Consider the following 72,089-nt stretch of genomic DNA (forward strand, 5'->3'; position numbering starts at 1 on the left):
TTAAATTATGTTTGTAAAATGCTGTATTTTTGTTAATAACAGTGAAATAAAGCATGTGCTATTTTGTTATCCTGAGTATACCGTAATTAAGAAACTTGACTTCATGGGAATACCCCTTTAACTACAGAGCATCCTACATTGCATAGCACCGTAGCTTGGTACTGCAGCTCTGTCTGATTCACTTACTTGGAAATAAGCTTGTATTACATCATTTTTTCATAAACCAAATGATAAGATATACTTGAAACACACATTGCAAGCATGACAACTTGCTGTGTACTTACTTAACAAAAAGCCTAGAATTGAGTAGAATATAAAAGACATTTATTGCTAGGACATTTACAGTTTACAATTTGAATTCCAAAATAGCTTCATAAACCTACAAAGCACATATTGCTTGATGTTCACATCCAGTAAGCCTATGCTTGTCTCATAACAAGTACATTCCAGGGAACAAAACACATTCTGGCGGTGACATTAGATCTGACGGGTTCTTGTTGACATATAGTATGTGTTCCGTACTGCAGCATTACATCATCTAATAACAGATAGCGACATAATTACATCATCACTTGCTGTTTCTCAATGACTTCCCACTACAATAACTCTATAAACTGAAAAAACAATGGCAACACAGTAACATAAATAAATATTAGTTTGGAAGCTGCTCATCTTATCAATTTTTGGCAACACCAGCAGGAAGACCTTGTTAAATTTCTATATTTATAATCTCAGACACTTAGACAGATAATAGCCAATGTTCAATCATAGCATTTATAAATTATTATTCTTCTAAAAAAAAAAGATGTTTATAAGAAACACATAAAATATATGTTCTTTATAGCATGCAGGTAAATACATATATTTTTTAAAATGTGCATATATAAACATACGTGTCAAATATTATACATATTTATTATCACAAAAATATATTTAACAAATGAAGACCAGCTGGAATAGGTTTATTTTCAACAAAGGCCTAAACAACATTACCTTATCTAAAGGGCACAGTGTATCATAAAACTAGGCATTTTTTAAATCTTTCGAATATTTACAGATTATATAATAATTCAAAGTTACATCAATAATTTGGCAGCCTTCAGTAGGCAAAAATAGGCAGTATAGCTAAAATCTATGCAAAATGTAACCCGGATGTATCGGAATTACTATTATTCCAACATTATAATAAATAATGTGCCAGTCTTAATTAGCCATTCTGGAATAGTGTTGTCTTTCTACCACGCACTATATAGTCATGAGAAAAATAAGTTAACCCTTTATAAGTTTTAAGGTTTTATGTATGACATAAGAATAACATCCAGTCCTTAGAAAGTCCTAAAAATTTGGTACATACAACACCAAATATACAAGTTCCACCCTAACATTAGTTATTTAACAAACTGTAAGCCAAAATGCAGAAGCAATGGGGAGATGTATTAATGTGTCGGTCCAGTGCAGTGTAGAACTAGACTGTTCTCTGCTGGGGAGTTGTACTTTGCACCTATTAGTTGGTCTAGTTTGCTGTGCCACAATATTGAATTTTCTAGCGCATGGGAGTGGCCGTGCTTCCTTTTACTAAGATAATGGCCCTTTTCAGACTTCAGAAAACTGCCAAAAAATAGTCTAAATCCCTCAATGAATGTGGCACATACAATTGTAGGTGTAAATTACTCCAGTATTCTGGCATAGACAGATTGATACATGTCCCGCAGTGTGTGAAAAAGTGCTCCTTTACAGTTTCCATAGCGGTGGTCCTATCACTGATTAACAACCCCCACCACCAACATACAGATATATCTGTCAATCACTGCTTCCATTACTTCTCAGCATAGAAAGATAAGATATTTCAATGTATACAATACAATTTGTACTGGGTCTTTTCTGACAAAACTATACTGTTATCAATGTGCTGAGCGCCTCCTGCTCTATAACATGCTGCCTGCAAATTACACTGAACTTTCATGTTGTCAGCTTTGCTTTAAAGGTGTTTTTGAAAAAAGGCTTCTGGACACATCACAACCAACCAACTTTGTACTGTAATTGAAGCAATAAGTAATGCAATATATTCAAAAATCAATTATTTAACCCTTTGTGTTGAAAAAAAAACCCAGATAAATTGTGGTATATTTGCAAAGGTGAATTTGAGCTTTTAAATAAACTTACTCCATCTGTAAAACTACAGTTTACAAACCAAACAGAAGATCATATATTATTACAAAGGTGTCAAAGAGTAACCTGCAAATCATATTTCTATTGTTTATGCTTAGCACCAGATGAATTACAAGAAATTAATATAAATAATGTTTTCTTTATATCTATGGCCTATTCTTAGGATAGATTATGTCAGTCAGAATGGTGGGAATCCAACTCAGTTAAAGTGTATGGGAAACTACTGCAGGAACATTTTGGACCACTACCTAGAATTTAGGTAGGCTATTTCTGACACTGAGTCGGTCATGGGAGTGATAATATTTAGGCGTATGTTAAAGATACAGTGGATGATATTTATAATCATATTTATAAAAGTAATAGATATTCTTTGGGGGACATGCATCTTACTTTGTTTTACTTTTGGTAGGTCTTTTTGGCAACTTATTTATGTTCATGTCTTATTTCTTTTGATACATGTTTAGCTTTTCCTTTCCTGGCAGGTGCAACTTTTGGCTTTTTTTTGGACTTTTTGTTGCAAACTTCAATAAATTCAGTTTCATCTCAATGTGAATGGAAATATTTATACATTAGAAAAAGAAGCCCAAACTTTCAATGTTCAACAGGTTCATGTGCAAAATTTGAAACATTTAAAGCGTGTGAACTAATTACAATTTACATGTTAAAACAGGGTCCAAGGAAGAAAAAACATGCCATATTCTTCCATGCCCAGTTTAATGCCCTTGTGTGGCAAGTAACTGCAGCGGCTGTACATTAGTGCACACAATCTTTCCTCTGAACCTGCCCTGGACCAGCTCCTGAAAAGTTGCAAAAATATAGAAAAAAATAAAAAGATACATATGGCAAATATTGCACGGAACATCTGGAAACCAAAGACACATAAGGCACGCTAGACAAGGTGCAGATAAAGGGATACTTAAAAAAGGGACAGAAAAAGGCTCAGTAAAAAGTTGCGAAACAACGAAAAGTCTTAAATATGAAAGAAAAAAATCTGCAGAAATAAAGATATATGTCCCCCATTGTCTATTATTATTATTATTTTATTTTATTATACATTAAACAGTCCTGTTCATATGAAAAGACACCACAAAAGTAGGTAATAAATGACTGCTGGATGCCCCAGTGCTGGAACACTCTTCCATAACTAACATGGTTCCCTGTCCCTGTGCCAGCTGTTAGGAGGATATTACATGAAGTGAAGGTGGAGCATGTGTCATCCCCTTTAATCAAAGTCAATGGTACCGGTGGTTAGTCATGTACTAACTTGTGACCCACTAGTGATCATGGAAACCCCAGTTGTAGGGCCCAGACATCATAGATTTAATCATCTATTCTGGCTAAAGTGTTAAACAGAATATAGAGATAATTATACACTCATTTACTACATTTCTTACAGAAAAATTCACTTATTTATTTCAATGCAACAATACTTTGGTTATCTGTTCTGCATTTTGCATTATGAAAATATAAATATATTATTGTGTACGTCTTTTAGATAGTATCAGAATCTAATGTTATGGAACATAGAGTTTTGTAGGATTAGAATGTACACAGAAAATTATGTAGTAGAATAATATTAACAATAAAAATAACACAAAGCATTTAAAATTACAAAATCATAATGTGATTTCTAACCTATAGGAAAATGGTACAAAAACTGTATATCAAATTTTATGTACACTAAGTTGCATAGGGAATAAAACTAGAAAAGAACCATAGTAGGTGTCAAGATAAAGGGTAGGACAGAATTTGTGAGCTTACACTTACATTTTTGTGTGTATTCAGTAAAATAAGTGCACTATATAAAATATACCTGAACTAAAGACTAAATTACCAGCAGACTCTACTTACTCTAAGAGGTTTTAGGTTTATCAGACCTGTAAAGGGGTTGAGGTCTTTGCCATATAGTGTAAGTTCACCCCACCTGCATATTGTACGTCCAAAGAAATAATATTACTTTCTGTCTACAATTACGTTCATATTTTTTAAAAGCAAATCAAAAACCTGATTGATATGATGACCATGAAGATGGTTTGTCTATTATCTATATGTCTATCTGGATTCAGATATTAAGTAATTAAAAACTGTATAAATGTAAAGGCATATTTAACTATATTACATATCAGGAAAAAAGAGGGGGAGGGGCTATGTTTATTCAAAATTCTAAACACATTTTTTTAAGAAAATAAATAGTTCAAAATAAAGAACAAATTTTCCTTTAAATTAAATAAAATGAATATTAAAAAAAATCCTGAAATACAGAAATACACCACTAATAAGCAAAGCCTAGCTGATATACAACCAACATCAATATATACTTCTTATTTGAACAGTAATATCTAGCGTGGAAGTTTCTGTATCAGATGTCTAGAGGCCATCTCTGTGTGCAGTTACAAAGCAATGCGGTGAGTTACAAGCACGTTGTTAGGAAGATGTTACTTAAAAATATTATAAAGGAAGACAATATCGTTGCTACGTAATATGCAAAACAATGGATGAAATAAGTCTATTTCATTTTGCTGAAATGTGGATCCTCCACGGGCTTCTTTTGGCACCAAGTCTTGGTCAACAGGTCTTGATCTGAAACCTCTAGAAAGTAACATATTCCTGGAATTTCAGTAGGAAAGTTTGGTGGAAGATCTTCCCTTGATCGAGGTATAAACCTAAATCCTTTGAAATCTTTAAGCAAGCTGGAAAAATATTAACAAAAATAAAAGTTGAAATGCAAATTATACAGTTAGTCTTCATATAGAATATAATTGAATCTGCAGATATCTAGTGACTGTGATAACTACCATATATACTCGAGTATAAGCCGACCCCAGTATAAGCCAAGACTCCTAATTTTACCAACAAAAACTGGGAAAACCTATTGACTTGAGTATAAGCCGAGGGTGTAGTATACAGCCAGCCAGCCCCCATGTAGTATACAGTCAGCCTGCCCCCATGTAGTATACAGCCAGCCCCCATATAGTATACAGCCAGCCCCATGTAGTATAAAGCCTGCCAGTCCCTTGTAGTAAACAGCCAGCACCATGTAGTATACAGCCAGCCCCTGAAGTATACAGCCAGCCAGCCCCCTGAAGTATACAGCCAGCCAGTGCCCTGAAGTATACAGCCAGCCAGCGCCCTGTAGAATACAGCCAGCTAGCCCCCTGTAGGTTACAGCCAGCCCGCTCCCTGTAGTATACAGCCAACCAGTCCCCATGTAGTATACAGCCAGCCAGTCCCTTGTAGTAAACAGCCAGCACCATGTAGTATACAGCCAGGCAACCCCTCCTGAAGTATACAGCCAGCCCCCTGAAGTATACAGCCAGCCAGCCCCCTGAAGTATACAGCCAGCCCGCTCCCTGTAGTATACAGCCAACCAGTCCCCATGTAGTATACAGCCAACCAGTCCCCATGTAGTATACAGCCAGCCCCATGTAGTATACAGCCAGCCACACCCTGTAGTATACAGACAGCCCCATGTAGTATACAGACAGCCCCATGTAGTATACAGCCAGCCTGCTCCCTGTAGTATACAGACAGCCCCATGTAGTATACAGCCATCCTGCTACCTGTAGTATAAAGCCAGCCCCATGTAGTATACAGCCAGCCAGCCCCCTGTATGGCAAGCACATAATAAAACCCCAAAACTTAATACTCACCCTCTGGCGATAGCCACTCACCCCCGATGCTCGGCGCGGCTCCTCTTCTTTCTTCTCCTTTCTGTAATAGGGCGCACGCTATGATGCGGCGATGTCATCTGCGGCGACACCGCCTCATCATAGTGTGCGCCGGCCGGCAGATCGCATGGACCCGACTCTACCGGCTATTACAGCAAAGAGAAGAGAGAAAAAGAGCCGGGTGCCGGAGGGTGAGTATTAAGTTTATTTTTTTTATTGACTCGTGTATAACCTGAGGTGAGGTTTTTCAGCACATTTTTTGTTGTCCCGAAAAACTCGGATTATACACGAGTATATGCGGTATGTTAACATTCTAACCAATCACAGGTTTAAGCATAGAGAAGTGTTCAGCCAATGAACGGTGCAGCAGCAGAGTGACAGGGTGTGAATTCAAGTAACAATCTTTTTGGGACCCTTTGTAGAATACTTGGTAGTTTTTAAAAACTAAAAATATTTAGTACATGTATCATATTTTGGCCCTTTACTCAACCCATACGTGCATTATTTAAGCATCTAAAAATCCAGAATGTATCAAATAACCTGGCTTCCTATCAAGAGCCCCTCTCTGCCCTCTGCTTCTGTGGGATTACAGCAGGCAGAGGGAGCGTAGACCGGGAGGGAAATTTAATATGTTCTGCTGACCCAATCCTGACATAAACACCAACAATCCGGACCTTCAGCCTCATTGATTAACGCTGTCCACCAAAAATAATAACTGACATATTTTGCTACACATATAGTATGGCTCTGTACCAAATAAATTATGTCTATGAGCCACATTTATTACAGTGTAAAAGCAGCTAGTCAGAAACACCACAATCATATCCTATGACACATCCCCCTCAGTGTAATACATCCCCCTCAGTGTAACAGCCTGTGAAGCTGCAGCACCAAGGGGCTTTGGTAGCACCCCCAGGAGCCCTTCTGGCTCATTAGCATAATCTTCAAAGTTGATTTTCGAAGAAAAGATAACAAATATAAGAAGATTACCACAGTCATGGTACCTGGGACGATGAGTAAATGTCCCTGGTTTATCATGCTTGATTTGGATTTCCTTTATGTATTAGAAACAGTAAACACTTACCTATATGTTGTAGGGCTGATATTTATCTTCCTTGGTATACTGCATGATTCAAACTTATTGGCAAGGGTAACATTATTTCCAAAAAGGCAGTAACGTGGCATTCTTACACCCACAACACCAGCGAAAACTGAACCAGAGTGTAGACCTATACGCATCTATAAAAGGAAAAAGAAAAACTGAGAAAATCTACAATATACATTAAAGCTTTGCAACATTTTAGGGTTAGCTGACAAATACTATACTTCTCTGAGACAGGGAGGTCATTCAGTAAATATATAATACAATATTAGACAATTTATATCCCAAGACTGTCAGTGTTTAAAACACTTCTATAACTTGTACCAGAAGAAGTCATGAATCGTGATGAGCAGAACTGAACCAGCCCTCGAAACCGATGTTGCCAGGGGCATTTAAATGCAGAAAGCGTGTGTGCACCACCTAGATGACAATCCCCGGGAAAATGGCAGCGCGCAGGTGCCGCCGCTGACCATTTAATTGCTCCCAGCAGCTCCGCTGGTATCATTTAACCCCTCAAGGACACAGCCTTTTTTAGTTAATTTTTCACTCTCCACCTTTGAAAATCTATAACTTTTTCATTTTTCCATGTACTGAGCTGTGTGAGGTCTTATTTCTGCGTAACAAATTTCTCTTCATAGTGATGGTACATATTATTCCATGGCTTGTACTGGGAAGAGGACAAAAATTTCCAACTGAGGGAAAATTGGTGAAAGAACTAATTTGCAACATTTTCTTGTGGCGCTCCAAATAACACCTCTGCTTTAGTCTTTGGTTCAGTACGATCATGGGGATACTAAATCTATACAGGTTTTATTGTGTTTTCATAAATTTAAAAAAAAAAAATCAAAACCTTGTATATGAAACAAAGTTTTTTCATTTTGCCATCTTCCAACTCTAATATCCTTTTCATACTTCTGTGTATGGAGCTGTGCAAAGTGTAATTTTTTGTAAGATTGAGCTGAAGTTTTCATTGCTACCATTTTGACGACTACACGTCCTTTTGAATACTTTTTGTACAATTTTTTATATGTGGCTAAATGGCAAAAAAGTAGCGTTTTTGACAGTGGGGCAATATTTTCTGTTACAGTGCTCAACATGGGAATAACTGTTATTATATTTTGATAGACCAGATATTTAGGGACGCGGTGACACCTCACATTGCAATAGAGGCTATCATGGCAACAGATCGCCGCTCCCAGAAGACACAAGGGGAGTGACGATCGAAACCAAGTTGGTGGCGCCCACACAGAGTGTTAGCGGTAGGTGTTTGCATCAATATGCGGCACACCCTATATTTCTATAGTTAACACATGCGATCAGTGCTCTTAGTTCGTCCAAGATCAGGCATGTAATGAGATGGGATTTCTTCATATATTCATGGTAACTTACCTTTATGGGTTCTCCATGAGGAGACATGACTTTATCTGAGAGCTCCATCATTTTTAAAGCCATTAGAGCAACTTGGAAGGCATGTGTCTCACTATCCTTGTGCAGCCCCCCTGCTACACAGTAAGCATCACCAATAGTTTCCACCTATAGAATAAAATAACTGCATGTTAGTATTGGCTTATACTGTATATGCGGATCAAATGTTTTGTGTGGGTCCAGTATAACAAGGTGAATAAAAGATCAACTGAGAATAAATAGAAAAACTATGATTATTCATTATACATCTCTTTAGTATATTTATGACTGTTCTCAAAGTACAGCGATTCCAGACAACGCATTTGGTAGAGATTTAATGATTCTTCCTTGATTCTTTAGCCAGTGAATGAAATAAAAAAAAAAATCACTGTATGTTCATTTCCAGAACATCTGGAAACAAGGCACACAGCAAGAGTCTCAGAGAAAAGTCGCAAAACAATGAAAAGTCTCAAAACGAAAGAAAAAAACTGCAGAAATTAAGATTTGTGTCCCCCAATGAGTCAGCCACAGCCCTCTGCTGAATTTCAGGTTGCTATAAGTACTTAGGATCAGTACTATAGGATGTTACTTGAACTCAGGAGAGGTAGCAACTCCCTAATTCTACCTAATTCTAGGACCTTCCTCTAAGCAATCTTGGCCTGCTTTTAGGGTTTCTCTTTTGATATGTCATCGGATTAGTGACAGTTTCATAAGTGGCGGATTAGCCATTTTTTTCACCCGGAAAATTCCTGGAGGAACGAATGACTTTGGGGCTGCTTGATGTCTAAGCTAGTACTAAGTATTGGAGTGCAAGGGGGCCCCTTGATGGTGTGAGTGTAGACAGTAGCAGTCAGCAGCAGGAGTGATTATAGCTCACCCTCTGTAGCCGACAGCTAATCCCCCTCTCTCAACCAGGAAGTAGACCAGTCAGTCAGTACAGGGAGGGCTGGAGAGGAGATCCCTACCAGACTGCTGAAGCTGTCACCCTGCATGTGAATCCTCCCTGTATAATCCATAGCACTTAGTTAATCCTTATAAACAGTAGTGTATATGAAGTTAGCTTCATTTTGGCAAACATTATCTGAACATGTATGTGTGAGTTTGTATTAGATGTGCCTGTGAGGCTGTGAAATGTATCTATGGTATATACCTGTGTGTATATAATGATATTCAGGGGCATTTCCACAGGTTTACAAGTGTGTAGTCTGGCAGCACACCACTGTGCTCTGTCCATGGAAAACAGACCACATGCTAGTCAGATCCAAAAACTACAGCTCCCAACATTTCTCAGTAATATGTTACCTTATAGACGTCTAGTTCTCCGCACTGGAAATCAAAAAGTGTATAAAGTTCATTCAGCATAGTGATAACTTGCATGGGTGAACAATGAGAACATATTGCCGTAAAGCCCACAATATCGGAGAAAAGCATGGTCACATTGTTAAACTTCTTGGCTTTCACAGTCTGTCCTTGCCACAGCTGCTGCGCAACCTCACCAGGGAAGATTGAGAACAGAAGGTCAACAGTTTTCTTTTTCTCCTCTTCTAAAGCTTGATGGGCACATTCCAGGGTAGCCTTCAGCTTTCCTAATCTTTTTTTCAGTCCATCCTGTGCTCTGGCCTGTTCTCCGATTAGAACCACATCTCTCAGAGCATTGTGGATTGGAATATCGGATAGATAGAGACCTCGTCCCGTGAAATCTTCTAATCTATCTACACAAGGGGAGCCCAGGAACAGAATTGCGCTTGATTCAAAAACATAGATCATCTGACCTTTCAGATTCATTGCTTGTGACTGCAGAAGACAAAAACAAAACGTAAACTGTAAAATACTACTTGACTTTCACATTATATTTATAAAAAGAATGGGATTAGTAAATATAGTTTCATTACACTATTGTATTTTTTTCTTTTGAAGAAAAATCAATCTCAACATCCTCTGTCCTTTTTTAGGTAAACTTTATTGGTGTTCCAGCATACAAAATACTGTACATTGGGTAAAAAGACTGACGTGTTTCAGCAAAAGTCTAGGTCCTAATCCTTCTTCATAGCATACAATACTCCCTTTTAAAACTCTATGAAGATAGATCAGGGTCTTTAATCAGGGTCTGTTTTTACCCATTGTATTACATGCTGGAATACCAAAAAAGTTAGTCTTAAAAAGATCAGATGGCTTTCAGCTGGATTCTCTTTTTCTTCATGTTTTTGCTTCAACCTTCCAATCACAGTCCACTGGACGAGCAATGAGGGGGTCAGAGAGCTGTTACGATTGAATTTTTAAAAAATCTTTTACAGTGCCTTTACTCACTTTAATACCATTTTTATAAAGAAAAACAGCCTTAAATGGGATGTCTAGAATAGAAAATATATATATTAAAATTCCTGATTGTCTGCAATGGTCACATGATATCACTACACAAAGGCCATTAAGACAGGGGGGAACCGGTGTGGGAAAACAAAAACGGATCGCAGGGAAAAAATAAAGGGGTGGGGTTGTACCCCCCAACTGTCTCTCCTGATACATCAAGAGGCTCAAGCCTCTTAGAATATACATTGCACAAAAGATTACAATTACGCAATTACACGACAGCCCAAGACTGCTGTAGATTTGCGCTATAACCTCCGTCCAGAACTGACAAGGCCCAGTTACTGCCCCTCCCTACCTACTTGGCATGGAGGTGGGAAAGTCCCAGTTCCTGGCCTAGAGCCGATTTGCTACTTTTTCAAGGTGTATATGATTTGTTTTTTGTTGTACATTATTTGAAGGGATTTCTTACCTAAACCACCGCAATAAATATGCAAATTTCAAAGCTCATATCTCTGATAAAACATCTTCTAGTTTAGTAACTGTAAAGACTAAGTTCAACTGATGTTGTAGTCTTAACATGACCGAAATAAACTTCTCCAAATTATATTGTATCAGATTATAATATATATAGTCCATAAAATAAACTTAGAGCAAGTCACCAGTTTCAAGTAATTACTCTAGGAACCAGGAGGAACAGATTGCAGACTTAAAGCCTACCATTACATATTAACTTAAGGTAGATCCGGTGGCATGTTCCTGTATTCTTTACAAGTGCTATGCTTATTTTCATTAAGCTTTTTGTGCCCCAGAACTTTATAAAAATCATAACTAATGTATATGCAAATTTTCTTTAGTGGCTACGGGAGCAGTAGCATTGGCTTCGGATACGAGGCTGCATCGTTGTAGCTACGTGCACCATCGGAGAAGCCGGAAATCTGTACATGTGCAGCAGCTCCGACCTTGCAGACGAGTGTGTGTAGCTAAAGCAACGCAACCTTGTTTCTGAGGCCGGAGCTACTGTGCATGCGGAGCAAGCTGCGCGCTGAAGACAGGAGGGATGTGAATCCCCTTTACAACATGCTGTATAGTACCATGCAATTTATAGTGCTCTATAAATACATAATAAGAAGACAAGTAATATCTATACAGTCTTTTAAATCAGCCAATTAATTATGAATAATTCTGCAACTTTTCCATACAAGTTAAATACTTTATAATATTAAATATTACGTATAACCCAAAAATATGTCTCCTCGAATCAGTGCTGCTGCACATATTCAGTGATGATATGTAATTGTCTGGAAAAGGGCTATAAATATAACAATTTATCTAGAACTATAGAAAATGTATTGCATTCCCATTAGTTATGGAACAGAAATGTTAGGCCCTGTTTGCACATATGTTTTTATTCCACCTGTTCTCTTGCCCACACAATGTAAAATTGTCACCTACTTAAGGGGACAACTCAAAGTACTTAATACTTCAGGAAGAGAAGGGAGCAGTGTCTCAGATTGCCAACACATGAGCAGATGGCTATTTTCTACAAATGTGTGAGGGTGCGGTCACACATCGTGTTTAACGCATGCGTTTAAAAAACCATTGCAATAGCTGAAGAGAGATTTGCCTAATTAAACAGCTGTTAACACTTGCATTTACAAAACGCAACTGTTAACACATTAAGACACACGTTAACGTGTGTTCAGACAATGTTAACACATGTGTTAACATTTGCATTTTGTAAATGCAACAGCTGTTTAATTAGGCAAATCTCTCTTCAGCATGCATTATGCGTATGGAGCAGAGGTCGCATCAACGCCTGTACAAGCATCATGGATGCTTGCACGGGCGGTTTTACACCTTAAAAAACTCTGATGTATATAATTACAGATGCTGGTCTTCGAGCTGTAACCTCTTCATTTCACTGGTCAAGCCGTGGCCCAAGACGGTAATTCAGCTTTGTGGAATTAGGGGTGCTACAAATATGGAACCTAGCACAAAAATACCACTACGGAAGCTGCCATAGGACCTGATCATTAATGAAGATCTCCCTGATGGTTCCTGCACTTTAACTCAGATGCTTAGGTAGAATACAGAGGCCCACATTTATCAAAAACAGTGCAAACTATGCTAGGTGCAGTTTGCAAGTGAAGTGTGCAGGGTGGCCAGATTAAGGAATCTTTCATACACATTTTTCATGAATCTGGCGCACCTTTAACATATAGCGTGCTACACAATTCTGTCAGACATGGCATGATAAATGTGGCGCACGGTCAAACTGGTGCAGGGGCTTTAATGAATATGGGCCAGAGTCTTTAGTCTTTAGGGGAATCAGTGGAAATTACTTTTCCACAAACTATTTTCATATAATATACAAGAACTCTTGTGATAACTTCATTGCTTTTGTTTAGTCTGTCTGGATAGTGTATTAAACTCTATGCACTGTGACTGCAGCAATACAGGCCGCGTTCACACGTTCCAATAGCAATGCAACGATAGCGCCCAATCGCATATGCGTTTCCAGAGAAAAGCATGCGATCGGGTTATCGCAGAGACTGGATTGTTCCCTACATACATACACTTAAGTATATTATTATATACTATATTTACTATATATACTATATAACTGGTCAGACAGGACATTTTAGTTTTGACCTAAAATGTTTCAGCAATATAAGATTATTTAAAAGAGGATGCTCCATGTGTGGTGACACTACACAATGACAGAAGTTGAATATGAGACCTGTGTTCCTTTTCACATTTTTATTTTGATTTACCAATTACTGGTTAAATTCATACAACTTGGAATCAGGATCTTGCTTTGAAGTAATTTGTCTCATAGCAGCCTCCACAGTTGTAGTTCTTTGGCAATTTCCATTTTTGTAGTCACACTGGTCCTATCAGAGCCAGTCTCAGTCATGAATCATGTGGTCACATTTATCTAAAAAAAAGTGTCTGTGAAGTGTGTGGAGTGCGGCAGATTCATGAATTGTCATGCACGTTATTCATTAATCTGGTGCCCCCTGCACTGGAAGTACGCACCATTTATTTTGGTGCATTTTGTTCATTCTGCAGAATTGTGGTGCAGAGACAATTGTGGCACACGTTGGACAGAATTGTGACACACGGTACAACTAATCACTAACATGCCCCTATAGGTGCACATTTTTTCTGTATTGTTGGACAAAGTGCAACCGCAACACAAAAATGGTGCAGATACTTTATCATTACATGTGCAAGAAGTTTGCACTAAAACAATATGCAAAGTGTCTGGAAGCCACAGCCTGCTCTGGGGGTAGGGTCAGCGGTGTCAGCCATAGTCTAGTCTGGTGGGGTTGGCGGTGTCAGCCATAATTTGGTCTGGGGAGTTGGCACTGTCAGTCGTTGTCTGGTCTGGTGTGTCTTAGTCTGGTTTGGTAGGGGGAGTGGCGGTGTCAACCATAGTCTGGTCTGTAGGCTGTGGTTTCTGAGGAGACAAAGAAAGGTCAAGCATCCCTTGTTGAATGCAATATTACTATAATTTCCTTAATAGCCAATTGCATGTTTTAATTTATATGTATTACTGAAAATTTAATAATCATCCTCATCCTTCATTTTCTGGAAAATATTAGTGTGACAAACCTCTCTGCCCACTGTGACCTCTGGTGATGCTCTCTAAATGCTGTACTTTACTCCCAGGCTGCAATGATCAGCTGTAAAGTGTCTCTAATGAAGCTTTATTGATGATCCTTCTTCCAATGACAGCATTCCATCCTGAAAAATCCCTCCATATGCCGGCAGTTGCATCACTGGGGTAAACCCATGGTCTCCGTTTAACAGATCCCTTTATTTCCAGCAGCCAACAAAATGTCTAATACTCTATTCCATCCTGTGTTTCCTGGAGCATGCCGTCACTGACCAAACTAAATGTAAATCTACACTTACCAAATTCATATACACACTTCTTGATTTTTTTTATTTTTTTGGGGGGGGAGAGCTCTCCTTTAACCATAAAAAGTAAAATCTAGCATTTTAGCACATTTTAGCATGATGTGATATACAGTTTCATCAGGTGCTCTGCTACATCCTATCTTAACATGTCAAATGAAATGCCATCAGCTTTTCTGAAGGGATTTCTGCTGAGAGACAAATAATCACTTCTCTGGGGAATAAACTGTTCTGTGAAAAACTGGAATGCAGCTGTAAAAAGTTTTTTTTAAGGGAGAAAATATCTGTATTTTCAGACTGACAGTCATATAGAATGTTATTTTTTACGATTTAATAAAATCTGCAGATATTTTATAAATCCAAGTAGAAATAAAATTTCTGCCTTACCGAAAAAAACGTTGTCACATTTCATTACAGTCTTTGTGTAATGAGGTACTGAATTATTGTTTAAATGATAAGAACTGCAAAGAACCGTAAAACTCTGCAGAGCCGTATTACTGTTGAATGGAATTAGGGAGTGCATTTGCCACTTAATTTTCACATACTGTACGAAGTCTACTGCCAGGTATATGGGAAGATGCTACTCCAGTATTTTTAACTGAAAAGGACATGACTAAATTTCTTCTTAGTTAAAGGGAACCTATCATCAGTAATAGACCTAATATAACACTACCAGTATGTTGTCAAATGGGTTATTGCCTTCCACTTCATGTTTCTTTCATGAACCAGTATAATGGAATCATCTGGTAAGTCAACTATGAAATGTAACGTGGTTGTACACTCACCGGCCACTTTATTAGGTACACCATGCTAGTAACGGGTTGGATCCCCTTTTGCCTTCAGAACTGCCTGAATTCTTCGTGTCATAGATTCAACAAGGTGCTGGAAGCATTCCTCAGAGATTTTGGTCCATATTGACATGATGGCATCACACAGTTGCCGCAGATTCCAATCATGCGAATCTCCCGTTCTACCACATCCCAAAGATGCTCTATTGGATTGAGATCTGGTGACTGTGGAGGCCATTTGAGTACAGTGAACTCATTGTCATGTTCAAGAAACCAGTCTGAGATGAATCCAGCTTTATGACATGGCGCATTATCCTGCTGAAAGTAGCCATCAGATGTTGGGTACATTGTGGTCATAAAGGGATGGACATGGTCAGCAACAATACTCAGGTAGGCTGTGGCGTTGCAACAATGCTCAATTGGTACCAAGGGGCCCAAAGAGTGCCAAGAAAATATTCCCCACACCATGACACCACCACCACCAGCCTGAACCTTTGATACAAGGCAGGATGGATCCATGCTTTCATGTTGTTGATGGCAAATTCTGACCCTACCATCCGAATGTCGCAGCAGAAATCAAGACTCATCAGACTAGGCAACGTTTTTCCAATCTTCTACTGTCCAATTTCGATGAGCTTGTGCAAATTGTAGCCTCAGTTTCCTGTTCTTAGCTGAAAGGAGTGGCACCCGGTGTGGTCTTCTGCTGCTGTAGCCCATCTGCCTCAAAGTTCGACGTACTGTGCGTTCAGAGATGCTCTTCTGCCTACCTTGGTTGTAACGGGTGGCGATTTGAGTCACTGTTGCCTTTCTATCAGCTTGAACCAGTCTGCCCATTCTCCTCTGACCTCTGGCATCAACAAGGCATTTCCGCCCACAGAACTGCCGCTCACTGGATGTTTTTTCTTTTTCGGACCATTCTCTGTAAACCCTAGAGATGGTTGTGCGTGAAAATCCCAGTAGATCAGCAGTTTCTGAAATACCCAGACCAGCCCTTCTGGCACCAACAACCATGCCACGTTCAAAGGCACTCAAATCACCTTTCTTCCCCATACTGATGCTCGGTTTGAACTGCAGGAGATTGTCTTGACCATGTCTATATGCCTAAATGCACTGAGTTGCCGCCATGTGATTGGCTGATTAGAAATTAAGTGTTAACGAGCAGTTGGACAGGTGTATCTAATAAAGTGGCCGGTGAGTGTATATTGTCATGGCGGCACAGAGTTTAGCACTGAAGTCAAGTTCTCCTTGCCCACCCCTGTAATAAAAAGTGCTGCATCCAGGGACATTACTAGCCATCTATCCCGAAGTCTGGGGCATTCTGCGAAGAGGAGAGCTTCACTTCAGTTCTAGACTCTCTTCCGTACTGCAACCATTTTACATCTCACTTCAAAGTAGATTTTTCAGACGATGAAACCATGCTGAGCAATGAAAGGAACATGCTCTGGAAGGCATCATCCTGCATCACTACATACCAGTAGTGGTTTTTTGGGTCAATTTCTGCTGACAGGTTCCTTGATTTGTTGGACTCATTTATGCTTATTTTCTGACAAAGAATCAGATGGTGCATGGAGGGAGCAGTTTTCTCTACTTATCTCAGTGGCATGTTGATTATGCCTTGATCTCTTTTTTTTGCATTTTGTGCAGATCTTTAGACCCCATATAACAGCGTAGAAACAAGCTGGCAGTCACCGCATCATATATAACATTTATAATATTTTGTGACAAATGTTTTCTCCATACAGATGTAAATCTGCAAACCTAATTATAACCATATGTATGTACATTAACATATTAACATAATGGTGAAAATTTGCTAACATTTTCTAAAATTTACACTGCATACAAAACCTAAAATAATCTCAATTCCCTCAAGGGTATAAGGGGGCCTGTGTCTGTGCACTAGCTATAGGCTGCTCCAGTTCAGGGCTGAACTGATGCAGGTTTTCTCCAATTTGTTGAATTGTACACCAGTGCAGCCAGCCCCCAAAAGGTATCAGGAGCCTGAAGCCTCCTGTATATCGGGTGCACCAGAGGGGCATGGAGTTAATGAAACACAAGCGCACAATGTGCTGACATATAAGTTCCCACCTTATTTTCTGCCCGAAAATGCATTGCCATCATTTTTGGTGCATGTTGAGCCATGTTCCTTTTCCATGAGGCCAAGCCCCTTCAGAGAAGTCATGCTCATGTCATAAAAGTATCTAAAACATGTATCAAACACTTGGCACAGTGTGGCCCATGGCATTTTCCGTAGCTTTTTTGGCGCATATTGTGACCGATTTTTTGTTGTAAACTGTTCTATAAATATGTCCTAGTGCAGTCTATCTTGTATGCATAGTAAAAGTGTTCTATTACACCGTGAATGATGTCAGTGTTACACAAGTTATGTAGGTACACGTTAAGGATGACGTTAATAAACACCAAATGTAGATATCTAAACAGCACACACATAAATGCGTATATATGTACAATCCATACTTTTTAAAGATGCAAAATCATGGTGACCTCATGATGACAGCTGAGGGAGCAGATTATCTATTCTGTTGTGTTACTGGACTAAACCATCGTGCCAAAACATTATGCTGGGGTGTACAGCTGCACCACATGATTATGAACTTTTGGCTTGGGGAATGGAGACTTTCCATTTATGTAGTTAGTTTTCCTTAATCTCTTTAGAACAGAAGGTGATAATTGAAACATTATTGTACAATATATGGATTATATAAAGTGATGTCATATTTCTACAATATGCTGTATTTTTTTGTCTGGTCAAGATCTGACATCTACGAGATCAAGGTCCAGGGGCGTAACTTGAGGGGGTGCAGAGGGTGCGGTTGCACCGGACCCAAGGAAGCTTAGTGGCCCATAAGGTCTCACTTTCCCATATGAGAAGACTAGTATTATTCACCATACATTATAGTGGCTTCAAGTTATGCCACTGACAAGGTCCATCCACACTGGACTAAAATTCTAACTGAATTTCCCACCAAATTTCCATATTGAAAATCGTCAGCATTTTGCAGCATTTATAGGAATGAAAATCCAATGATGATGAATGTATTATGATCTTCTGCTAAAGTTAATATGTATTATGAGGATCTGCAGCATCTGAGGTGTTTATTATGAGGTTTTGAATCATATGAGGTGTTTATTATAAGGATCTTCAGCATCTGAGGTTTGTATTATGATGTTCCGCAGCAGCTGAGTAATGTATTATAGGGTTCTGCAGCAGCAGATGCGCATTTTATGAGGTTCTGTGGTAGTTGTGATCAGGGCCGGATTAAGGTCGTTGGGGCTACCATAGAATGCAGTCCACACACGCTATCGCTGTATACAGACCCCAGGAATACCTATATACAGACCCCCAGGAATACCTATATACAGACTCCCAGGAATACCTATATACAACCCTTAGTAATCAATATATATATAGCCTCCAAACAATAACTATATATAGGCCCCCCCCTGCAATCACTACATACGGCCCCCCAGCATAAACTATATGTAGCCCCCCAGCATAAACTATATACAGCCCCCCCAGCATAAACTATATACAGCCCCCCAGCATAAACTATATACAGCACCCCCAGCATAAACTATATACAGCCCCCAGCATAAACTATATACAGGCCTTCAGCATAAACTATATACAGCCCCCAGCATAAACTATATACCGTTCCCTCCAGAATTAACTACATACAGTTCCCACCAGAATTAACTATTTACAGCCCCCAGAATTAACTATTTACAGCCACCCCCAGCATTAACCATATACAGTTCTGAGTAAAATAATAAAACTATACTTACCTTATCTCGCTGCATCGATCAAGTTCCTCCTCATCATACATCCGGTGTAAGCGTCGCAGTGTGTGACGTCACTGCGGTGCCTGCGCCAAGATTCTCAAGGACTTCCTGCGCGCTGAGCTCCTATGTCAATGGCAGAGCCGGGAATCGCCCACAACCTAGACAATTGTTGCAGGCCCCCAGAGGCTCCAATTCAGCCCTAGTTGTCATTATAACTTAGTGATGCAGTGTGGAAAATATTTTGAGGTTCGACTTGTTGGCTAAATGGACTAGAAACTGTGCCGGCTATGACGTCTCAGTCAATGCTGCATGGGAATTATGGACTGGTTCTAGGAGTTTTAGACTTCAAACTAAGTATAAAAATCAAGTTGCCTCATTTAACTGCAGCCATGTGATCTTTCATGTACCTTCTAATTTTCTCATGACCATATACATCCAACCCTACCCAATCAACTTTCTTCTTTTACTCTACCTGTGGCACAATGTGGTGAACATTAAATATAAAAAAATCACTGCTATGGAATTCGAAGATAGAAAAATGGCATTGCCCAATATAATGCCTACTACAGAGGTCACTGCCACTTACCAGTCTAATATTTTTAAATTGTTAAATAGTAAATATGGCACCAGACCCTTATACTAAGTAAATAAGAACCTATACTTACCTCTCCATGTTTCTGTGCCCTCATGGAGCCTCCTATCACTGCTGGCATCTGTTTGTATATTGAAATCCATGCAGTACCAGCCACACGGCTGTAGACGTGTATCACTGTCTGCCTTGGTATACCCCACAGTGGTGTGAAAAGAGATGAATTTAAGTTCTTATTAATTTTTAAATACCCCATGTTAGGATCAGTGGATCCTCTGGACCACCGCGGGAGATGTAACTAGCCAACACCCGGAACCGGAGCCTAGCGGCACCTGGTTTTCACCAGAGCCCGCCGCAAAGCGGGTTGGACTTGCTGCGGCAGGATACCACTAGGTCGTTCCCAGGTGTGACTAGCCCACGGTGGCAGCCGAGGTCGAGGTACCTTAGCGGATGACAACTCGTAGTCGGGTCCAGGCACAGGGTCAGGGCAGGCGGCAGAGATGCAACGTCAGGTCCAAGTCCGGGGTCAGCAACGGGAGGTCCAGGCAGGTGGGAACGGGAACACAGGCACACGGAACACAGCAACACGGAGGAACTCAGGTAACACAGGACTCAGGACTCAGGAGCGGGAACACACAGGAATACACAGGAACGCAGGGATACACAGGAACGCAGGAATACACAGGAACGCAGGAATACTCGCTTGGAAGCTTTCTCTAAGGCTATGAGGCACAAAGATCCGGCAAGGAACACAGGAAGAGGCAGATTCTTAAAGGTGAGGTGTTCAGCCAGTGCACCAATTAGCGGTGCGCTGGCCCTTTAAATTTTCGGCCGGAGCCGCGCGCGCGCCCTAGGAGGCGGGGACGCGCGCGCACGGCAGTCCGAGGGAGAGCAGGAGCCGGGAGAGGTAAGAGACACCGGGCAGCAGCGGGGGCACGTGAAGGAGCACGGATGCGCCCGCGATCCGTGACAGGGATCGCGGGAGCACCCATGACAGTACCCCCCCCTTCGGCCTCCCTCTCTGCTTGGGCCTGAGAAAACGTTGGAGCAGGCTCTTGTCCAGGATGTTATCCTCTGGCTCCCAGGATCTCTCCTCAGGACCAAATCCTTTCCAGTCTACCAGAAACAACCGTCTACCTCTCACAGTCTTAGTATCCAGGATCTCTTTCACCTCGAAGACATCGGTGGAATCAGCTTGTGGTACCGGAGGAGGAGTAATTTGTCGGTTGAAGCGGTTGAAGATGACTGGCTTAAGGAGAGAAACATGGAAAGAATTAGGAATGCGCATGCTGGGAGGCAGACGCAACTTGTAAGCCACCGGGTTGATGCGGCCGAGAATTTCGAATGGGCCCAAGAACCGAGGTCCCAATTTATAGCTCGGGATCTTCAGCCGAACATACTTGGCGGACAGCCAAACCTTGTCACCAGGAGCTAAAACAGGGAATGGTCGGCGTCTTTTGTCTGCTTGACGCTTGGTCTGGGCTGTAGCTCGGAGCAATGAGGTGTGGACTTGCTCCCAGATGGCTTTCAGATCACGTACCAGGTCCGCCACAGCAGGAACATCTGCAGACGTAGGTAACGGAAGAGGAGGCCGAGGATGCAGTCCATAGTTAATAAAAAAGGGAGCAGAACCGGCAGAAGTGGAGTCCAGGGAAATGTAAGAGAACTCCGCCCATGGTAGAAGAGATGCCCAGTCGTCCTGACGGGCAGAGACGAAATGGCGGAGATAGCAACCTAAAGTCTGATTCACCCTCTCCACTTGGCCGTTAGTCTGTGGGTGATAGGCAGAAGAGAAGTCCAAGTTCACCTGCAACTGGTTGCACAAAGATCTCCAGAATTTGGACACAAACTGAACTCCTCGATCCGAGACGATGTGCTGAGGGAGACCATGAAGCCGGAAAATATGCTGGAAGAAGAGGCTGGCGAGACGTGGAGCAGAAGGCAAACCTGGTAGAGGGACAAAGTGAGACATCTTCGAAAAGCGGTCAGTCACCACCCAGATAACGGTGTTGCCAGAAGATGGCGGTAAATCCGTAACAAAGTCCATAGCCACAAGAGACCATGGGCTGGTAGGCACGGGTAACGGCAACAGAAGACCAGCAGGCTTAAGTCGTGAAGGCTTGTTGCGGGCACAAGAGGCACAGGAACCCACAAAATCCCGGACGTCCTTGACCAAATCAGGCCACCAGTAGAATCGGGAAATTAAGGCCACAGAGCGCTGCACCCCAGGGTGCCCAGCCACACGAGAAGAATGTCCCCAGGTCAGAATCCTCTTTCGGAGACCAGGTCGTACATAAGTCTTGCCGGGAGGCAGCTGCCGGAGGTCCACCGGCGCGGCAAGCACAAGTCTCTCTGGAGGAACAACATGCCTCGGAGCAGAGTCCTCCCCCATAACATCAGAAGCACGGGACAAGGCGTCAGCCTTGATGTTTTTCTCTGCAGGGCGAAAATGGATTCGGAAGTCAAAGCGAGAAAAGAAGAGGGACCACCGGGCTTGACGTGGATTCAAACGCTGAGCCGTCTGAAGGTACTGAAGGTTTTTGTGGTCCGTAAAAATGCTGACTGGAAATCGGGCTCCCTCCAGAAGATGACGCCACTCTCCCAAAGCCAGCTTGATGGCTAGAAGCTCCCGATCTCCAATGGAATAATTTCTCTCCGCGGAGGAGAAGGTTTTGGAGAAGAAACCACAAGTGAGTGTTCGTCCCCTGGGACCCTTCTGGGTAAGGACTGCCCCAGCACCCACGGAGGAGGCATCAACCTCCACCAGGAACGGCTTTTCAGTATCCGGTCGGGTAAGGACTGAAGCGGAGGAAAAAGCAGTTTTTAATTTCGTGAAGGCTTCTTCTGCTGCTGGTGGCCAGACACGGGGATTAGCACCCTTTTTCGTAAGCGCCACCATCGGCGCGACCAAAGATGAGAAGTGTGGGATAAATTGCCTATAATAATTAGCAAAGCCCAGAAATCTTTGTATAGCTCGCAGTCCCACTGGGCGTGGCCACTGAAGGACCGCAGATAACTTGGCAGGTTCCATCTGCAAACCCCTATCAGAAATTATGTAGCCGAGGAATGGAAGGCTCCTCTGATGAAAGTGGCACTTCTCCAGCTTGGCATAGAGGTGGTTTGTCCTGAGGCGGCTGAGAACCTCCCGTACATGAGACTGGTGGGACTCCAGATTGGCAGAATACACAAGGATGTCGTCCAGGTACACCACGACACAACTGTACAATAAGTCCCGAAAAATATCATTTACAAACTCCTGGAAAACGGCTGGCGCATTACAAAGTCCGAAGGGCATAACTAGATATTCAAAATGCCCATCACGGGTGTTAAAGGCGGTCTTCCACTCGTCACCCTTCCTGATGCGGATGAGGTTGTAGGCCCCTCGAAGATCCAATTTGGAAAAAATTCTTGCACCCCGCAGACGATCAAATAGCTCCGTGATAAGCGGCAGAGGATAGCGGTTCTTAACGGTGACCTTGTTAAGACCGCGATAGTCTATACAGGGGCGGAGAGAGCCATCCTTTTTAGTGACAAAAAAGAAACCAGCGCCAGCTGGCGAGGAGGATTTGAGGATGAAACTTCTTTGCAGATTTTCCTTAACATATTCCGACATAGCGGCAGTCTCAGGAACCGAGAGCGGATACACCCGACCCCGTGGTGGAGAAGATCCAGGCAGCAGATCAATGGGGCAATCATAGGGACGATGCGGAGGAAGGATCTCGGCTTGTTTTTTAGAAAACACGTCTGCAAAGTCCCGGTACGGAGCTGGAAGTCCCTCCAGAGGCTTGGGAGACAAGGTAGCAGTCCTGACAGGAAGCGGATGTGGAACCGTCATGCAGCGTGAGGGGCAATCCGGACCCCAACGGAGAATCTCCCCAGAAGACCAGTCCAGAACAGGGGCATGATGCTGCAACCAGGGGAGACCCAGCAGGAGAGTGGAAGCGCACTGTGGCAGCACAAAAAAGGAGAGTCTCTCTTTATGCAATGCACCAACTTGAAGGAGCAGGGGTTCAGTACGAAACCAGATAGGCACGGAGAGAATCTGGCCACTGACTGAGGCAATGGACAAGGGCTTCTCAAGACGAACCACCGGGAAGTGATGCAGGGCGACCAGTGCAGCATCTACAAAGTTCGATGTGGAGCCCGAATCAAGGAAAGCGGAAACCTGGACCGGAGTACCGGTGCCAATGCTGAGGAGTACAGGGAGAATCAAGCATGGAGAAGCTTTATTCACACCTAGGGACGCTTCTCCGGAGAAGCCTAGGTGCTGGCGTTTCCCGGGCGTTGGGGACGTACAGGGCAAGTCCCGACGAAGTGCTGTGGGCTGGCACAATACATGCACAAGTTCTCCTGACGTCGTCTGGAACGCTCTTGTAGAGTGAGCCGGGTTCGGTCAACCTGCATGGGTTCCTCAACAGAAGATTCAGGCGGGACCTGGAGCGGCCTTTGGAAGACTGGCGCCAGGCGAGGAATGCGTCTAACACGGCCTTGGGGATACTCGGAGCGTAGTTCCTCAGCTCGCTCCTTAAACCGAACATCAATTCGAGTGGCCAAGGTGATGAGGTCACTCAGAGTAGATGGAAGATCCCGAGCTGCCAGTGCGTCCTTGACCTGCGCAGAGAGCCCTTTCTTAAATGTAGCGATGAGGGCTGCATCGTTCCAAGTAAGTTCAGAAGCCAGGGTGCGGAATTGAACTGCGTACTCTCCCACCGATGAGTTGCCCTGACGCAAGTTCAACAATGCAGACTCCGCAGAAGAGGCTCGTGCTGGTTCCTCGAAGACTGACCGGAACTCTGACAGAAACGCAGTGAGGCTAGACACAACCGGGTCATCTCTGTCCCAAAGCGGAGTAGCCCAGGCCAGGGCTTTCCCAGAAAGAAGGCTGAGGACAAATGCCACCTTGGACCGCTCTGTGGCAAATTGCGATGGCATGAGTTCTATGTGCAAGGAGCACTGGGTAATGAAGCCCCTGCACATCTTGGGATCTCCATCATACTTGCCGGGCAAAGAGAGGCGTAGCCTGGGTTCAGCAGCAGGAAGATAAGCCGGGGTAGCAGGGGTCGCAGCGGCAGCTTCTGGAGACTGTTGCTGATGTTGGGTAGCAAGTAGTTGTTGTAGCATGGCGGTGACTTGCTCTAGCTGATTCCGCTGTGCTGCAATCTGCCGGGACTGGTGGATCACGATGGTGGCGAGATCAGGCTGACTGGGAGAAGGAGCCTCGGCGGGATCCATGGCCGGATCTTACTGTTAGGATCAGTGGATCCTCTGGACCACCGCGGGAGATGTAACTAGCCAACACCCGGAACCGGAGCCTAGCGGCACCTGGTTTTCACCAGAGCCCGCCGCAAAGCGGGTTGGACTTGCTGCGGCAGGATACCACTAGGTCGTTCCCAGGTGTGACTAGCCCACGGTGGCAGCCGAGGTCGAGGTACCTTAGCGGATGACAACTCGTAGTCGGGTCCAGGCACAGGGTCAGGGCAGGCGGCAGAGATGCAACGTCAGGTCCAAGTCCGGGGTCAGCAACGGGAGGTCCAGGCAGGTGGGAACGGGAACACAGGCACACGGAACACAGCAACACGGAGGAACTCAGGTAACACAGGACTCAGGACTCAGGAGCGGGAACACACAGGAATACACAGGAACGCAGGGATACACAGGAACGCAGAAATACACAGGAACGCAGGAATACTCGCTTGGAAGCTTTCTCTAAGGCTATGAGGCACAAAGATCCGGCAAGGAACACAGGAAGAGGCAGATTCTTAAAGGTGAGGTGTTCAGCCAGTGCACCAATTAGCGGTGCGCTGGCCCTTTAAATTTTCGGCCGGAGCCGCGCGCGCGCCCTAGGAGGCGGGGACGCGCGCGCACGGCAGTCCGAGGGAGAGGTAAGAGACACCGGGCAGCAGCGGGGGCACGTGAAGGAGCACGGATGCGCCCGCGATCCGTGACAGGGATCGCGGGAGCACCCGTGACACCCCACAGCCATATATGAAAAAAAAAATCTGATTTTCTTTAATGCCCTTTGGAGGACTTTTCAAGAGTCATGTAATGAAATCTGTATGCTTATTTATAGGTGCCTACCCAAATTGTTTTGCAGTAATTTAGGCCATTCTCTTTATAGGGCACTTGCTGCTAGCTGTTCACAAAATTATCCATACATGCATGAAAATAATTGGTTTTCTGTAACACACCCTGTTGTGTAAACAGGAAACGGAGAACAGCATGTAGCCCAATGTATAGCACTACACACGTAAAGTACTACTGTTTACATGGAGCAACATGAGAGCCAATTGATTTGCCATATTGCATGTCAAGAATCCTTGACATGAAAATATTAGTTAGTACATAAAAATATGAGTTAGGTGCGAATCCTGTAACAACAAGGAGATGAAATGAAAATGAATCACTCCATTCAGAGCTTATAGGTCCTATTGCAAATGACCAAGCATCATAAAAAGAGGTCATGTTGAAGGCTGTACTTTAAGAGCTTAAAATTCCATTAAATCATTATGAATAGACAGACCAGGTAAAAAAGTAAAAAGTTTCGTAAAATTGGCTAATTGATGGTTGAGAGAGCTTGATTTAAGAGAGCTTGACTTCAGTTCTGAACTCTCCACCTACAAGATTTTATACAACCAAATCACATTGGTAATTTACATTTAGATCGACAACTTCATTTGTATGATTCTACCAAACTGGGCCATGAAACATCCAGAAGGTACTTAGCTGCTACACAAGACACTGTCAGTGGTTCAATAAGTCAATTTCTCCTGACATGCAAAATTGCCTTTTTAATAATGTTAAGAAAAAATGTGTAAACAGTTGTTGGACCAACATTATAGGAATAACATAAAAGGGATGCTATTATGTATCTCACCTTTGATGAATTCTCAATTGTGTTGTCCCACCGTTTAACTCTGATAGTGAACTGCATATTCAGCATGGTCATTATCCCACTGAATGTACTGCTTATTTTTGGAGAAAGGATTTCAAAATATTCTTCAAAGTTAGATTTACCAGGAATTTCCTTCCTGTTGAGTAGTCTCTTAACTCCATCACCAACCTGTAACATATTCATGTCTGTATCAAACATGAAATGAAAGGGAAAAGTCTTGCAAAAAATGGTGGCTGGAATAACAACATATGATTGCGGTTTGCAAGGAGACAAAGAAGGTTTTGTATTTTTGACCTGCACAGAATATAATATATAAGGTTCCTTGATAAAGTCATTTCCATCATTGACACGTTGTGGGACCAACTTGACCTCCACTTCAGTTTCATACAGAGTGTTGGCTGCAGCCTTAATAATTCCAGGTAGAATTAGTATGGTAATGTTATTAGGGAAAAAATAATATACATTTAGGAAATCTGGATCCTTTTCAAGGCACAAAAGTGACCCCTCTTGAAGACCACCACTATCTTCCTGTGGTCGGGACTGTCCACATTGCTTTAAGTGGGTGCTAAAACTGTTCAAAAAGTCTTTTAACGTCCCTCCAACTACTTGCAGAACATGTTCATCTTCTTCATAACATATTTTAAAGAGCTCTTCACCTATAGATGCTTTAACATCTTCTACAGGAATACCTAGAGTGAGAAAATGTTATCATTAATAAGACTATACTATATACTTTGTAAGAAAGTTGACTTGATGATCAACCCAAACTTCCAAACCCATGGATGAACTGCTGCCAAACTACTTACAAGATGCAGTATTATATAGTGTCTGAACTAATCCCCAATTGGATATATGAAAAAAGACAACCCCTTTAGAAAATCATCATGTAACCCTATAATTGATCCTTTATTAAGGTCTCCGTAACTGTACACAATGGAATGGTATGGGTATATAAATCACGCAGTTTTGAGAGTTTACTTCGGGTTTAAGATCACAAAAGCAAACATGATAGAACTAGCATATACATAACAGAATTTCTAAGTCACGTTACCTAAGCAAGTCAGAAAAAGCAAACAAGTCCTTCATTCTTAGTCTAACTCAAATGCCCATTGTCTTGGTTTCCATAGGAGCTCCAGCCATTTTTCTTTATTGGCCATGTTTCAGGGCATGTCTCTGCCCATGCATTTTTGAGTATGTAGCTCATATAACCAGAGTCACCATGGTTCATATTTAACACTTTACCTTATAAACCATTTTTCCAGTCTACTACTCACAGAGAACTTGTTGTAGGGTGACTTACAGTCATCAGCAAAAATTGCTTAGTACCTTACAAAAGACTCCTGGGGGAAATGGCTGTTGCCTTAGTTGATGAAATTTTGTGGTACACCCAGGCACCAAAATATTTTTTTTACTGGATATGTTGGCTTCATATCAGTAGCAGAGTTGTAAATCAGCCAGCGATGTAGACCCGTACTAAGCCGGGTGATTCTGCTAGTGCAAATCAAAGTGATTGTTCATTTAAAACAGTGATGGGCAACCTTTTGAGCTTGGTGTGTCAAAATTCGCCAAAAAAAAAAAAGCATAACTCGGGTGGTGTGTCACCTTTCCAAAAATGTCTTAGCCTACTGGACAATCCCTTAAAGAAACACAAAATTTAACTTGGCAGTAGAGGTCGGTTCAAGGACTTTTTACAGTAAGTGAGGTAAAGACTATGACAAAAGTGTTTAATAGTCCTTTCAGGTGATGGTTTCACTTTCCCAGTAGCTGGACAGGCCACCAGACAGACAAGCCTCTGCCGGCTACCTATAGTATCAAATTTGGGCCTAAGTACTGCGAGTAAGCCAGATCCCAGAAGAAGAGGTTATACTGGGGCTCCCAAAATAGGACAGAACAGTACAGGCTGAGAAGAAGCGGCACAGCGCAGAGGCAGCACTTACTTCAGACACCTCGTCTTCTCCGCTGCCTGAGCCCGCTCCAGAGGACAGCACGGCAGCGTGTCACTACCAGCCGGCAGGTCGGCGATGAAATGCACCTTCTTCCCCGATAGGAAAACTTCAGCCTCAACGCCTCACAAGTCAGTGGGGAAAAATATCCAAAAGCGTCTCCCCATGAACTTCTGTCACACTATCTTGCTGTCCTCTAGCGTTCAATAATTAGTCAGCACAGGAAGCATTCCGCGCCTGATTGACCACTGAGCCCCAACTTCAGGTCTCTCCAGCGCTGACACGCTCACGTGTCCTGCTGAGCGGTCTGGCGTTCCAGACCACTCAGCCTGCGCACTACAGCAAATAACTGCCAAGCGTACAGGGGCCATATGTCACTAAAATGGCTAGGCGTGTCAGTGCTGACACGCGTGTCATAGGTTCGCCATCACTGATCTAAAACAAGTCAAGTCCCAGGTCACTTCTCTAGTAATGGCTCTAATTGTCTACAGGTTATAGTTATATGTTAGTACGGAATATAGTAAAGAATATATTACCTGCAGCATTTGACTGGTCTATAACAATTTTTTCAAAATCATCTTTCTCACCAAATTTTGTACACACTGGTAAAGCCGGCAGCTTGAAAGTGACACAAGTAGATCTGCAGAGAAAACAATGAGATGTAATTGCATTCAATACAATGAACAGATGACAAATATAACCATGGATGTGTCAAACTGTTCTGCTGTGTTATTTCACAAGTAACATTAATTAATATTTAGTTGGGAATTGTTCATATGTATTGTGCATTCAACCCTTCTGTAAAGACTTTAAAATTGTATTTTGTGTTATCCTTCTAAAACTTACACAGGTCAGACTCTTGTGCCATTTTAGGAAAGTTACTTTACTCCTTGTAATGTTTTAATGTATTTTCTAGCTGCATTTAAACCACTGCTTATGTGACCAGTTTAAGCTAATATTTAGGACAGAGTTCTGTTATAGCAGGTACAGGCAGTCCCCAGGTTACGTACAATTTAGGTTCCCAAGGTTTGTTCTTAAAGAGGACCTGTCACTGCGGAAAACCCACAAAGCAAATGTGCCCCCATAATCCTCCCCCCAGCCCCTTTCTCGCTAGCCGTTTTTTTTTTTTAATTTATGTCGGATCGTGTATCTGGCGCACTGGCAGTCGGCGTTATTCATTAGGTGCCGACAGACACCCAGCACGCCCCGCCAGCGGTCACATTGTACGGCAGACGGCGGTGCGGCCGCAAGGCACTAACAGCGGCTGCGCCCGTAACCTGGCTTATTCACATTGCCGGTCGGCCGCGCTGTCAGCGGCTGTGGCCGAGCCGGGCTTCCCTCTCCTCCTCGCCTAAACTGGACCCAGCACTGAATAAAACTGTTACGTTTCTTTACTGCAAGTATTTCCATCTTGTCATTTCACCTTACTTTTTGCCGTTGTCTACCATTGTGATAGTGATAGTTCACATGTAATGCACTTTTTGGGTAGGCTTGAGTTTGTTCTGGGGCTTGGGTACTATAAGTCCCAGTCATAGGGTTGAAAGTACAACTTAATATTGTACTTTTTAAACAGTTTTTATTCAATTCAATGTATTTTGCATATATGTTGAATAAATGTTGATATTTTGTAAATTTTTTGGTCACTTTTCGCATCTGTTTTCCTTTTTTAACGTTTAAGTGTTGTATAATCATGGCCATACAGTATACAATTAGATTTCTGTGTCATTGTTTTTCTGGATTGTTGTATCGTTATTATCAAGGTCAATGGGGATCACATAGGCTGCAAAATAATACGGTAATCCATAACTTAATAATTTGAGAAAAATTTTCAAATGCAAAGGAAAAAAGTGAAAATAATGTTACGATTCAACTTTAATTACCTAAGGGGGAAAAAAAATCACAAAGGACCTTGAGAGGATTACAGAAGTTTCTACTGTGTTAAACATTAGCGCTTGCTGCAAGGAGACTTGCAATATGTTTCTCATAGAAGGATAAAGTGAAGACATTTTTATTGCAACTGTCAGTCACCATGTAGCCCCAGCTATTTTAGAACATATTATAGAATTTCCTTGGCAGTAACTTCCAGCCAGAATTCACAATGATTTTTTTTCATTATGTTAAGAGCCATTTCTCACACCACAAAATCTTAATCACCAGGATCCAGCATTCGCTTGTCAGATGACTGGAAATGTCATGAGAATGCTCAATGCAGCAGATGAGGCTTCCAGATATGCCTCACTGCAGGAAATATAGCAATAACAGTAACTACTATACTATCCCCAAACTTTCATGTTACCGTATATTTGAAAACTAAGGCAAGGAACTCCAAATTAAAATGTATTTTATAATTGGTCCAAATGATGAGATATGAATATTGCCTGACTTGCTACCACCCCGCGGATGAGCCACTTATATATTTCTGGTGACATTTATCATAACAATATCACATTAAACATTCAGGTGTGAATGTTTAATAAATTAAAACAAATGAAGGAGCTTAAAGGAAATCTACCATCAAAATCAAACATGATAAACCAGGGACAGTTACTCATAGATCCAGGCACCGTCGTGACTGTGGTGATCTTCTTATATTTATTATCCATGGCCTCCTTCCTTCTAAAATCAACTATTTAAATTATTCTAATGAACCTAAAAAGCTCCTGGGCGTGTTACCAGAGCCCCTTTGTGATGCAGCTTCACAGACTATTAGACTGATTCACCCTCCCCACTGCTCCCTCAGAACTTCGCCCTACTTCGTCCGATTTTAAGAAAAATTGAATCACACAAAGACAATTTCAACCCCTTAACACCGCAGTTTTTTTTCAATATTTGGTTTCGATTTTTTGCTCCTCACCTCAAATATCCATAACTTTTTTATTTTTCTGTGTACAGAGCGGTACGAGGACTTGTTTTTTACGCAACAAATTTTGTTTTCTAGTGACGGTATTTAATATTCCATGCTGTGCACTGGAAAACTGGAAAAAAATTTAAAATGTGTTGAAATTGGCGAAAAAACACATTTTCTTGTGGGCTCTGTAATTACCAAAATTATACAGGTTTTATTATGTTTTCATAGATTTAAAATAATTTCCTTTTGTGCAAAAATTCTGCAATTTTTTGCTGGCCGAGATGACCTTTTCATTGGCACCATTTTGGGGACTGTATGATTTTTCGATCACTTTATATGATACAAAATGGTGAAAAAGTGGCGCTTCTGACATTTATGAGCTATTTTCTGTTATGCGGTTCACCACAGGTAGTAACCATTTTTTTTATTTTGTTTGTTGAGACGCGGCAATACTTATGATTGTACTTATTTATTTATATATCACTTCTAGGGAAAGGTTTTTGTCATTTTTATATTTTTTTAAACTTTTTCTTAATTTTTTTTACTGTATTGTTAGACCCCCTAGAGTACTTGAACCCTAGGGTTGTCGATCTATCCCACCATATACTGCAATATATGGGGATTTTTAACTACATCTGTAACTGTCTGTTACTCACAGTCTGTTACAGATGCTGCCTAAATACAGGCATGGGAGACTTACTGATAGATCCAAGCATAGTGACTGTGGTAATATCCTTATATTTGTAATCCATGACATCATTCCTTATAAAAGAAACTTTTACAATTATGCTAATTAGTCTGAAGGGCTCTGTGGGGCATGAGCAGAGCACATCCTTGCTGCTGCTTCAAAGGCTGTTACAATGTGCAAAGAGCACTTCCCCCTCCCCTTGTGTGCTAAATTTCCATTGCTGCCATGAGATTACAGCAGGCAGAGGGAGAGGAAGTGCTGAGGGAGCAGAGGGGTGGGTGAGACAGTGTAACAGCTTCTGAAGCTGCAGCATGGAGGGGCTCTGGTTACACCCCCAGAGCCTTTCTGGCTCATTAGCATATTTTTAAAGGTTGATTTTAGAGGAAAAGAGCTTATGGATAATAAATATAAAAAGATTACCACAGTCACAGTTCCTGGAGCTATGGGCAAGTGTTCCTTGGTTATCATGCTGGATTTTGATGGTAGATTTCACAGCATAGCTCACTTCTCAATGACATTTGTAACCATTTTTTGTTTGGGTCAATATCTCATTGGTATTTTTTTGTTAAATTGAAGGAAACACTTGTTATATAAGCCGTGTTAAGCAATTTACACTGTTCTTGTTTACATCTGAAAGTTTGTAAGTTTGGCAAATAAATCTACAATGGCAGGTAAATAATTTCAATAGCTTTTTATCAACATTTCTAAGTGTTGTATATGCAAGACTACAAAGTATAGTAGGATGTAGCATTGGTGAAAAAAGAGCCTAAAGTAACTGCAGAAGTGTTATCACGGAGATATCATGTAATGTTATGTGAAGTGGTGAGAAGAGCAACTTATCCTAAAATATCACTAGAAGACCAAAATGTGTGTTGGAATCAGGCAATTCTGATCTTCATCAAGCTCAATTATATTAATATAATAATCCAGAAGAAACAGTGAACACTTGATATTTCGGGTACTGTACATACAGTGTTTTACTGGAGAGGTTTTCTATATAATTCATGTAAAAATTTAAAACCTTGGCATTAAGTTTTCAGCTGGACATTTGATGAAATAATACACTAGGGGAACTTGACATTTCTTTCTAGTAGATTTTCTAAATTTAATAAAGGGACATTGATTTAATATTTTTTACATTTATAATAAACCATGATTGCATTTATATTTGACATTTACTATTCAATTCTTCAAGAAACTGACACTTATGTATCTAGCTCTTGGTAATGTTCTTTAAAGTAAATCTAATATCAAAATTAACCCCGGAACGACCAGGCCCTTTTTGTTTTTGTGCTTTCATTTTTCACTTCCCAACTTCAAAAATCTATAACTTTTTTATTTTTCCATGTAGAGAGCTGTATGAGGGCTTGTTTTCTGTGTAACAAATTGCACTTCATAGTGGCTGTATTTAATATTGTATGCCATGTACTGGGAAGCGGGAAAAAAAAATTCTGAATGCAATGAAAATGATGAATAAAAAGAAAAAAGCGCTATATTCCATTACAGAGTTAAACACTGGGAAAAACGTTATTATATTTTGATAGGTCGGACATTTTGGGACACGGCAATACATAACATGTTTATGATTTTTACTGTTTATTTATGTTAATATCAGTTCCAGGGAAAGGGGGGTGATTTGAATTTTTGGGGGTTTTTTTATTAAATTTTTTTAACTTTTCTTATATAATTTTTTTTTTTTTTACTATTTTTCAGACCCCCTAGGGTTCTTTATACCTAGGTTGTCTGTTTGATACTACCATATATTGATGTAGTATGTAGTACGTAACTGTAGTATGGCAGTTTATGGGGATTTTGCACATCATCTATTACAATGTGAAAATCGCATATTGTAATAGATAGCCTAAAACATGACGGCCTCGGGTCTTTGTGTGACCCGAGGCTGTCATGCAAACGGATTGCTCCCCGATGACGTCACAGGGAGAGGCGATCTGAGCCAAGATGGCAGTGCCCAGCTTTGCCTGTGGCAATCAAAGGATTAATGATGTGTTAGCAGTGGGATGTTTACTCCATTGTGCAGCAAACACCCGCTGAGTATGAAAAGGCTCAGCACGTGAGCATGCTCCACTCCGCAACAGGACGTACAGGAACGTCCAAAAGTGGTAAGGGGTTTATTAGCAGGGACACTCATTGATTCTGTGGTAATCTTATACATGTTATCCATGGCGTCCTATCTTAAAATGAATGTTTAAAATTATGCTAATTAACCTAAAGTGCTATGGGGGGTGTTAACAAAGCCCCTCTGTGCTCTGGCTTCATAGTGCACTTCATAGTGGCTGTATTTAATATTGTATGCCATGTACTGGGAAGCGGGAAAAAAAATTCTGAATGCAATGAAAATGATGAATAAAAAGAAAAAAGCGCTATATTCCATTACAGAGTTAAACACTGGGAAAAACGTTATTATATTTTGATAGGTTGGACATTTTGGGACACGGCAATACATAACACGTTTATGATTTTTACTGTTTATTTATGTTGATATCAGTTCCAGGGAAAGGGGGTGATTTGAATTTTTGGGGTTTTTTTAATTACATTTTTTTAACTTTTCTTATAATTTTTTTTTTTTTTACTATTTTTCAGACCCCCTAGGGTTCTTTAACCCTAGGTTGTCTGTTCGCCTGCTGTAATCTCTTGATTGCAGAGGAATTTTCACCACACAGTGGGAGGGGGGTGTGATACAGCAACAAGGAGGAGCTCTGGTAACAAGAAGGGGGCCATAGACAGCAAATATAAGAAGATTACCACAGTCACAGTGCCTGGATATGTAAGTGTCCCTAGTTTATCATGCTTGATTGAGATGGACATGGGTGTGAAGCTGCAGGAAGATGTCTATGTTCATTTAAACTTTTTTATTCAAATTACTTAATAGAAGGGGAAATGATAACATGTACCTGTGAATTAACTCAAACATAACAAACATACTTATCACACAAAGGACAAGTAAAAGACAAACCAGCGTTTCGCATACCACAAGTTAACATTGAACTCTGAAACTGTTCCAACACCTAGAGCCATGCATACAAAACAATTCTTCATTTACATTTGTATTCATTTCATTAGACCGACATTAGTGCTTATGGAGTATAGCAAATGGGTGAAGCAGCTGCACAATATTGTGAGCACTCAACATGCTGCCCCTTGTTTAATATGATTAGTTTTAGCTCCGATGCGTTTGAAAGACAGGTCATTGTGGGAGAATTAAAAGGACTTATACAGGTCTATTTTTATCCTGGTTTTCTACAACAAAAACACTGCAAAACAGAAAGCGCACAGTACAAGTCTAAAAGACGCTTCTCCCCACAACCTTTATTCAATGTATTGCTGATACAAGATTGATGTAGAAAAATAACATAATAATAATGTAACTTACCTGTTGGGGCCGTAAATTGCCTTGTGTTTTGCAATTGTTCTCTGAAGGGCAAGATTTAGTCTTTCAAACTGCAGAAACAAGTCAAACAGTACAAATAAATGACCAATAGAAAAAGTTTCAATATTTGTTATTTGCAGCCACCAACCATCAAACACATATGTATAGGGTATAGATAAGCATACAGAACATCATTATTTTTATATACTTCAGTATTTAGCTGAAAGAAGTACCAAAAATGTTAAAGGGGTTATCCGGGTTTAATTTTTTTTTTATGGCCGGGGTGGGGAGGGATAATTAAACATAATAAACATGGACTTACCTCCTCCGGCGGCGCTGATGTCCCGCGCCGCGGTCACTTCGATCCGTGCCCCTGTAAACAAACAGGGGCACGGAAGCCGCGCACAGGGAGCTTCCGGTCCACGATGTGGACGGCTCCTCCCATGCGTCCCTATCTCTCAGCGTTGTAAGCTCTGAGAGATGGTGCGCATGGGAGCTTCCGGCCGGCCGGAAGCTCCCTGTGCGCCGGTGTAATGAAACCGGCGCACGGAGAAGACGGGCCGCGGCGCGGGACATCGGCAGCACCGGAGGAGGTAAGTACATGTTTATTATGTTTAATTATCCCTCCCCACCCCGGCCATAAAAAAAAAATTAAACCCGGATAACCCCTTTAATTAAATATTTCCGTATATACTTGAGTATAAGCCGACCCGAGTATAAGCCAAGGTACCTAATTTTACCACGGAAAAAACTATTGACACAAGTATAATACTAGGGTGGAAAATGCATTGGTGACAGCCTACACCCAGCATATAGCTATTCAGCCCCTTGCCCCCATAGTATATAGCCAGCGGATAGGGATAACAAGGTAATTATTGAGAATTATCGAGAACCCCACCATCCAAGAATGGAGCCCTTGTGATCTAGAGAACAGGGATCCGTTTTGCACCAATGGACGCTCTGCCACTCCATTCTATTCTATGGGAGAGTCTAGCATTGTGCTTGGCCAACTCTGGTGCTCACAGGACTAGCATGTGGCCACTCCTGTAATTAGTTAGAACAAGATCTCGGTTCTACAGATCATGGGGATCCTGTTCACATGATTGGTGGGGGTCCCAGAAGTTGGACTACGATGACCTTGTTATCCCTTATCCTGTGCACTTCTAAACTTGGGAAACCCTTTTTATGTCCAGAGTAGTTTTGCAACTTATTGACCAAAAAGTTGAAAAACCTAGAAAACAGTTCTTCCAGCGCCACTGGGGGACAAGATTCATTTTGTTCCTAAATTTTAAATGTTTTGAAAAGCTGCACATTGTAAATCTTTCTATCATATCTGGATTTATTTGACACATCTGGTGTAAATCATCTGTAAAAAGTGGAGTGGGTGTTGAAAATTGGCAAATTTGGTGCAAACTTATGTGACTGCAACGATACGAATTGCAGTCACCACCCATTGGTATAATGAGGGACCTTTGCATTTCTGTCATGGCGTCCAGGACATAATAATAAAATCTGGGAGAGAAGCTCTTAAATTGTCAATCAGATGTGGGTATGGGCACAATCTTCACATTTTATAATGAATATAATAACATATGACAATGGTAAATACTGCATTACAATTATTCTACTTAGCTTCTGCAGTCAAGTATGTTGTTCAAGAGGATGATGTATGCAAATGATAACATCATTACCTACTTAACAAGGGAGGCAATGTAATTACCAAACTGCATAATTTACTGTCTAGTGACTTCACTGTTTAACATCAGAAGTGAAGCAAACAGGAGCTCGATAATTATTATTTTGAAGAAGGAATGACTTGGCTAAACAGACAATTTTATAGATTTTCCTAAGAAAATATTTAACCCTCACCTCCCTCCAGACAAGGAAAAATAGTACAATATAATACAAAGAAATATAAAGGAAAAGCTGTGCATTTTAGGACATATAGTTGGTTAACCATTATAAAATGTGCATAGATATGTCTTACTAATTTTATTTTTCTACCAAAGTTTTTTTGTAGGGTGATTTATATTTTTCATTGCTACTATTGTAGTGAACATAAAATATACATGCTCATTTTTAGAAACGTATTACGAAAATACACAAAAATGTAAAATTGCAATTCACATCTTTATCCATTCTTCAAATAATTTTAAATGAAAAAGTTGTTCATTAACCCTTTAAACCTACCATTTGATTTGATGCATTATGAAGCAAACATACCTTGAGACTGCTGTAGCTACACTGATGCAGGATCATATTTTGGTTAATCCCTGAGCTGAGTGGTTTTGCTAAAAAACTATTATAACATTCAGGACCTTGGAAAAGTGGGGTGAGGCTGGTTGCCTACATAAACACATTACACATGGAGATTTTCATTACACATGGAGATTAGTCAAGACAAGACTAATAAACCAGAGCTGGATCACTCATACACAGCAGCTGGGGGATGCTGCAGCAATTGATTATTTTGCCTTCAGCCATAAACCAGGGATTACAACATCCTGTGAAGCAGTGAATAACTAATGTGCTAGGAGAAGTGCTGACCCCAGACAAAGAAGCAACAGAGCCTTTTCATAATTTTATAATTGTTTTATCAACAAAACCACTCAGCACAGGGATTAACAAATATATGATCCTGCATCAGTGTAGCATTCTCAATGTATGTTTGCTTCATAATGCATCAAATCAAATGGATGAAACCCTTTTTGCTCATTTTTTGCTTCACACCTTCAAAAATCTATAACTTTTTCATTTGTGTACAGAACTGTGTGAGGGCTTATTTTCTGCGTAACATTCTCAGTGACGTTAGTAATTATTCTATGTCGTGTACAGGGAAGCTGGAAAAAAATTCCAGGGAAAGGAGGTGATTTGAATTTGTAATATTTTATTATGTTTAAAAAAATTTTAACTTTAATTTTTTACTATTTTTTAGACCCTCTAGGGTACTTTAACACTAGATGGTCTGCCTGTTCTTACCATATACTGCAGTACTACTGTATTGCAGTATATGGCGTTTTAACATAGGATTCATTACATTTAGCCCCTTCTTTGTAGCGAATCTTCAGAAACCAAGCAGCCTCGGGCCTGACGAAGACCCAAGGCTGTCATGACAACCGGTTTTCTCATTATGTAATCGGGGAGCGACGATCTCAAAAAAGATGCTATCTTTTAAATGCCACTGGCGTCTTTGCCGGAAGCAATCAAAGGGCTAACACCCGTGAACGGTGCTATATCCATCAGTGAGTGTGTAGGGGTTAAAGAGGTGTGCTTTAAGTGAAGGATTCCGTCATAGGATTCCGTCATTTTTGAACTGGTGAGCCTATGTTATGCAGTTTTAAAAATGTCAGCATTCTGAATCATTTCAGTAGTTTCTATAAGTTTAATTCACATTACCTGGCTTCCTGCCAGCAGGGTGTGGCGAGCCCAGAGGGGGGAAGATGGGGAAGCTGCAGCAGCCTGTGTCACCTCTCCTCCACACCCATGCATCTCCCTCACCCCTCCACACTACCTGTCATGTGCCTTGAGCACAATTTCCACCTCCCCTTTAAGATATGGTTGATGCTCACCTATTAAAGAAGTTTTCCAAAATGTGATATTTTCAAGTTTGTGAAATTGATGACCTAAGCCATCAATGCCAGATCAGTAGGGTCCAGCACACTCATGTTATTAGGTACACCATGCTAGTAACGGGTTGCCTTCAGCAACATTTAAAATTTTATAAAAGCAAATTTGACTTAAAAAACATATAGCCTAAACAACTTCAATGCATTTGTGAAGAAAATTTACTGTGGTCCTCATTTTTTACATAAGTTCAGGGTCAGTGGACATGATAATGAAGACTGTAAAGGAAAACAGAATGAGGGAAATGATATGACATAGATCACAATTGTGAATGAGAATCTAGCAAATGCAAAGCGAAAACAGGATGTTCTAAAGCAGTGGTTCTCAACCTGTGGGTCGGGACCCCAGTGGGGGTCGAACGACCAAAACTGGGGGTCGCCTAAAGCCATCGGAGCCGCAATTTTACTGTGTTTTTACTGCGAGTTGCATGGTTTGGGGTCACCACAGCATGAGGAACTGTATTGTGGGGTCACAGCATTAGAAAGGTTGAGAACCACTGTTCTAAAGGAACACTAATCATATGGTTGCTGGGAGTCAAGACTAGTACTTAGAGGGAATGCTAGCTGCATGCTTAGGCCCCTTCCACACTTGCATTTTTCATGCGTGTGTTCTGTGCGTGCTTTTGACGCAGAGCTTGCATTGCACTCTGACCCATGGGCTTTTTCAGACTTGCATTTCTTTCCCCCACACACGCGTTTTTTTAACACGCGTTTAAATCTCGGCATGCTCTACTTTTGCAAGTCACGCGCATGAAAAACGCACCATACAAGTCTATGGAGACGCATCAAAAACGCATTGCACTCTGCAATTGCCAAAGAAAAGATAAAACTCAGTCCTGAGTCCTTATCATGCGCGTTATCTACGTGTGAAAAACGCATTGAAATTGCATTGAAAATGAACAAACTCTGACTGAAAACTGATTGAACTCTGATGCAAAATGTCAGTTTTTCACTGACCAAACCCGGATCGCACCCAGATCAGACTCTGACATGATCTGCACTTGCGTTTGGAAGGGGCCTTAAACTTTGGGCAATGAAAATAGAGGCCCATGAACTTCTAGCTTCCTCTAACTAGACATTTGGTTCAGCTGTATCCACAAATAAACAGCAGGATAGTGGAGCAGACATTCTCCATGGCAGAAAAAGATTTGTGATGGAGAAAGTTATCTGCCATATCATTTTTTTTTGCAGAACCAGCTATGGTTTTCATTGAAACCATTTGAGTACTATGCAATCAATTTTTTCCAAGGTGGGAAATGAAAAACAATACCTCATTATCCTGAAAGGTAGCCCCCTTAACACCAAGCATGACCTACAAGTAGTCTAATAAAGTGATGTGGGATTAAAGGGAACCTGTCATCAGAAATCAACCTAATATACCACTACCGGTATGTTGTTAAGCAGTTGAACAGCTTCTCGATCATGTTTCTTTCATGACCCAGCTTGATGGCATCATCCAGAAAATCAACTTTGGTGTTAGTTGAATAAAGTCAGGGAGGTGGAGAAATTAACACTGAAATAAAGCTCTCCCTGCCTCCGAACACCTCCTGCCATTTGATTGACATCATTCACCAGACTTCAGGAGATCTGATCAATGATGTCCATGGACATAGGACCATCAATTGGAGTGAAGGGGGCATTTTAAGGCAAGAAAAGCTTTATTTCGGCGTTAAACCAGTATATATATATCTCAAAGAAAAAAGGTTTTTGGAAAAAATAGCGGCTCACCTTGGCTCTACGTCGTGCTCCTGGAGTACGTCTGGACCTTGACGTGGTATCACATAGGAAAAAAAAACAGATTCACTCCGGCACCAACGTGGCTCGTTTAAAATCTTGTTCAGTCTTTATTTTTCTCTCGATTAAAATGTAAAGGATGACAACCCAATGGCAACACCGGTCATTACAAAAGTGCGGGATCAAGCCTACGCGTTTCAGGTGCTATGACTAAGGGTGCGTGTAGCACCTGAAACGCGTAGGCTTGATCCCGCACTTTTGTAATGACCGGTGTTGCCATTGGGTTGTCATCCTTTACATTTTAATCCAGAGAAAAATAAAGACTGAACAAGATTTTAAACGAGCCACGTTGGTGCCGGAGTGAATCTGTTTTTTTTTCCAATATATATATCTCAAAAGGAACAGATTCCCAACTGTAGACAGCACGGTTTTGACCTGGTGGGTCTCTTCAGTACAGCGTAGGGAACTGGTTTGGCTGGGTGAGAGGCTTGTGACTAGGGTCAGAAGCTCAAAATAGTGATAAAGCCGATAAGCATAAGATACTTATGCCATAAGATACTATGTCATTCACGTCACTCGTTCAGTCCAGTGGTCAGCACTAGGTAGGGGGTGACAATCAAAGGTGGTCAATCATTGAGTCACTTCAATCACCAGATTAATTAGAAGTTAGGTTCTGTTTGTTTGTCATGTCATGTCCAATCTCAGACTGGTGAGATCCATGAGATTCTGCCAAAATGTCCATCTGCTGTAGCAAATAGCATAGCCTAATACTCATTTTGAAACTATCCATCAGTCTGCTCACTGTATAAGTCTGCTATATAACACTCTGATTACATTTCAAAAAGGACAAAAAAGACAGCAAAGTACAGAATATAATGTAAAGCATGGTGTGTTATTCCAAGGATCGCCAGAGATGACTAGCAAGCCAGTCACCATGAAAATGCACTGTAATAGTACATTGAAGAGCAGGAGGAGAATTGCAGATTATATTAAATGCTTGGTACTTTATCTCTGATGTAATTTAGGAGGGGGGATTCTATTTGACTGGCAGCCCTACGTGTATAAGGATCTATAAAATGCTGGCAGTTACCAATAGGACCACTGTCTTGTCTATATCAATATCTTTAAATGATATTGCCTGATGGGCTCTGGTGGGTGTTTTAGTAGGCTGGTGGGTAGCGTTATAAGCTGTTACAAACAGATTTCCCCTCCCCCACACTTCTTGCTAGATTACACAGGAATAGGGAGGAGGGAGAGAACATGACTAGGACAAGACATGTGCTTCTCATTGTAACAGCCTGTGAATCTGCAGAACTGAGGGGTTCTGGTAACAACACTCAAAGCCCTTCTGGCAAATTAGCATAATTATAAAATTGATTTTAGAAGGAAGAAGACCACAAATAACAAATAAAAGAAAACCACAGTCACAGTGCCTGGATCTATGAGTAAGTGTCCCTGGTTTATCATGATGGATTTTGGTGGTAGATTTCCTTTAACTGAAGAAAAAACAAAAAACGTTAAAATTTGCTGAGGAAGATAACGGGGGCGTATGTATCTTAGTGATATTTATACATGTGGTATTTATATTAAGACATGTGGCCTCTGATGAGTTCTTTAGTGTTTAGTGAATTTGTGACCTTCTATTACTCTCATAGCACATTCTATGTATTATATTGGCAATGTTGTAAAAGAGCTCAGTATCACCATCAAGAAATGACCAAAGTGCAAAAACACACTAAACCATGTGTCTTACGAAGAAATATGAGAACAGTGTCACTCCATAATCATTTCAGCAATGGTCTTATCATTGAATTGCGCCATTCACAGTACGGAGTGGTCTTCCGGTGCCCAATGGGAAACAAGGAGATATATAGCGCAATGGTCAAGAGTCCAGATTTGTTTAGTATTCTCCAGAGACTCACACTAACAGTCATAAGGATTAATTCTTGTACTTACAAAGGGAGTACCAATACTAACCCTGGCTGGAGTCACCATAATGTGCCCTAAAAGTTGTATGCCCTTACCCGTATTATCTTCTCGAAGACTCCTCAGAGTCCAAGTATAGTGAACCAAAAAGTAGGGCTATCCCCCAGTAGTATTAATGAGTACACTGTAGGGGTTACTGGTCTCTAGGATGTAAACAAAAATGTAAATATTGGGTCACCTCACACAGGAGGGACACAACGAAACGTCTTAGCATTTGCTCATGCTATTGATGTGAGAACATTTGAAAGGAATATTCATCATCTAAGTTAGAAAAGATAGGTGGCTGTATGGACTTCGAGGGAACTTGTCAGTTAAACTAACCCTACTAACTTAAAATCTTTGAAAACTGCTATTATACAGATGTACATCTATCTATCCCTATATTGTTCCTCCTGTAAAATTCCACAGTCCATTTGTAACGTTGACTCACCATCTATGCAAATGACTCTCTGCGAGTCCGACTATGGTCTTTCCTTTACGATGAGTCCATCATATTCATGTTCTTCCTGCTTAGCCATGCCTCCAGCTTCCTGACAAGATTTGTGCTCACTCTTTAGCCAAGATTCGGCTCAGCTACCTCAATACCCCCACCCTCAGAAATGAGAGAAACCTTGGCTGTGTGTGAGCATGCTGTTGTCTCTTCAGCAAGTCAGACACAGCCAGCATGTGTCTCTCATTCCTGAGGTGGGGGGTATGCTGGGCAGACCCCTTGTCAATCAGGAAGTTGGAGGGGCAGCTGAGCTGGAAGAACATGGATATGCATAGATTGTGAGTCAACTTTACAAATGGACTATTGAGACTTACAGACATGGAGAAGAACAATATAGGGATAGTTGTACTGTTGATAAACAGCAATTTCCAAAAATATGTTTAGTTAGTGTAGGTTAGTTTAACTAATAGGTTCCCTTTAAGAGAATATAAGTTACTTAAAGGGATGTATACTAGAAGGAAAGTATTACCAATGCCTTGTTTTATAGTGGCATTAGTTCAGATATTCTAATAAGAACATCTGAAATTCAAAGGTAAAATAAATTATCTTGAAAGCTGAAAGTGGATCCTAACATAATAAACAGTATTTGCAGAGCCCTTGAGTTATCTTCTGTAATACGGTTTTTAAAAAATCATGAATTTGTCATTTCTGTTGGAAAAGTTGGTTGACAGCAGTTCAGCTGCCATTATAGTTTCTCACATGACTTTACATCCATCTTTGTCAGGTTACCAGCTATGCAGGGGCAGTGGCTTATAAAAGCACAACATTTTTTTTGTAGTGAAGCATAAAATACTATTAAAGTATCATGCATATGCGCTTATATATGCTTTGAGAATGCCTCAAATATCAATAAGTGTGCCATTTATGCAATGTCATTTTTAAATGGTGACAGGTTCCAATAGCCTGTGCTTTGCTTATTTTAAAAATGCTTTTGCCAGCATTATGAATCATTTCAATATTGTATAACAGTTTATTTTACATTATCTGGCCCCCTGCCAGCAACATGTGATGAGTCCCAAGGAAGGGGCAGTTGCAGCTTGTGTCTCCTGATTCATTCTTCCTCTCCTCCACCTCATCCCCCTCCCCTCTCTGCTCAATGCACATGACAGAAAGGAGCGGGGGGAGCTGCATGAGTGTGGAAGAGAGGTGACTGACACAGGCACACACAGCCTGCAGCTGCCCTTCCCCTGGGACTCACCACACACTGCTGGCAAGGAACCAAATAATGTGTACTTAAACTTATATAAATTACTGACATGATTCAGAATGCTGACAAAGGAATTTTTGAAATAAGCATAGCATGGGCTATTGGAACCTGTCACCAGCTAAAAACGACATTCCTGGTAACAGGTTGTCTTTATATCCAATTTAAGAGCAGCAAGAGCAGATGCTGTGTACTGATGTTTCTATCCTATGTGATGTAAATTTAGCCTTCTATATCTTAAAGGAAACCTACCACCACAAATCTACCTATAAAGGTAGATCGGGTGGTAGGTGAATCAATGGGACGTGAGGATAGACCTTTTAAGGGCTAATCCTCACGTCCCCGCACTGTTTTGTAAACTTTTATTACCCTAATATGTTAATTTACTTATGCGGCTACTGGGGCGTGGAGTATACCGAGATGGAAATACCGAGCACCAGCTCAGGGTGAGCTGGTGCCGGAGCTTATTTTTGTTAGTGTTTTAAACCGCGGTATCACGGTTTAAAAAACACTTTTTAAACTTTATAGCTGGCGCAGGGAGGTACTCGCTCGGCACTTACCATGCGCGCTATCGTGCGCGCGGCTACATAGGAAGTGAAGGAGAGCCGTGCGCATGGTAAGCGCCGAGCGCGTACCTCCCTGCGCTGGCTATAAAGTTTAAAAAGTGTTTTAAACCGTGATACCGCGGTTTAAAACACTAACAAAAATAAGCTCCGGCACCAGCTCACCCTGAGCTGGTGCCCGGTATTTCCATCTGAAACCTGCCACTTCAAGTGGTAGGTTTCCTTTAAAGGCAAGTGATGAGGGCAGATACGAGCAATTCAATAACATATGGTCTGTTTGGATTGATCACCGGCATACCCCTGCCCTACGTGATTGGCTGACCTCAGGCGGCGACCTACATGAATCACAAGTGTAGGTACGGGGCAGGAAACATCCTCTTTGTCCACCCCCCGCCACGTACATCTCCCTGCCCTCCCCCACTGCTCCCTAAACCCCACAACCCTTTAGTGTTCTATCTTGTCCCATGTTTGTAAATGACTTACAAATTTTTCAGCTACCCTTGACAGTTTATACCAGTGATTTTCAACCAGTGTGCCGTGGCACACTAGTGTGCCACGACACATTGTCGGGTGTGCCGCGGGGGAAAGTTCCCCAAACTACGGTGCCCCCTGTGTTTTGTTTCCCGGCAATGTGCAGTGATGTAAAATGAGAAATACTATAGTCATGAGGCTGGAGTACTACAAGTACCAGCTCATATGCTGAGTATATGAGCTGGCACTTGTACTCTGGCCTCATGGCCATAGTACTTCTCATTGTACCCCTTTATTTTGCAGTATATGAGCCACATAATAATCAGCACCATATACTAAAAACAGGGAGAAACTGAGAACTGTTGAGGAAGAGGTTTCATACTCACTCACTGAGTGAGTAAAATAAATTTAGAATCTATATTATTAACTATAAGTATAATATGACTGTTTTAGTGTCATTTTGTGCTATTTTGGTTGGTGGTGTGCCCCAGGATTTTCTAAGTATAAAAAGTGTGCCGCGGCTCAAAAAAGGTTGAAAATCACTAGTTTATACTGTCGTTTTGTTATTTGTTATTGTTTAAAAAGTTTACTTCTTGCTCCAAATGTGATGTTTACCACTTTATAAGTACACATATTCCGATAATCTAAGTGAACACACATATCTGAATTTTACAAGAAGGGTAATGTTTTACCATATGCTGTAATATTATGTGACAATCAATCAGGTTTAACGTTGAATACTATTTTTGGTGTATTCCTTTAAATAGACAGTCTGGATATCCAGGAATATGAGGAAGAATTTATAATATACAATGGGGGCCCTTCTTAGAGCTAGATTTACTGTGACAAAACTATTGCTGAATACAGTTTTGAACAATGTGATGGAAAAAGACTTCCCCTTAGGAAAAATGCTCTTCATTCTGCAGGAATAGGGAAGGTGTTTGCTTTCACATATATTATAGCATCAATCTGTACCATAAGGACACTATGTCGTCTCATAACTCGCCACTTGAAAAGCTGTTTATCATTGATCTCATTAATATTTCTTATTAGAAGCTGCTAATCTACCCTCCTGGGTGTGACTCTGCAAATAGGTATATGGCTACACAGAGTGGAAGCAACAATAACACCTGAATATGTACATGTATGAACTCCAAATCTACCATAGTGTGACAGAAGAAGTATAGCAGAGCCATTGACACAATAATAAACATGTAAACAACGTAAAAAAAACTGCACCCAGCAGACAATACCAATAAACACTGCATTAGAAATGGATAATAGAAATTAATACGCTGAGTTTCTGTACCACACACGAGCTGCTGTCACACCACAAAAATGCAAATGACAGTACTGCAGCACTGCAAAGTGACGTCAAAAGCAAGTATGCCAATAGCAGTGCGTCACTTGTTGCATCAATCCTGCCATTTCTATCTATGTAAACCTGCACTAAACAATGAAACAAACCCCAGTGTTTGCAATATAAAGTAACCGTGAAATCTAAATAAATAGAATAAAACCCAAACTCAAGACAGAGTCACTTCCATTACCACCTACATAGGACGAAGCTAGAAAAGATCAATTGTCATACACAGCGTATCTACAATACACAGACATTCACAGCCACAAGACCTCTGTTAGATCTATGACCACAGAAGACAAGTGCAATGATACACAGCTCCCACATCACAAGCTGCCTGCGGAGCTGATAAATGATACTAGTGCTATATCTACATCATACACTCCCATACACATCATGTTTACTGACTACACGTACCAGAGCTATATCTACATCATACACTCCCATACACATCATGTTTACTGACTACACGCACCAGAGCTATATCTACATCATACACTCCCATACACATCATCTATACTGACTACACGTACCAGAGCTATATCTACATCATACACTCCCATACACATCATCTATACTGACTACACGTACCAGAGCTATATCTACATCATACACTCCCATACACATCATCTATACTGACTACATGTACCAGTGCTATATCTACATCATACATTCCCATACACATCATGTTTACTGACTACACGTACCAGAGCTATATCTACATCATACACTCCCATACACATCATGTTTACTGACTACACGTACCAGAGCTATATCTACATCATACACTCCCATACACATCATGTTTACCGGCTACACGTACCAGAGCTATATCTACATCATACACTCCCATACACATCATGTTTACCGGCTACACGTACCAGAGCTATATCTACATCATACACTCCCATACACATCATCTATACTGACTACATGTACCAGAGCTATATCTACATCATACACTCCCATACACATCATGTATACTGACTACACGTACCAGAGCTATATCTACATCATACACTCCCATACACATCATCTATACTGACTACACGTACCAGAGCTATATCTACATCATACACTCCCATACACATGTATACTGACTACACGTACCAGAGCTATATCTACATCATACACTCCCATACACATCATGTTTACTGACTCCATGTACCAGTGCTATATCTACATCATACACTCCCATACACATCATGTTTACCGACTACACGTACCAGAGCTATATCTACATCATACACTCCCATACACATCATGTATACTGACTACATGTACCAGTGCTATATCTACATCATACACTCCCATACACATCATGTATACTGACTACACGTACCTGAGCTATATCTACATCATACACTCCCATACACATCATGTATACTGACTACATATACCAATACTATAACTTCATCATACACTCCTATACACAGCATGTTTACTAACTAGGTCTACATGTACCACTACTATACCTACATCATACAGTTCCATACACTGCATGTTTACCGAATACATGTACCAATGATATATCTACATCATACACTCCAATACACTTCATGTTTACTTAATACATGTACCAGAGCTATATGTACACCATACACTCCCATACACATCATGTTTACTAACTAGGTTTACATGTACTACTACTATACCTACATCATACACTCTAATACACTGTATGCTTACTGACTACATGTGCCATTACTTTATCTACTTCATACAATACTATACTCCTTATGTTTCCTGACTACTCGTACCAATACTATATCCACAACATACACCTCATGTTTACTGACTACATGTAGCATCATACATTCCCATACACCGCATGTTTACTAACTAGGTCTACATGTACTACTACTATGCCTACATCATACACTTCTATACACCACATGTAGTATACACCGCTACTTTACTCACTACATGTAACAATACTATACAATACTATAGTTACTAGATCTACATGTACCACTTCCATGTCTACATTATACACTCCTACCGACCTCATGAATACTGACCCGGTCTTCATGTATCAATAATGTATTTACATATTACAATCTTGTACACTGCAAGTTTACTGACTACATGTACCAATGCTATATATACATAATACACTCCTATACTCATCACGTTTACTGACTATGAGTACATGTATGAATACTATACCTACATCATACACATCATGTTTACTAACTACATGTATCTACATCATACACTCCCTTACACATCATGTTTACTAAGTGCATGTATTTACATCATACACTCCCTTACACATCATGTTTACTAAGTGCATGTATTTACATCATACACTCCCTTACACATCATGTTTGCTAAGTGCATGTATTTACATCATACACTCCCATACACATCATGTTTACTAATTACGGTAGGTCTACATGTACTACTACTATACCTACATCATACACTCCCACGCACTGCAAGTACCAATACTTTATCTACGTCATACAATACTATAAGCATCATGTTTACTGAATATGAGAACAAGTATGAATACTACACCTAAATCATACACTCCCTTACACATCATGTTTACGACTACATGTACCAGAGATATATCTACATCATACACTCCCATACACATCAGGTTTACTAACTAGGTCTACATGTACTACTACTATACCTACAGTCCAATACACTGCATGTACCATTACTTTATCTATGTCATGCAATACTATACTCATCATGTTTACTGACTATGAGAACATGCATGAATACCACAACTACATCATACACATAATGTTTTCTGACTACATGTACCAGAGCTATATGTACATCATACACTCTTATACTGACTAAGTCTTGTAAATGTATCAATTCTTCTTTGGACATTCTAGAAAACTGTCTGTTATGTAATTCTTTGCTGAAGAACAGGTCACTTGATGACAGATATTGTAATTGTTATTATGATTATGTATAGGTCGGGTATACATTAGACATAGGTGCTGAGACTTTTTAACCAGATTGATACTTGGTGTCATATGCTTAGAAATATACTGGCACATAATATTGTTGCTGGGATCCATGGGATAAGATGTGTGTAGCACTTACTCCATGACCCTGGTGGTGCCCGGGAAGTGCCATGTTATCCCCCCCTCATATTACAATATGAAGCTGTTGGGTACATTTTGTGACACCTGACAGAAGTGTGATGACATCTTGTGTATACTGCGGGACAGAGAGGCTGCGAGTCATTTCTCAAAGTTGCGGCGCTGTGTGACTTACCTCCGGGAAGATGAGCTTACGGATGCTTTCCGCTAGTGTGTGCAGGTAGACCCTGGTGCGGCTGCTCTTGCGCTGCGGCGGCTCCTCGCTCAGTATCCGCTGGCGGACCGTGGTGTCGGTGCAGATGGGTCCTGCGGCGGCGGTGGCGGGGGGCGCCTCCTCATCACCCTCCTCTGAGCCCTGGCTCTGTGTCAGCCTGGAGAAGGGACATTCTCCCGACAGCTTCAGCTCTTTGAGCTTGGTGCAGAACATAGCGGCGGCTCCTGCAGGTGCTGCGGACTAGCGGGAGCCGGAGCCCATGCCAGGCTCTGGGAAGGCTTCACATGAGCGGCGGCTGGAGTCTGGCGGCGGCGGGGCGGGGAGGGGGAGGCTCCGGGAGCTGCTGCAGCCACACACCCCCTCTGCACTTTCTCCTGGTGTCACAGCAATCCCTGTGACACACAGACTGGTGGCCTGGCATCACCCACCAGACCCCCCTGGCTTAGGGTTTCCTTATTCAACCTTCAATTCTCCACTTAGATTAGAAAATTCCATCACTTCAGCACCATTGAGCTTCTGTAGTATAAGTAACCTGTGTTGTGCTGTAAAGTCTGGGGAAGCTGGGTGATGGGATGGTAGTTATCATAACACATCCTCTAATGGTGCTTTCCATTCAGGATTCTAGGTATGCAAAGTGACCTATGACCCCACTCCCCCCCCCCCCATACTGGTCGGTATGGCCTTTAAAAACATAACTCCAGGTGCTGTGGCTATAGACATCTCCTCCTAACCTTATTACAGCTACTTGTACTGCAGTCTTAATGTGGATTTACCTTTCCTATTACTTCAAAGGGAACATGTCACCAGGTTTTACCCCACTAAACTACTAATCCCTTCAGGTAAAATGCTACCCCAGTGTGACTCTTCTCATGTCATTTTCACACGAGATGAATCAAGTTTAGTGGTTGCATGAGTAGTGTCATAGTGTCACTTCAGAATCCTGGGATTAGGGGGCTCACTCCTCTGGTGGCCTTGCCCCTCTAAGCCCCTGACCTTGCCAACATGTCATGAAGGTGGCATCGTCGTGTAACTATTTTTCTGCTTCTACACCAGAAAACTGGGTGATTTCTCCCCTTTATCTTTGGTTCTAAAGTACCAAGAAACAAGCTTAAAGGGTTGTCCATTTACAGCAAATAATTTAAATTGTTTGTGTAACGAAAAGTTTTTGACTCACGCGAATTGTGGCGCATTAGTGAATCGCGCTGGACCCGAATCCTCGTTGGACAACGCACTTTGGGATCGCGACTGGACCGGGTAAGTAAATCTGCCCCATTATATCCACTGAAAGTTTTCTATGAGGAAGTGATACAGAAAGTACATAAAATCAATTATTTACTGACAGTGGCCAACCCCTTTAATGTGTCATATTAAAGATAAGAATCTCCTATTCCAGATCCCACACAGATTTTGATTCGCTGAACATACAAGCAGTTAAAAAAATAGAAGGGAACTGGATCTTTAGCTGGCGCTTTCATTTGAACTACAGTAAGTATTTATCTGCCTGTATCTCCGGTTCTGTAACTCACAAAGCCATAAGCCGGTTTGATCTGACAGATCCTTATCTTTAATATGACTCAACAAGCATGTTTCTAGGTGCTCAACAGTATTATGGAGTGACACTACCCCTGCAACCACTAAACTTGACTCATCTCATGTGAAAATTAGGTGAGAAGAGGCGCATTTGCCTTACTTTGAGGGAGATTTTTTTTATAGGTAAATGTGTGAGATTTCACATAAAAGCAGGAATTCTAGAAAGGACATTTCATTCTCTACCTGAGGGGACTAGTAGTTTAGTGAAGTAAAACCTGGTGAAAGGTTTCCTTTAAAGCTACATTCACATTTTGTTTTCTGCTGGTGGATACATATCTCACCCTTAAAGGAAACCTAGCACCACGTAAAATACAAGCCCGAAAGAAAAAGGCACAACTGCATTTTTTCACCAATTTCACTGCATTTGGAATTTATTTCCTGCTTCCCAGTACACAGCGAGGAATATTAAATACCCTCACTATGAAGTGTTACGCAGAAAACAAGCCCTCACACAGATTTTTCCATGGAAAAATTCAAAAAGTTATGGATTTTTGAGAGTGGGGAGTGAAAAATGTAAATGTGAAAACAAAGGGCCTGGTCGTTAAAGGGTTTATCGTGACACCTCTTTTTAAGGCTTTATTTAAATCTTGTTTTTAGCATACAACAGATGCAATTGTGACAAATCCATCACAGAACAGTAAAAAAAGGATAGATTTTTAGCTTTACGTCACATTTTTATGGCATATAAGTCTTATCTGTTGCATACATTTAGGGGGTGTGGCCTCCAAAAAGGGGATGTAGTATGGCGTCAAATAATTGTGTCAAAAAATTAATTTGTGCATCAAAAAATTAAGGTGGTGCACACATTATGGCACAAAAATAGACCAAGTAAAATATGAACTTGACAGTCGTACTCTGTGCAAGAATTATCATTAGATTGATAAATCTGGAACAGCACAAGGACTAGTGTGCGCTAATTAGAACCGGCCCATCATTTGACACATTGATACTTCCCCCAGTATGGGGCAGATTTATCAAGCTGTCTAAAAGTAAGAATGTTCTTAGTTGCCCATGGCAACCAATTACAGCTCAGCTTTCATTCAACCATTGCTCATGAATAGTAAAAGGTGAGCTGTAATTGGTTGCCATGGGTAACTAAGAACATTCTTATTAGATCACAGGGATAGCAAATTTATAGAGGTTTTGTAATATTTTTATACATTTACAAAAATTGAAACCTCCTGCACAAAAAATTCTTCATTTTGCAATCTTCAATATTTTTTCACACTTCGGCGAACAGAGTTGTGTGTAGTGTCGTTTTTTGTCGACTCTTGATGGCGTTTTCAATGCTAACATTTTAAGGACTTTGCCTCTTGATAATTTTAATTGAATTTGTTGTATTTTTGAAAATGGCATTTTTTAATTAGGGTGCTCTTTTCTGTTACGGGTTTAAACACCGGGAAAAAAAACTTAATTATATTTTGATAGATCAGACATTTTGGGACACGATACCTAACATGTTTATGATTTTTACTGTTTATTTATATTTATCAGTTCTACGGAAAAGGGGTGATTTTAATTTTTAGTTTTTATTTAATTTTTTTTCTATTTTTCAGACTTCCAATGGGACTTTAACCCTAGGTTGTCTAATTGATCCTACCATATACTGTCATACTACAGTATGGCAGTATATCGAGATTTTACACATCATGTATTACAATGTGCAAATTACTAATTGGTTGCTTGCAGTTGCTTGCATATTAGGGTTGGAGCCATCATCAAGGAACAGAAAAGCATCAGATATCTATGCAGACAGGACAGTTAATTAAGGAGAGAAGCAAATGTGTGTGAGGCAGAACAGTGCAGGGGAATGAACAATAGTGATCTCATTTATTGGGGATGCATGGACAGAAGGTGTATTTACATGGGGCTGCAGGGATGTAGTTACATGGCTCTGAGGTTGGAAATCTGGAGGGACATGAGAAATGTATTTTCATGTGATGGCATGTTAGGCAGCTGGAGGGACAGGAGGGACGCATCTACATGGAACTGCATGTTAGGAGGCTGCGGGGGGGGGGAGCTGCATTTACATGGGAATGAATGTTAGGAGGCTTGGGGTAAAGGAGAGGTGTATGTTATTTACATGGGACTATACTCAAAGGAATGAAGTAGTGCCTTAAAGCGTATGTTGGGCAGGTGATTTTTTTTTTAACTTTCCTTGTTGGTGGATTTAAAGGAGTTGTGACAATGGTGACAATGAGTTTTGTTGTATTTATTTATTTTGTTGCATTCATTATTTATAGCAATATGGGCATTGCCAGCAGCATTAAAAGAGTTAACTCTGGTGATTAGTGCCAGCATGGATCACAGGTGTTATTTATGGGGGTTTGGATATGGGTTTGGTACCTGGACCCAAACAGATTTGGGTTCGGCTCATCACTAATCCTGACTACCCAGGATGCAAAAATGTACGGTTTAATGTCACAGGACTAGAATGTTAAAGCAAATCTACCACTAAGATAAAGCAAAAGTACACATGTTCACCTATTGTCCTCTTCACCTTGATCCCCGCGCTGGTCTCCTTTAACCCCTTACCACCAGCGTTTATTTTCAGCTTAATTACCAGACTGGATTTTTTTTCGAATCTAACATATCCAGGTGATTTTGAGAATGGTTTCTAGAGACACATTAGTTTTTTGTTTCATTCAGAAAAAAAATGAAAATTTGGCAATGTTTCGGAAAAATTCTTCATTTTCAAAGTTTTATATGTTCTTCTTTCTAGACAGTTAGTTTAAATACCCAAAAAGTTGATAACTAACATTTTCGGAATGTCTGCTTAGTGTTGGAATTATATTTTATGCATCCTCTTATTTTTCTAGGATGTTATGAGGCTTAGAACTTTAGGTACAATTTTTCTAATTTTCGGGAAAATCGCCAAAACTCACATTTTGAGGGACAGCTCAGCTTCCAAGTGAATTTGAAAGACCTAAATAATAGTAAAAAACCCATAAATTGTGTTTCACAGGGTGTTGAAACAAAAGTGTGATTTAGTATTTTTGGAAAATACTTTTATTTAGGCCAAAAATGACACTTTTATAATGAATAAAATAAGTTTGATGCCCAATTTCTCCCGAGTGTACTGATACCCCATATGTGGTGGTAAATAGAAGCTGCGCTATTCACAGCAGATTTGTATTGTTACAATGTACAGGCTATAAAATGTTTATTCTTTGGGTAATGTGAACATATGGGCTTATTATTTGCGGGGTGAGATACAATGTATAGATAATTCATTTTCGGAGTCTTTAACTTATACATGAGATATTATTAACTTTCTCAAGGGGGATACAAACAAAATCATTACTTTTTATTTTGGATTTTTAGCACTTTTTTTCCCACTCCCCATAACATAAAAATATTTTTTTATCAGTATTCTCTGGTTCATTACGATTACAGTGATACCTCATTTATATAGTTTTTCTTACCTTTGCTCAATTTTAATGAGCAAAACCAATATTGGAGAAAATCAAATTTTTAAATTTAAAATTTTTCAGGGCCATAACTTCTGTTTTTTTCTGTTGACAGATCTGGTTGAGGGCTTGTTTTTTGTGAAAAGAGTTGCTCTATTCAGTCATATCATATTAGGGTGCATAACTGTTTTTTGATTACTTTTTAGAACATTTGTTGTTATGGTATTTGATGAAAAATTGTATATTACAGGAAGTTTTCCTTTTTTTATGTGGTTCACCAAGCTGGTTCAATATTGATTTAGATTTATTGCACAGATTAATACGGAAAACAGTGATAGCAAATATGTAACTTCTTTTGTGTTTTGTATACTTTATTTGGATTCTGTATGTAATTGGCTGATTAGGGTACCGTATTTTCCGGACTTTAAGGCGCACTTAAAAGCCTTGGATTTCCTTGGAAATCCAAAGTGCGCCTTATAGTCCGGTGCGCCCTATATGAGGGCAGCGGACCCTACTTACATAGGTCCCCGCTACCGGAGACAGCAGATCTCCAGCGGGAACAGCAGACCACGCGGCACGAACAACTTCTGCCGCGTGGTCTGCAGTTCCCGCTGGAGATCTGCTGTCTCCGGTAGCGGGGACCTATGTAAGTATGCTATTCTCCACCTCCCCCTCACCTTCCCCGCCCACCTTCCCCGCGTTCCGCGTCTCTTCTCGGCGTCTCGTCGCGTCCCGTCGGGTCTCCGCTCCGCCCCCGGACCTCCGCCACGCCCCCGACCCTGCGCCTTATAGTCCGATGCGCCTTATATATGGAATTATTACATATATAAGGCGCATCGGACTGTTGCGCCTTATATTCCGGTGCGCCTAATGGCCCGGAAAATACGGTATTTTATTTATTTAATTATTATTTTAAAATGATTTTTACTTTTTGTTTTACTTTTTTTAATTATTTCCAGACTCGGGCTTGAATAAGCATTCATCTGATCGCTTGTTCAAGCCCTTACACTGCACACTGCATTGTACAATGTAAGCATGCTCGGTTATTTACAGCCAGGTCCTGCCAGGAGGTGGAACCCGGCGTGAAGAGGAGCTGGCAGCCATGGGAAACACACCATACCCCAGGGCTGCCGCAGGAAGGATCAGATCCATTAGTATGTTCACCGTGGGGGTCTGATCCACAGGGAGGGGGGGGGGGCGTGACTGCGGCGTGTGGGAGGTTAAACACCCAGGATTTCCCGATCCCGGATGTAAGTGCCGTGTCTGAGCTCTGATGTCACAGCCTGACACAGGCACCAGTGGGACCCGATGTCCCTCAATCTTTTGCTGACCCACCGACGTAGAAAGATTAAGGCTATATTCACACTGCCGTTGCCCGCCCGTACCGTACCGTAGCGGGCAACGGCAGTGTACGGGGAGAGGAGGAGGAGGTGAGCGCAGCTCACCCCCGCCCCTCTCCATAGCAACCTATGGTGCACGGCGCCGTATTACGCCGTAGGGTGCCGTGTGCCCATTGCTGCCTATGGGGGACGTATATATCGGCCGTATATACGTCGGCCATATATACGTCCCCCATACATTAGTGTGAATGTAGCCTAATGGAGCAGAACGCTTATGAGCGGCCGTCTGCTCCATTAGTCTGAGTAGCGGCGAGGGGTCCGATGGACCCCTTGTTATCGCGATCTGTCGTTGTCTCAGCACTGAGACTCCCACTAATCAGCTTTTTAGGCCCTATCCAATGGATAGGGCCTAACTTTAGTTTGTGGGAAAACTCATTTAAGACCAGCAGCGATCTGGTGAGCATCAGAACACAGTTTCAGGGAGCCAAGTATTTTTTACACTTTTTGTTCCCACCATAGGACAACCACTTTATATGCAGTTTAGTTGGTATAAGTTTGCAGTAAATAACATGACAGTTATGTAGAATGAGATAATATTATAATTATCTAAATTATATAGATTTAAAATATTCAGAGACTTATTCTAGTGTTCTGTAAATGGAAGGTTACCCAATGTTAAGTCATGGTCATCATTGCAAGACTTCTGTGCATTTTCAATACACATTCATTTATCAGACAGATAGTGAGCAGAATACCAAAAAGCTAAATTCCTGCTTTAATCAGTTAAATGGATATTGAATGCTGTGCCAAGTTGATGTCATTGTCATTACAGCAGGCTGTTAGCTCATGAAAGCCATTCACTTTCTCGCTGTTCCTCTGCACAGGCCCAAATCAGCCACCTGCTTATGTATTGCGTATGTATTAGGAGGATTCATCATAGTAATTTTGCTCTAGTTAAAGCATGATAATGAAATTGTAATGTTAACAAAACATCTGACTGCTCAGTTAATCTGAAGCCATTTTTCAATTCAGACATTTATGAGAATTGCAAGATGCAAAAGGTAGACAGAGTTATTTATGTAAAATTTATCATTCGTTTGCAAGCCATTAGGAAATATCAGTTTGCAACTATCAGTTTTTCTCCTATCTGAATAAGGAACACAATTTATATGCTAAAAATTAGATAATCACATTTTTATTTGAAAGCCTTTATTTATATTGCTGTTGTATTGTGTATATTACAGCCAATAACATGGAAAATTACAAAATAATATAATGTAACTACATCACACTCAAGATAATTCTATACAGCAGAGGGGGTAACAACAGTGGTAAAAGACATAGCAACTTCCATGGGGCCCGCAGTGTCTGGGGGCCCAGCCACCCAACTGCCACACTAAAGAATGGAGGATGTGTAGCATTATATTCATATTATACTGCAAATTGTACAGCATAGTATGTATATAACAGCGCACATCTTCCACAGTACACAGCTGAGCCATCAGCTCAGACAATAAATGTTGGGGGATGATGAGGGGGCAGCAGAACGGCAGGACTAGAAATTTCTAATCTCTACGTCCTGCCCTTTACTTCCACCTTGTAGTCAGCAGTTACTGTGCTGAATGAAGTAATATCTGTGGCCACTGACATCCTCACTTGAGAAAAGAATATATACATGAGTGTATGAGTGTATATATCTGTGTTTATGTGTGCAGTACTTTGTGTGTGTATAAGTTTCTAAATGTGTATACATGAGTTAAATGTGAATGATTGTGTAAACATGTATACACAAATATGATTATATTTTAAGGGGAAGGGGGACCGATACAAATGTTTGCTATAGGGCCCAGCCTCTCCTAGTTAGGCCACTGCTTTACAGTGCTGATTTTCTTCCAATCTCATAGACTTTAACCCCCTACCGACGTGAGCCGTAATAGTATGTCATGTGCGTCGGGTGGTGGGTCGCAGGTGTTATCTCGTTGATCGCCACCAGCAAAGCTGTGGGCGGCTTTAAAAAGATGGCAGCGCATCGTCGCTCCCCATGACATCATTGGGGAGCGGTGACCTGTTGCTATGACAGCCTCGGATCTTCCGAAGACCTCAGGCGGTCTCGTTTTAACTCATTGATTACAATGTACTAATTGCACATTGTAATGTATAAGGATTAAAATCCCCATACACTGCCATACGTCAGTATTCTTTAAAACGTGAGGTTTGTGATGTGAGCACTTAACAGTACCTAATTGAGCTACATCCAAATTTAAGGCCAAAATAGTATTAAAATCCCCTATCAGCAACATGTAGGCGCCACCAACCTTAAAATAGTAAGCATAAAATTCTAACAAAATACCTGCAGAAAAGGGAGGGGGGGGGGATAGAAAAATATTGCCTATTACCCAAGTTTTTCCCTCTATACCGGTAGTACAGTGCACAAATATATATTGCCCCTCAGGGTTCACCCTCACTTGAATTTTCCGGAACTCCAGCTCTTTACGGAAAAGAAGTGATACCCCTCTTGAATATGAGGAGTAGCAGAAGTGATACGTCCGGCTAAACCATTTTTTCTGGATCTTATGAATTGAGTCAGGTAGAAGATGGGTTTCTTGTAGGGCGACAATGTCTGGTCGGTGGTTGTTAATTAAATAAAAAACAGCTACACGCTTACTTTGGGTACCCAAGCCCCTAATATTCTTGGATGGTTCTTTCAAATTACAAATCTTAATTACCAAATTAACAGACAAATGATGGATAAAAATAAGGTAGTCTCTGGCAGATTGTAGCTTGAAATTAAAAAAAAAACATAATAATCTTTTAACATGTATGTCTTGGGCTGGGCCCAGGAGAGTGTCTATTGTTTTGTACTGCAAACACCTGCCATTAATGGTGTATTCATTCCTCGTTTTTTGGACACTTTCAGTGTGTATATTAGGAAACACCCTGGCGTATACGCATCATTTTTGTCTCCATAGTAGAAACAGGAGTATATGCCCAGCGGAGGCCTTTGGAGGCCATGGGAGACAGATGCCCATGTGGGTGTGCCCCAGTAATGTTATATACAACCTGAACATCGGCAGCAATAAATGACTGCTTGTTTTTGATGTTCCCAAAACTGGAAAACATATCCCACTGAACAAGCATTAAGGGGATGAATTGTATCCTTACAATGGAGTGCAAAGACCAAAATACGCCTCTGTCTCGGGGATGACTTCCTCGTTTGAGCTAAAAAATTTTCCCGCAGGCCATTTCTTCATGTTAGGGAACAAGATAAAGTCGCAGGGAGCCAGATCAGGTGAATACGGAGGGTGTGGCGGGAATTCATAACGCAAATCATTCAGTTTGGTGGCGACAACTGCGTATGAATTTGCTGGTGCGTTATCGTGTTGAAACAGCACCTTCTTTTTCACCAAATGTGGCCGTGTCTCCTTCAATTTTTTGTCGAAGCTGTCCAATAACTCACTGTAGTATTGTCCAGTGATTGTTCTTCCTTTTTCTAAAAGATACATGAGGATGATGCTGTTCGCATTCCAAAAAATCGTCACCATGACCTTTCCGCCCGGAGGGGCCGTCTTCGCCTTCTTTTGGAGCAGATTCACTGGGAGAAATCCATTGTTTTGATGATTTAGTTTTCCGGTGACAATTCGATGCAAAAACTCTTTCGGATCTCGCTTAAATTGCTCCAAAGACTGCTACAAAGTTAACAGCCACATCCACATCCACTTGTTGTCCACCGTGAGCAATCGCGGCACCCATCGTGCCGACAATTTTTTCATCGCCAACTTATCATGTAAAATATTAATTGCTGTTCTGGTCCACACGCCTACCGCCTCTGCTGCTTCGCACACTTTCGTTCGTCAATCAGCAAGTATCATGTCGTGGACTTTTTGAATGATTATCTCCGTAACCACATCTGTCGGGCGTCCTGGTCGCGCCTCATCAAAAACGGATGTTCGCCCACGTTTAAATTTGTTGAACCAATATCTAACTGTGGTCATAGATGGTGAAGTTTCCCCATAAACAGCATCCAACTTTTTATCTCCTTGCATTTTTTCCCATCCAAAAACAAAAAGCGAATTACCGAACGATACTGCTCTTTTTCCATCTTAGCGAAAATAATCCAAATCCAAACTAGCCAATCAGTCTGCAATTTGTTTTGCCGTTGTTTGATAGATGGCAGCACAAGATGATAACAACAACTTCCCTTAGGAAAGCCCTCTGGCATCAAACACGGGCACTTATTGAAGTAATACAGTATGATAAAATTCAAATGTTTTTAATTTATCCCCAGAGTCCTTGCTTGACCCAGGGTTTCAACCTCATTATTAGCTTCTTTTGGGGCATGCCTAGCGTGCATTACTTCCTCATAAACCATTTTAAAACACACTCTCTAACTTAAACATATTTAATGAATATTACTTAATAATGATTACTCTCTAATATTTCTACATGTGGCAAACACCATAAGTGTCACTTTACACTTTACAAATCGCTGCAGTATTTCCTATTTTTCTAACCAAGCTACATATCCAGTTAACCCTTCATTGACACTTGCCTACCCTTTTGACCCTTTATAGACACCACCTTTAACCCTTATTAGACACAGGATGTTAATTCCCAAAAGTTTCTGATTTATCCTTTTTAACATGCTGCTTAATAAACCAGCCATCTCCTCTACATACATGAGATTAGAGTATGCATATCACTACTTTCCTGTGCCCGACATTATTATGGAAGCAGCATAGCTCGTCTCTTTAACTCCTACTTTATTTACTTCTATGGGAGTTCTGGAAACATCATAGCACAGCCAGCTTGGCTGTTCATGGCCTACCGGCCTCCGCAGCCCACTGCAGACGGCTATTCTGATCTAAGTTATGAGAACCCAGCACTGTACACTGAAATGTGTATTGCAGTGTAAAGGCTTGAACAAGCATTCATCTGATCGCCAAAACTTATAAAAACCAAATGAAGTATATAAAACACAAAAAAACACCCAAAAAAGTACATATTTGGTATCACCGCGTCCGTATCAATCTATACAATAAATCTAAAACAATATTGAACCCGCTAGGTGAACGACGTAAAAAAAACACGAAAAACTTCCCCTATTATATCGTTTTTAATCAAATACCCTCACAAAAAATGTTCTAAAAAGTGATCAAAGAAAGTTACATGCCCTTATAGGATACGACTGAAAAGAACAACTCTTTTTGCAAAAAATTAGCTCCCAACTAGACCTGTCAACAGAAAAATACTAAAATTATGCCTCTAAAAATATGGCGATAGTAAAAACAATGTGATTTTCTCCAATATTGGTTTTGCTCAGTAGAATTGAACAAAGATAAGAAAAACTATATAAATGAAGTATCACTGTAAACATAGTGAACCAAAGAATAAAGATAAAATATTATTTTTATGTTACGGTGAGCAGGGAAAAAAAAATGCTAATTTTGTTTGTATCCCCCTTGAAATAGTTAATAAAATCTCATGAATAAGCTATAGACAGACAAAATTAATTATCTATACATTGTATCTCACTCCGCAAATAATAAGGCCTCACATGTTTGCATTACCAAAAAAAAATTTTATAGCCTGTACAATGTGACAATACAAAAGTGTCATTTTTGGCCTAAATGAATGTATTTTCCAAAAAAGTCAAAAGTTTCTAAATCACAAGTTAATAGACTTAATAGAAATTATTTTACATACGTTGAGGGGTGTAGTTTATATAGTGGGGTAATTTATGGGATTTTACTATTATTTAGGCTTTTCAAAATCACTTGAAAGCTGAGTTGTCCCTCAAAATGTGAGTTTTGGCGATTTTCATAAAAATTGGAAAAATCGCACCAAAAGCTTGATAAATCTTCCCCAATGTGTCTTCAGAAAACAATCTCAAAATCACCTGCATATGTTAAAGCGTTCCAATGTTATAACCAATTATCGTAAGACATGTCAGATTCGAAAAATGGAGTCTGGTCATTGAGCTGAAAACAAGCGTCGGTGATAAGGGGTTAAATATGTGTACAGGCGGTCCCCTACTTAAGAACACCCGACTTACAGACGTCCCCTAGTTACAAATGGGCCTCTGGATGTTGGTAATTTATTGCACTTTAGGATACAATAAACAGCTATGGCCCTTATTAAATGTGTCTTAAAATCCAGTTGTCACAGAGACCAAAAAGAATTTGGCTGAGGTTACAATTATAAAATAAGCAGTTCCCTCTTACATACAAATTCAACTTAAGAACAAACCTACAGACCCTATTTTGTATGTAACCCAGGGACTGCCTGTATAAGAGTGTATAAATGTATGAGTATACAAATATGTATATTTTCTGAGGGGATAGGGGGGCCCCATTCAGTAGCCTGCTATAGGGTCCTGCCACTCCTATTTAGGCCCCTGAACTGGTCACCTCCTGTTGATCGTCAGTTTGTGTTACAGCATTTCTTGTTGAGTAATAACAATACGTGTGGTTAACATGACAGCAATTTCTGTTCAGAATTCTCCTGCAGTATTTATTTAAAGCTTACTGCTACTTTGAAGTTCCAAAAATTTGGATGCTGTTCATTGTGACATTTACTTTCAATCTCCTAGCAAGGTTGTTTTATAAAGTCCTCAATCTGTCCAAGATCCCTTTAAAGAAATACTTGACAAATACAGGAAATATGGTCAATAGAACAAAAGTACATCAAACCAAACATGATTTCCTGCATCTGGAACATTTCTTACTACTGTTCTGTATTAGCTACCTGCTAAGAAGAAGCTTAAGTTACATATTACAGAAAAAAGATGGGATACTAACGCATTTCAATCAAGTTTAAACTCCGTTTATCCCTCTGGGGATTTCTTAACTACTTAAAACATTGCATCCCATTGACCTATGGCTGCAGTCTCTAAGTTACATGGTTCTGATTCCTGCGCTGTTAGCAGGTGATTAGCATCTGCTGTCAAGACTTTTTCCTTGAGCACATGAAATATGACCTTATATTTTCACTGTAGCAGATGCATATGCAAACCTTCTGATTAGACTGTAAAATCCAGCGGTGACCCAGCACTGCACATGCTCTACAGCCGCCATTTCAAAAGAAATAGATCTATTCATTAAAATAAAACCTTTTTTTTTTCTTTTTTAATGGTCTGTGAAACTAGACATCCATTGACCTGTTATGTAGAATAGTAACTTCACTTGCTGGGAAATGAGTCTTTGAAACTAATGCACGGTCTTTCTCCAACATTTAAGGTGATTTGTAAATGTTCTGGCTCCATTATTGCAAAATGTAGTATTGTATTGTCAAATCTTTAGCCTACATTGTTACACAAACCCTTTAGGAATTACTTATTTAAAGGCAATGAATTGCATTGATTTTTTTCTAAGTTAAAAACATATACTGAAATCTTATTTAACTTCTGCTGAGCAATGTAAGCATAAGTTTTAGATACACTTTACAGCAGCCACATGTAGGTAACTTGAGGGGGTGCAGAGAGTGTGGTCGCAACTGGCCCAAGAGGCTTAAGGGGCCCAAAAGGTGTCCCTTTCCCATATGAAAAGACTAGTACTAAAATCCATATATTATACTTGGGTCCTGGAACAGACAATGCGCTGGGGCCCATCATTTTTTATTTAAATCACTGGTGATCAAGCACATTATGTAACCAATGCAGGAACTTCAAAGCAGAAGCTGTATTGATAATGCCAGTCATACCTTTTGTTTAGCGCATGTATTTCAAAACGCATTGCAACAGCTTAACCCCTTAGTGATGCGGCCTTAAAAGGCTCTAGTGACCGGGGATTTTTAGCGAATTTTTGCATGTGTCGGTTTAAGAGCCATAACTTTTTTTCTGCAGACAAAATTTTTTTGTGGTCTTTTTCTCGGGAAATGTAGAGCTAGTTAAAATGTAATAAAAGTTTAAAGATTTTTTTTCATTTTTAGTTTTATTTGGGTTAAAGGTGGAAAAATTGCTTTTTTTTGTAATTTATAGTACCGGTGCGACAGCATCGCAGGACACCTGGAGGATGACAGAAGGTAAGTACATCTTTATATTTTTAAGCAGCCCCCTCCCAGCCATCTTTTGGGGGGTTTTTTTTATAAAGAATCACCTGGCTATTATCTATGATAAAAGTCTGAAGAGGCTTGAAAAAGATTTAATGACCGAAGCATTTTTAGCAAATTTTCGTACATTTAACCATTTCCATTGATCCCCTTTTTTGTTTTGCCACTCCTCTTCTTTAAGAATCCATAACTTTTTTTTACTTTTCTGTGTATAGAGCTTTATAATGGCTTGTTTTTTATGTAACCAATTGTACATTAATTGGCGATATTTAACTGTCCATGCCATGTACTGAAAATTCCAAAAGCAGTGTAGTTGAGGTCTTTTTGTTGTTGCTGTGACATTTTTTTGTGGGCTTTGTTTTCATGGCTTTTATTGTGCAACTCCAAGCAACACTTCCCCCTTATTCTCTGGGTTGGTGTATTTACAAGGATACCATATTTATACAGATTTTCATAAAAAATTTTTGTCTTAATTTGGCCATATTCTGATTATAACATACAATGGTTTATGGAGCAAAATAACAAAAAAGTGGTGTTTTGAACATTTGGGTGCTGCTTTTCATTACTGGGTTAATCGCTTGGAGTAACCGTTTTTATATATTTATTGGGACTTTTGGGATACAGCAATACCTAACACGTTTATTAATTTTATTGTTTATTTTTATATTAGTTCACAAGAATGGGGGGTGTATGTGCAGTATCGCCTGGGGGACATTTCCATTTTTTTTTTTTTTTTTAACTTTTATTTTATCTCACAAGTTTTCCAATGTAACCGGGTTATCTAAAATGTATCTTGGGAAGAGCTTTACTGGATCAGACCACGCAGCTCTGTTTAACCCGTGCAGAGCCATCGATCACGTGACCGCCGGATCTATAGCAGGAGTAATAATAAACTGCTCCTGCCTTCTCCTTAAGGTCTCCAGCTGTCGATGACAACCTGGGACCCGGTCCTGCTCTCGTACCAGTGAACAAGTCATGTAATGACATTACAAGTGTAAGGCGCCAGAGTCTCATACACAGATCTGTCTACACTTTTAAATGTTTTTGTACTGATCTGTAGCAAAAATCAGCACAGTCCCATGTACACTATACTCTGTGTTCAAATTTGTTCTATTTTCAGAACATGTTTAGAACATTCACCCCTCCCTTAACATGACATCATCAAAAGTTCTTTACCATGTTAATATCATCTGTTCCTTGCAATGATACAATAAGCAGATGAAGCTCCCTCTAGTCACTCATAGATCAAAAAAATATTCAATAATTTTTAATATTTCCCCAAATTAGAAAAAAAATAAAACATACTTAAATTAATAGATCACAATTTACATTGATAGTATTAAATTACAGAGCCTCCAATCATACATTTTTTATTGGCAGGCAAAAGTGCCGATGGCAATCATGAGCTAAAGAGCTCTGTATGTCATAGCCATGACATCATTTTCCCACAGTTATTTTCCTGAAACCCTCCTAAACGCTGTACATAACAGTCATTACTAAAAATGCTCTTATTTCCAAATGACTGGTGTATTAGCCAAACATAATGCAGACTTAATAATATGCTGTTTAATGGACTGACGGGCAGACAAACTAAACCCCCACAGGCTAAAAAAAAGCAGGTACAATACAGGCGGTCCCCGGGTTGCATACGAGATATGTTCCATAGGTTTGTTCTTAAGTTGAATTTGTAGATCCAGACCAATATTCTTTTTTTGCCGTAGTGACTATTGGATTTTTAAACTTTTTGCATAATTTGGACCAAGGATTATCAATAAAACTTCATTACAGACAATTTAAAGCTGATCTTTGCAGCCTGGGACTAAAGTAAAGTTTCAAGAGAGGTTCACTAGAGGTCATAGGGCATAGAGGTCCGTCCTTAACTAGGGGTTGCCTGTAAGTTGGGTGTCCTTAAGTAGGGGACCCGTCTCCTCAATAAAAAGCATAAAAGACACATCATGATATACATTGCAGAAGAACTTATTTAGTCTCTGTTCCTGCACAGATTTGTCTTTCTCTGTCCTCATAAACCATAGATTATCTCCATGAGCTATTAAACTCTAGTTATCCCTCTGCCTTAGTAGTAAATACAGTCTTTTCAGTGAACAGTTTTGTTTAGTTAAACCAATGCTCCTGCCAATTTTGCGCGAGGAATATAATTACTGTGATGTGTCAAATAGTCTGTTGAAATGTTTATGACGGAACGGCTTCCACATTTTCTATCTCAGGAATTACATTTATACGCCTTCTTTGGTCAAAACTGAGACCAAGTGTACATTTCCATTAAACGTAAGCATATGATGACCGTCTACTCATCATTCATTGTACCTCTTTACTGAAAGCCATGTAACATTCTATTGGAAACTATTCACATATTCAGAAAGGATGGTAGCATAAGTGTTGTATCTTTGAGACTTTTCCATACTCAAGTGGGACGATGAACTTCAAGACAGCTTTTAATTTCAACACCTTCTAAAATGGTATTGAGGTTATGTTATTAGTGTGAATTGCCTTTCTGTACTGATGTGTAAGAAAGTAAAATATTTCCCAGAATCTTCAAGTGGAGCATTATTGGCTATCAGTCGACACGCACCTGCAAGGCGGCCTTAATTGGCAAAGTCTCTGTAAGAAGTCATACTCCCTGACCTAGTCAAAAGCCTCGCACTCAGCTAAACCAGTTTCCTACACTGTACTGAAGAGACACAACCATGTTGAAACAGTGCTATCTTATTTGCATATTAACAAAGTCCACAGCTCCCAAGGAGTGTTTAAATATGACCTTTGACCTCAGTAAGGTATTTACAAAATTTTGCTGAATTTAAGGGGTGAAGTATTTTAGCTTTGTGTTAAAATAATAAAAATAAACTTACTTTAACCCTCCGTTCCACTGCTGGTGGCCCAGCCCCTACTTCTGCAGCTCGTTAGTCAGTGTGGCACATCATATGACAACTGAGTTGGCACCAGGCAGCCAGAAAGTTGGGACGGGTACATTTATTTCAACACATAGGTATATTACAGCAGCATTATATTTTTCAGACATCTTATTTTTGAACATATATGGAATATCTTTACAGTTGCTGAATGATGTTATCACCACCATTTCTCAGTGTTTTTAGGTTTTTATATACCCATCAGTTTTTATATACCCATTTATATACTCATCCTTTTTTCTATACCCATTTTTATACCCATCTGTTCTTATATACCCATTTGAAGGCTCCGTACACATTTGACCACTATTTATATTATCAATTTAACACTAACAATGTTTCCATTCCTAAAAAAAATATTTTGTTTCCTGCAGCTTGGATGTATAATTTCAGCATTGATATGTCCATAAGCTTAGTAGATCATTCAGTATAGAAGAGAGGGATGGGGAAAGAGCGGTCTTCTTGTATAAAGCTTTCTTCTTCTATCTCGGGTACATACAGGCGGTCCCCTACTCAAGGACACCCGACTTACAGACAACCCATAGTTACAGACAGACCCCTCTGACCTCTGGTGAAGCTCTCTGGATGCTTTACTATAGTCCCAGATTGCAATGATCAGCTGTAAGGTGTCTGTGATGAAGCTTTATTGAGAATCCTTGGTCCCATTACACCAAAAAATGTTTAAACTTCAATTGTCACTGGGGCAAAAAAATGTTTTTGTCTGGACCTACAATGAATAAATATACAGTTTTGACTTACATACACATTTAACTTAAGAACTTAAGAACTGCCTGTACTGTACATGCAATATTCAGTGGTTGATTGTTGGTACCTCCAAATAATGGGAATTTTCAATATTATATCTCTTTATATGGGCAAAAAGATTACTTATAGCTATGCTATAACAAAGAGACCTATACCAAATCGGTCTGAAAATTATTATGCTTAGATAAATCTACTCAACTAACTCAACTAACATACTGTGTCTTACTGCATACTGTATAATAGCCAGACCTTGTCCAAATTAGGCATAAAAAGAAAAGGTAAGAGTGTGCAGCTGAAAAATAATGCTTAGTGTTCATGGCTATATGTTGTTTCTATGAGAACAAGTAAAGTATATATTTATCTTTACATACACAGATACTGGTTGATGTCTGCTACATGGAGCTCTATTTGGACCAAACCATTTTTATAAAAGATAACTTGACCATTGTTGGTTGAAGGGTTTTTTGGAGAATAAAATTATTTTTATCATGGAAGGACATGACCCTAACATAACCAGTTGTATAGTAAAAGTTTTCTCATATGAGAAAGTGACACCTTATGGGCCCCCTTAAGCCTCCTGGGTCCAATTGGACCGCACAATCTGCACCCCCCCAAGTTATGCCCCTGAACATAAGAAAACATTACTCATCTATATGCATTCATTTGTAAATCCTTAAAGGGTTTGTTTGTTTTCAGCAAATAATTTATATTGTTTGTGTAATGAACACTTCTGTATTAATTCCTCACTGTTTTTTAGGTCTCTGCTTGCTATTATTCAACAGGAAGCTTCATTGTTTTGTATATAAACAGTATAGCTATTTTCTCCAGCTTCCCAGTAACTGGGAAAAAATGTCACCTTCTGATCACCATATTATAAAAAGGTTATGGTAAAAAAAATTGTTTAATTAATAACGATTTTTTAAAATGTAAGAATATGTTTTATTAATATAGATCCAACAAATTCCAACAATTCACATGCTCGAGGATAAGTGTACAAACAAAATCAGACATTAACCCTTTTAACCCAGGAATTCTCCTTTTTTGCACTTCCATTTTGTACTCCCGGTCCACAACTTTTTTATTTTTCTATTTACAGAGATGTAAGAGGTCATGTTTTCTGCCAAACAAATTGTCATTTCTATTGACTCTATTTATTATTCCATGTCATGTACCTCAAAGCTGGAAAATATCCACATGTCTCTTATATGTTTTTACAGTTTTCATTTGCACTCTAAATTCTTTGATTCAGTGCAATTACAGAGATACCAAATTTATATGGATTTTATAATGTTCTAATACATTTTAAAAAATTAATTATCTTTTGTACACAAAAAATTAATTTAACTATCTTTTTTCACCATGTCTTTTTAATATGGCATACAGACCTGTTTTATGTGTAATTTTTGCAAAAATGAGGCAACCTTTTCATTAATATAATTGAAGGGACTGTAAAACCTTTTGAGGGTTCATTGAAAGGAATAATCGCTTTTATATTTTGATAGAATGGGACTTTTTGGATCTGGCAAAACTGGACCTTTTTGTGATTATATAAAATTTACATGTTTCCTCAAAAAAAAAAAAAAAAACATAAAATATCTTGTAGCCCCGTAGTTTATTGTGTTTGCATATACATGTGGTCCCCTACTTAAGAACACCCAACTTACAGATGACCCCTAGTTACAAACGGACCTCTGGATATTGGTAATTTACTGTACATTAGTCCTAGGCCACAGTAATCCCCTGTAACAGTAATCAAAGGCGTCTATAATGAAGCATTATTGTTAATCCTGGTTCTTATGACAACCTAACATTTTTAAAATACAAATGTCACAGAGAGCAAAAAAAAAATTTGACTTGGGTTACAATTATAAAATATACAGTTCCGACTTACATACAAATTCAACTTAAGAACAATCCTACAGAACCTATCTTGTATGTAACCCGGGGACTGCCTGTATTTTTGTTCAATATATGCTTTTTATATATTTTTTGGACCATGAATTAACAAAGATTAAAGGGTTACTCCCACAAAGACAAAATGTGCATAAATGTGCCACCTCTCCGAAGACATTAGTAATAATTGTGGCCTGTAAACTGACAGATCTTCTTATGCTTAACTGGCATAGATTTAAGTTTTTTGCTACAAGTTTCTGGTCCAGTAATACAATGGTGTACCAGTGGCACAGTTTACACCATGTTGGTTTTAATCAAGGCCTGGAATATAAAACATTGATCTTAATAAATCTATTCATTTCCATGGTTGACTTGAACATAACAGAGTTCTTGTTATTTGCCAGGACTGTCTTCATTAAAAAAAACAAAAGTCTTCATCTGTAAAAGGAAACATGGTTCTAGCCCAAATACCTTTTTTAAAACAAGACTTCTCAAGGTACTTGAAAGATGTAGAAAGACATATACATTCACTCGTTACGTGTTCGTTTAGGTCCATATTTATTTTTGAGCAGGAGGACAAGATCCATGGTGGTCTCATGAGATGTTTAGACTTGTGGATTACTCTGAATAAATAGGAACTCAAAATGAAGATGAAAGATGTGTCTCCCTTATTACACCTGATGGGTATACTGCTTAACCCCTTAAGGACGCAGCCATTTTACAGCTTAAAGGACACCTGTCATCAGGTCTGTGTCACTTGTCCTGTCACTACTACCTGTTAGAGCAGCTCACAAGTATCCCACCCCAGCCTTTATCTAGTTATTTCATACATTATTCATTGTAAAATGATCTATTCTTTATCATGTAACTGAGGCTGGTCACATGGTCAGAGGCAGTGATGTCACTCCTGTTCCCCCTCCCCTCCCCCTGCTCATGTCTGTGTGTAGTGTATAGTAAAGCATGGCTAGTGTGAGTGCTGTACCTGCTGACATGCTGCATCCTCCTAATACACAGGTGAGAGATACAGACATCAGCTACACATGAATCTGACATGTTCTGCTGTAACATGGCTGCCTGGAGCTGCTGTATCTCTCCTAAACACACACTTATGCACACACAGGCTGCAGGGGGCACCAGCACCAGGAAGCACATCATTATACAGCCTCACATCATTACACAGGCTGTCAGTCATGCACTGGGGGTGTGGCTGTGCCTCCCACTCATGAATAGAGTGGACAGCTTGAATATGCTAATGCTTCATTGGACATTTCACAGGTCATTTGCATACAGCTTTAGGACCTCATTGCTCAGGTTTACAGGCATGTAGAGGGACAATGAAGGGATAGAGGCAATGCTCTCTAATGGCAGTTTATGAAAATATATTTAGTTTAGGGGGGTTATTTTGCATGACGGGTTCTCTTTAAGGCTCAGTCCCATTTTTTGGATTCTGACATGCGTTGCTTTATATGGTTATAACTTTTGAACACTGTTACTTATCAAAACGATTCTGAGATTGTTTTTTCCCCACATGTTGTACTTCATTTTAGTGGTAAATTTTGGCTGATAAGTTTTGCGTTTATTTACAAAAAAAAAGAAAATATGATGAATTTTCTGAAAAATTTGCCATTTTTGAAATTTGAAATCATTGCGTTTTCAGGCAGATAGATTTACCACCTAAATAACTTGCCGAATAACATTTCCCATTTGTCTACTTTACATTTTCACCATCTTTGAAATGTCTGGATAATTTATTTTGATGTCACGCGGCTTACAAATCGAATAGCGCTTTTCCGGATTTTCAGAATTGACTATTTTGGGGATAAATACAGTTTTGAATGAAAATTTACATATTTAGCATCAAAACCCCCCATATAACCAACCCAATTTC

At 40.3% G+C, this 72,089-nt stretch overlaps 1 protein-coding gene across 1 annotated transcript; it reads right to left on the minus strand.

Moving 5' to 3' along the window:
• Positions 1-302: 302 nt before the first annotated feature.
• On the minus strand, positions 303-50,570 carry GUCY1A1 (guanylate cyclase 1 soluble subunit alpha 1). Its single transcript, XM_072120815.1, has 8 exons — positions 50,192-50,570; positions 35,518-35,585; positions 29,127-29,230; positions 26,630-27,336; positions 9,646-10,137; positions 8,329-8,472; positions 6,922-7,076; positions 303-4,859 (listed from the first exon to the last, which is right to left on the minus strand). The coding sequence occupies exons 1-8, from the start codon at positions 50,441-50,443 to the stop codon at positions 4,676-4,678; spliced, it is 2,106 nt and encodes a 701-aa protein (XP_071976916.1). The 5' UTR covers positions 50,444-50,570; the 3' UTR covers positions 303-4,675.
• Positions 50,571-72,089: the final 21,519 nt, after the last annotated feature.

This window comes from Engystomops pustulosus, chromosome 1 (genome assembly GCF_040894005.1).
Source record: "Engystomops pustulosus chromosome 1, aEngPut4.maternal, whole genome shotgun sequence".
Lineage (NCBI taxonomy): Eukaryota > Metazoa > Chordata > Amphibia > Anura > Leptodactylidae > Engystomops > Engystomops pustulosus.

Excerpts from the sequence above, each read along its gene's own strand:
- GUCY1A1 (XM_072120815.1), bottom strand. The coding sequence starts at position 50,443 with ATGTTCTGCACCAAGCTCAAAGAGCTGAAGCTGTCGGGAGAATGTCCC. Across the intron at positions 8,473-9,645 it reads GAGAACTAGACGTCTATAAG|GTGGAAACTATTGGTGATGC; the intron begins GTAACATATTAC and ends TTTATTCTATAG. Across the intron at positions 7,077-8,328 it reads CTCATGGAGAACCCATAAAG|ATGCGTATAGGTCTACACTC; the intron begins GTAAGTTACCAT and ends TTCCTTTTATAG.